Genomic DNA, 63,089 nt, shown 5'->3' with positions numbered 1-63,089 from the left:
AGGGCAGGAAAGAAAAGTCAGTGCCCTCCTATCCCTACCAAAGCACTCCGAATTTGTTGCTGATGTCTATTTTGCTGTATGCGTTCTTGGTGACCTAACCATAACCCTAAGTGGAATTTTTCTCCAAAGGGATTTTCCCATGTATTTTACCAGGAAACATAGATAGAGCAGGCTATAAAAATCAGGGCCCTCCTAACCCTAACCAAGCACTCTGAATTTGTTTGTGGTGTCCATTTTGCTGCTTCAGATCATGCTGACCTCAATCTAATCCTAAGTGGAATTTTCCTCCAATGGGATTTTCCCATGTATTTTACCAGGAAACATAGATAGAGCAGGCTACAATAGTAAGTGCCCTCCTAACCCTCCCAAGTACTCTGAATTTGTTGGTGGTGTCCTATTTTGATGTTTGAGTTCATGCTGACCTAACCCTAACCCTAAGTGGAATTTTCCTCCAAAGGGATTTTCCCATATATTTTACCAGGAAACATAGATAGGGCAGGCTATAAAAATCAGGGCCCTCCTAACACTACCCAAGCACTCTGAATTTGTTCGTACTGTCCATTTTGCTGTATGGGTTCGTGGTGACCTAAACCTAACCCTAAGTGGAAGTTTCCTCCAATGGGATTTTCCCATGTATTTTACCAGGAAACATAGATAAGGCAGGCAAGAAAAGTCAGTGCCCTCCTAACCCTACCCAAGCACTCTGAATTTGTTTGCTGTATGTATATTTGCTGTATGCGTTCTTGGTGACCAAACCCTAACCCTAAGTGGAATTTTCCTCCAAAGGGATTTTCCCATGTATTTTACCAGGAAAGGTAGAGAGAGCAGGACAGAAAATTCAGAGCCCTCCTAACCCTACCCAAGCACTCTGAATTTGTTCGTACTGTCCATTTTGCTGTATGGGTTCGTGGTGACCTAACCCTAACCCTAAGTGGAATTTTCCTCCAAAGGGATTTTCCCATGTATTTTACCAGGAAACATAGATAGGGCAGGAAAGAAAAGTCAATGCCCTCCTAACCCTACCCAAGCACTCTGAATTTGTTCGTACTGTCCATTTTGCTGTATGGGTTCGTGGTGACCTAACCCTAACCCTAAGTGGAATTTTCCTCCAAAGGGATTTTCCCATGTATTTTACCAGGAAACATAGATAGGGCAGGCTATAAAAGTCATAGCCCTCCTAACCCTACCCAAGCACTCTGAATTTGTTAGTGGTGTCCATTTTGCTGTTTCAGTTCATGCTGACCTCAACCTAATCCTAAGTGGAATTTTCCTCCAATGGGATTTTCCCATGTATTTTACCAGGAAACATAGATAGGGCAGGCTATAAAAGTCATAGCCCTCCTAACCCTCCCCAAGCACTCTGAATTTGTTGGTACTGTCCATTTTGCTGTATGCGTTCTTGGTGACCTAACCCTAACCCTAAGTGGAATTTTCCTCCAATCGGATTTTCCCATGTATTTTACCAGGAATCATAGATAGAGCAGGCTACAATAGTAAGTGCCCTCCTAACCCTACCCAAGCACTCTGAATTTGTTGGTGGTGTCCTATTTTGATGTTTGAGTTCATGGTGACCTAACCATAACCCTAAGTGGAATTTTTTCTCCAAAGGGATTTTCTCATATATTTTACCAGGAAACATAGATAGGGTAGGCTATAAAAATCAGGGCCCTCCTAACACTACCCAAGCACTCTGAATTTGTTAGTGGTGTCCATTTTGCTGTTTCAGTTCATGCTGACCTCAACTTAATCCTAAGTTGAATTTTCCTCCAATGGCATTTTCCCATGTATTTTACCAGGAATCATAGATAAGGCAGGCAAGAAAAGTCAGTGCCCTCCTAACCCTACCCAAGCACTCTGAATTTGTTGGTGCTGTCCATTTTGCTGGATACTTTCTTGGTGACCTAACCCTAACTCTAAGTGGAATTTTCCTCCAATGGGATTTTCCCATGTATTTAACCAGGAAACATATATAAGGCAGGCAAGAAAACTCAGTGCCCTCCTAACCCTATCCAAGCACTCTGAATTTGTTGCTGATGTCTATTTTGCTGTATGCGTTCTTGGTGACCAAACCCTAACCCTAAGTGGAATTTTCCTCCAAAGGGATTTTCCCATGTATTTTACCAGGAAACATAGATAGAGCAGGCTATAAAAATCAGGGCCCTCCTAACCCTACCCAAGCACTCTGAATTTGATAGTGGTGTCCATTTTGCTGTTTTAGTTCATGCTGACCTCAACCTAATCCTAAGTGGAATTTTCCTCCAATGGGATTTTCCCATGTATTTTACCAGGTAACATAGATAGGGCAGGCTATAAAAGTCATTGCCCTCCTAACCCTACCCAAGCACTCTGAATTTGTTGGTACTGTCAATTTTGCTGTATGAGTTCGTGGTGACCTAACCCTAACCCTAAGTGGAATTTTCCTTCAAAGGGATTTTCCCATGTATTTTACCAGGAAAGGTAGATAGAGCAGGACAGAAAATTCAGAGCCCTCCTAACCCTACCCAAGCACTCTGAATTTGTTCGTACTGTCCATTTTGTTGTATGGGTTCGTGGTGACCTAACCCTAACCCTAAGTGGAATTTTCCTCCAATGGGATTTTCCCATGTATTTTACCAGGAAACATAGATAAGGCAGGCAAGAAAAGTCAGTGCCCTCCTAACCCTACCCAAGAACTCTGAATTTGTTGGTGCTGTCCATTTTGCTGTTTGAGTTCATGGTGACCTCACCCTAACCCTAAGTGGCATTTTCCTCCAATGGGATTTTCCCATGTATTTTACCAGGAAACATAGATAGGGCAGGAAAGAAAAGTCAGTGCCCTCCTATCCCTACCAAAGCACTCCGAATTTGTTGCTGATGTCTATTTTGCTGTATGCGTTCTTGGTGACCTAACCATAACCCTAAGTGGAATTTTTCTCCAAAGGGATTTTCCCATATATTTTACCCAGGCGAGGAAAGGTTTAGATAGGCATGAGACAGAAAAATCCAGAGCCCTCCTAACCCTACCCTAAGCACTCTTGAATTTGTTCGTACTGTCCATTTTTGCTTCTATGCTGTTCTTGGTGACCTAACCATAACCCTAAGTGGAATTTTTCTCCAAAGGGATTTTCCCATATATTTTACCAGGAAACATAGATAGGGCAGGCTATAAAAATCAGGGCCCTCCTAACCCTAACCAAGCACTCTGAATTTGTTTGTGGTGTCCATTTTGCTGCTTCAGATCATGCTGACCTCAATCTAATCCTAAGTGGAATTTTCCTCCAATGGGATTTTCCCATGTATTTTACCAGGAAACATAGTTAGGGCAGGCTATAAAAGTCATATCCCTCCTAACCCTACCCAAGCACTCTGAATTTGTTGGTACTGTCCATTTTGCTGTATGCATTCTTGGTGACCTAACCCTAACCCTAAGTGGAATTTTCCTCCAAAGGGATTTTCCCATGTATTTTACCAGGAATCATAGATAGAGCAGGCTACAATAGTAAGTGCCCTCCTAACCCTACCCAAGTACTCTGAATTTGTTGGCGTTGTCCATTTTGATGTTTGAGTTCATGCTGACCTAACCCTAACCCTAAGTGGAATTTTCCTCCAAAGGGATTTTCCCATATATTTTACCAGGAAACATAGATAGGGCAGGCTATAAAAATCAGGGCCCTCCTAACACTACCCAAGCACTCTGAATTTGTTCGTACTGTCCATTTTGCTGTATGGGTTCGTGGTGACCTAAACCTAACCCTAAGTGGAAGTTTCCTCCAATGGGATTTTCCCATGTATTTTACCAGGAAACATAGATAAGGCAGGCAAGAAAAGTCAGTGCCCTCCTAACCCTACCCAAGCACTCTGAATTTGTTGGTACTGTCAATTTTGCTGTATGAGTTCGTGGTGACCTAACCCTAACCCTAAGTGGAATTTTCCTCCAATAGGATTTTCCCATGTATTTCACCAGGAAACATATATAGGGTAGTCAAGAAAAGTCAGTGCCCTCCTAACCCTACCCAAGCACTCTGAATTTGTTGCTGATGTCTATTTTGCTGTATGCGTTCTTGGTGACCAAAACCTAACCCTAAGTGGAATTTTCCTCCAAAGGGATTTTCCCATGTATTTTACCAGGAAACATAGATAGAGCAGGCTATAAAAATCAGGGCCCTCCTAACCCTACCCAAGCACTCTGAATTTGATAGTGGTGTCCATTTTGCTGTTTTAGTTCATGCTGACCTCAACCTAATCCTAAGTGGAATTTTCCTCCAATGGGATTTTCCCATGTATTTTACCAGGTAACATAGATAGGGCAGGCTATAAAAGTCATTGCCCTCCTAACCCTACCCAAGCACTCTGAATTTGTTGGTACTGTCAATTTTGCTGTATGAGTTCGTGGTGACCTAACCCTAACCCTAAGTGGAATTTTCCTTCAAAGGGATTTTCCCATGTATTTTACCAGGAAAGGTAGATAGAGCAGGACAGAAAATTCAGAGCCCTCCTAACCCTACCCAAGCACTCTGAATTTGTTCGTACTGTCCATTTTGCTGTATGGGTTCATGGTGACCTAACCCTAACCCTAAGTGGAATTTTCCTCCAATGGGATTTTCCCATGTATTTTACCAGGAAACATGGATAAGGCAGGGAAGAAAAGTCAGTGCCCTCCTAACCGTACCCAAGCACTCTGAATTTGTTGGTGCTGTCCATTTTGCTGGATACTTTCTTGGTGACCTAACCCTAACTCTAAGTGGAATTTTCCTCCAATGGGATTTTCCCATGTATTTAACCAGGAAACATATATAAGGCAGGGAAGAAAAGTCAGTGCCCTCCTAACCCTATCCAAGCACTCTGAATTTGTTGCTGATGTCTATTTTGCTGTATGCGTTCTTGGTGACCAAACCCTAACCCTAAGTGGAATTTTCCTCCAAAGGGATTTTCCCATGTATTTTACCAGGAAAGGTAGATAGAGCAGGACAGAAAATTCAGAGCCCTCCTAACCCTACCCAAGCACTCTGAATTTGTTCGTACTGTCCATTTTGCTCTATGCGTTCTTGGTGACCTAACCATAACCCTAAGTAAAATTTTTCTCCAAAGGGATTTTCCCATATATTTTACCAGGAAACATAGATAGGGCAGGCTATAAAAATCAGGGCCCTCCTAACCCTAACCAAGCACTCTGAATTTGTGTGTGGTGTCCATTTTGCTGCTTCAGATCATGCTGACCTCAATCTAATCCTAAGTGGAATTTTCCTCCAATGGGATTTTCCCATGTATTTTACCAGGAAACATAGTTAGGTCAGGCTATAAAAGTCATATCCCTCCTAACCCTACCCAAGCACTCTGAATTTGTTGGTACTGTCCATTTTGCTGTATGCATTCTTGGTGACCTAACCCTAACCCTAAGTGGAATTTTCCTCCAAAGGGATTTTCCCATGTATTTTACCAGGAATCATAGATAGAGCAGGCTACAATAGTAAGTGCCCTCCTAACCCTACCCAAGTACTCTGAATTTGTTGGTGGTGTCCTATTTTGATGTTTGAGTTCATGGTGACCTAACCATAACCCTAATTGGAATTTTCCTCCAAAGGGATTTTCCCATATATTTTACCAGGAAACATAGATAGGGCAGGCTATAAAAATCAGGGCCCTCCTAACACTACCCAAGCACTCTGAATTTGTTAGTGGTGTCCATTTTGCTGTTTGAGTTCATGGTGACCTCACCCTAACCCTAAGTGGAAGTTTCCTCCAATGGGATTTTCCCATGTATTTTACCAGGAAACATAGATAAGGCAGGCAAGAAAAGTCAGTGCCCTCCTAACCCTACCCAAGCACTCTGAATTTGTTGGTACTGTCAATTTTGCTGTATGAGTTCGTGGTGACCTAACCCTAACCCTAAGTGGAATTTTCCTCCGATAGGATTTTCCCATGTATTTCACCAGGAAACATATATAGGGTAGTCAAGAAAAGTCAGTGCCCTCCTAACCCTACCCAAGCACTCTGAATTTGTTGCTGATGTCTATTTTGCTGTATGCGTTCTTGGTGACCAAAACCTAACCCTAAGTGGAATTTTCCTCCAAAGGGATTTTCCCATGTATTTTACCAGGAAACATAGATAGAGCAGGCTATAAAAATCAGGGCCCTCCTAACCCTACCCAAGCACTCTGAATTTGATAGTGGTGTCCATTTTGCTGTTTTAGTTCATGCTGACCTCAACCTAAACCTAAGTGGAATTTTCCTCCAATGGGATTTTCCCATGTATTTTACCAGGTAACATAGATAGGGCAGGCTATAAAAGTCATTGCCCTCCTAACCCTACCCAAGCACTCTGAATTTGTTGGTACTGTCAATTTTGCTGTATGAGTTCGTGGTGACCTAACCCTAACCCTAAGTGGAATTTTCCTTCAAAGGGATTTTCCCATGTATTTTACCAGGAAAGGTAGATAGAGCAGGACAGAAAATTCAGAGCCCTCCTAACCCTACCCAAGCACTCTGAATTTGTTCGTACTGTCCATTTTGCTGTATGGGTTCGTGGTGACCTAACCCTAACCCTAAGTGGAATTTTCCTCCAATGGGATTTTCCCATGTATTTTACCAGGAAACATGGATAAGGCAGGGAAGAAAAGTCAGTGCCCTCCTAACCGTACCCAAGCACTCTGAATTTGTTGGTGCTGTCCATTTTGCTGTTTGAGTTCATGGTGACCTCACCCTAACCCTAAGTGGCATTTTCCTCCAATGGGATTTTCCCATGTATTTTACCAGGAAACATAGATAGGGCAGGAAAGAAAAGTCAGTGCCCTCCTATCCCTACCAAAGCACTCCGAATTTGTTGCTGATGTCTATTTTGCTGTATGCGTTCTTGGTGACCTAACCATAACCCTAAGTGGAATTTTTCTCCAAAGGGATTTTCCCATATATTTTACCAGGAAACATAGATAGGGCAGGCTATAAAAATCAGGGCCCTCCTAACCCTAACCAAGCACTCTGAATTTGTTTGTGGTGTCCATTTTGCTGCTTCAGATCATGCTGACCTCAATCTAATCCTAAGTGGAATTTTCCTCCAATGGGATTTTCCCATGTATTTTACCAGGAAACATAGTTAGGTCAGGCTATAAAAGTCATATCCCTCCTAACCCTACCCAAGCACTCTGAATTTGTTGGTACTGTCCATTTTGCTGTATGCATTCTTGGTGACCTAACCCTAACCCTAAGTGGAATTTTCCTCCAAAGGGATTTTCCCATGTATTTTACCAGGAATCATAGATAGAGCAGGCTACAATAGTAAGTGCCCTCCTAACCCTACCCAAGTACTCTGAATTTGTTGGTGGTGTCCTATTTTGATGTTTGAGTTCATGCTGACCTAACCCTAACCCTAAGTGGAATTTTCCTCCAAAGGGATTTTCCCATATATTTTACCAGGAAACATAGATAGGGCAGGCTATAAAAATCAGGGCCCTCCTAACACTACCCAAGCACTCTGAATTTGTTCGTACTGTCCATTTTGCTGTATGGGTTCGTGGTGACCTAAACCTAACCCTAAGTGGAAGTTTCCTCCAATGGGATTTTCCCATGTATTTTACCAGGAAACATCGATAAGGCAGGCAAGAAAAGTCAGTGCCCTCCTAACCCTACCCAAGCACTCTGAATTTGTTGGTACTGTCAATTTTGCTGTATGAGTTCGTGGTGACCTAACCCTAACCCTAAGTGGAATTTTCCTCCGATAGGATTTTCCCATGTATTTCACCAGGAAACATATATAGGGTAGTCAAGAAAAGTCAGTGCCCTCCTAACCCTACCCAAGCACTCTGAATTTGTTGCTGATGTCTATTTTGCTGTATGCGTTCTTGGTGACCAAAACCTAACCCTAAGTGGAATTTTCCTCCAAAGGGATTTTCCCATGTATTTTACCAGGAAACATAGATAGAGCAGGCTATAAAAATCAGGGCCCTCCTAACCCTACCCAAGCACTCTGAATTTGATAGTGGTGTCCATTTTGCTGTTTTAGTTCATGCTGACCTCAACCTAATCCTAAGTGGAATTTTCCTCCAATGGGATTTTCCCATGTATTTTACCAGGTAACATAGATAGGGCAGGCTATAAAAGTCATTGCCCTCCTAACCCTACCCAAAACACTCTGAATTTGTTGGTACTGTCAATTTTGCTGTATGAGTTCGTGGTGACCTAACCCTAACCCTAAGTGGAATTTTCCTTCAAAGGGATTTTCCCATGTATTTTACCAGGAAAGGTAGATAGAGCAGGACAGAAAATTCAGAGCCCTCCTAACCCTACCCAAGCACTCTGAATTTCTTCGTACTGTCCATTTTGCTGTATGGGTTCGTGGTGACCTAACCCTAACCCTAAGTGGAATTTTCCTCCAAAGGGATTTTCCCATGTATTTTACCAGGAAACTTAGATAGGGCAGGAAAGAAAAGTCAGTGCCCTCCTAACCCTACCCAAGCACTCTGAATTTGTTGCTGATGTCTATTTTGCTGTATGCGTTCTTGGTGACCAAACCCTAACCCTAAGTGGAATTTTCCTCCAAAGGGATTTTCCCATATATTTTACCAGGAAACATAGATAGGGCAGGCTATAAAAGTCATAGCCCTCCTAATCCTACCCAAGCACTCTGAATTTGTTAGTGGTGTCCATTTTGCTGTTTCAGTTCATGCTGACCTCAACCTAATCCTAAGTGGAATTTTCCTCCAATGGGATTTTCCCATGTATTTTACCAGGAAACATAGATAGGGCAGGCTATAAAAGTCATAGCCCTCCTAACCCTACCCAAGCACTCTGAATTTGTTGGTACTGTCCATTTTGCTGTATGCGTTCTTGGTGACCTAACCCTAACCCTAAGTGGAATTTTCCTCCAATGGGATTTTCCCATGTTTTTTACCAGGAATCATAGATAGAGCAGGCTACAATAGTAAGTGCCCTCCTAACCCTACCCAAGCACTCTGAATTTGTTGGTGGTGTCCTATTTTGATGTTTGAGTTCATGGTGACCTAACCATAACCCTAAGTGGAATTTTCCTCCAAAGGAATTTTCCCATATATTTTACCAGGAAACATAGATAGGGTAGGCTATAAAAATCAGGGCCCTCCTAACACTACCCAAGCACTCTGAATTTGTTAATGGTGTCCATTTTGCTGTTTCAGTTCATGCTGACGTCAACCTAATCCTAAGTTGAATTTTCCTCCAATGGCATTTTCCCATGTATTTTACCAGGAATCATAGATAAGGCAGGCAAGAAAAGTCAGTGCCCTCCTAACCCTACCCAAGCACTCTGAATTTGTTGGTGCTGTCCATTTTGCTGGATACGTTCTTGGTAACCTAACCCTAACTCTAAGTGGAATTTTCCTCCAATGGGATTTTCCCATGTATTTAACCAGGAAACATATATAAGGCAGGCAAGAAAAGTCAGTGCCCTCCTAACCCTACCCAAGCACTCTGAATTTGTTGGTGCTGTCCATTTTGCTGGATACGTTCTTGGTAACCTAACCCTAACCCTAAGTGGAATTTTCCTCCAATGGGATTTTCCCATGTTTTTTACCAGGAATCATAGATAGAGCAGGCTACAATAGTAAGTGCCCTACTAACCCTACCCAAGCACTCTGAATTTGTTGCTGATGTCTATTTTGCTGTATGCGTTCTTGGTGACCAAACCCTAACCCTAAGTGGAATTTTCCTCCAAAGGGATTTTCCCATGTATTTTACCAGGAAACATAGATAGAGCAGGCTATAAAAATCAGGGCCCTCCCAACCCTACCCAAGCACTCTGAATTTGATAGTGGTGTCCATTTTGCTGTTTTAGTTCATGCTGACCTCAACCTAATCCTAAGTGGAATTTTGCTCCAATGGGATTTTCCCATGTATTTTACCAGGAAACATAGATAGGGCAGGCTATAAAAGTCATAGCCCTCCTAACCCTACCCAAGCATTCTGAATTTGTTGGTACTGTCCATTTTACTGTATGAGTTCGTGGTGACCTAACCCTAACCCTAAGTGGAATTTTCCTTCAAAGGGATTTTCCCATGTGTTTTACCAGGAAAGGTAGATAGAGCAGGACAGAAAATTCAGAGTCTTCCTAACCCTACCCAAGCACTCTGAATTTGTTTGTACTGTCCATTTTGCTGTATGGGTTCGTGCTGACCTAACACTAACCCTAAGTCGAATTTTCCTCCAAAGGGTTTTTCCCATGTATTTTACCAGGAAACATAGAAAAGGCAGGCAAGAAAAGTCAGTGCCCTCCTAACCCTACCCAAGCACTCTGAATTTGTTGGTGCTGTCCATTTTGCTGGATGCGTTCTTGGTGACCTAACCCTAACCCTAAGTGGAATTTTCCTCCAATGGGATTTTCCCATGTATTTTACCAGGAAACATAGATAAGGCAGGGAAGAAAAGTCAGTGCCCTCCTAACCGTACCCAAGCACTCTGAATTTGTGGGTGCTGTCCATTTTGCTGTTTGAGTTCATGGTGACCTCACCCTAATCCTAAGTGGCATTTTCCTCCAATGGGATTTTCCCATGTATTTTACCAGGAAACATAGATAGGGCAGGAAAGAAAAGTCAGTGCCCTCCTATCCCTACCAAAGCACTCCGAATTTGTTGCTGATGTCTATTTTGCTGTATGCGTTCTTGGTGACCTAACCATAACCCTAAGTGGAATTTTTCTCCAAAGGGATTTTCCCATGTATTTTACCAGGAATCATAGATAGAGCAGGCTACAATAGTAAGTGCCCTCCTAACCCTACCCAAGTACTCTGAATTTGTTGGTGGTGTCCTATTTTGATGTTTGAGTTCATGGTGACCTAACCATAACCCTAATTGGAATTTTCCTCCAAAGGGATTTTCCCATATATTTTACCAGGAAACATAGATAGGGCAGGCTATAAAAATCAGGGCCCTCCTAACACTACCCAAGCACTCTGAATTTGTTAGTGGTGTCCATTTTGCTGTTTGAGTTCATGGTGACCTCACCCTAACCCTACGTGGAAGTTTCCTCCAATGGGATTTTCCCATGTATTTTACCAGGAAACATCGATAAGGCAGGCAAGAAAAGTCAGTGCCCTCCTAACCCTACCCAAGCACTCTGAATTTGTTGCTGATGTCTATTTTGCTGTATGCGTTCTTGGTGACCAAACCCTAACCCTAAGTGGAATTTTCCTCCAAAGGGATTTTCCCATGTATTTTACCAGGAAAGGTAGAGAGAGCAGGACAGAAAATTCAGAGCCCTCCTAACTATACACAAGCACTCTGAATTGTTTCGTACTGTTCCATTTTGTTTTGTTTTTTTTTTTTTTTATCTGTATGGGTCGTGGTGACCAAACCCTAACCCAAGTGGAATTTTCTCAAAAGGATTTTCCCAGTATTTTACAGGAAACATAGATAGGGAGGAAAGAAAGTCAGTGCCCTCCTAACCCTACCCAAGCACTCTGAATTGTTGGGCTGCTGTGTCTATTTTGCTTGTATTGCGTTCTGGTGACCAAACCCTAACCCTAAGTGGAATTTCCTCCAAAAGGGGGGGGGGGGAAAAAAATGTTTTTTCCCATATATTTTACCAAGGAAAATAGATAGGGCAGGATATAAAGCCATAGCCCTCCTAACCCTACCCAAGCACTCTGAATTTGTTAGTGGTGTCCATTTTGCTGTTTCAGTTCATGCTGACCTCAACCTAATCCTAAGTGGAATTTTCCTCCAATGGGATTTTCCCATGTATTTTACCAGGAAACATAGATAGGGCAGGCTATAAAAGTCATAGCCCTCCTAACCCTCCCCAAGCACTCTGAATTTGTTGGTACTGTCCATTTTGCTGTATGCGTTCTTGGTGACCTAACCCTAACTCTAAGTGGAATTTTCCTCCAATGGGATTTTCCCATGTATTTTACCAGGAATCATAGATAGAGCAGGCTACAATAGTAAGTGCCCTCCTAACCCTACCCAAGCACTCTGAATTTGTTGGTGGTGTCCTATTTTGATGTTTGAGTTCATGGTGACCTAACCATAACCCTAAGTGGAATTTTCCTCCAAAGGGATTTTCCCATGTATTTTACCAGGAAACATATATAAGGCAGGCAAGAAAAGTCAGTGCCCTCCTAACCCTATCCAAGCACTCTGAATTTGTTGCTGATGTCTATTTTGCTGTATGCGTTCTTGGTGACCAAACCCTAACCCTAAGTGGAATTTTCCTCCAAAGGGATTTTCCCATGTATTTTACCAGGAAACATAGATAGAGCAGGCTATAAAAATCAGGGCCCTCCTAACCCTACCCAAGCACTCTGAAATTGATAGTGGTGTCCATTTTGCTGTTTTAGTTCATGCTGACCTCAACCTAATCCTAAGTGGAATTTTGCTCCAATGGGATTTTCCCATGTATTTTACCAGGAAACATAGATAGGGCAGGCTATAAAAGTCATAGCCCTCCTAACCCTACCCAAGCATTCTGAATTTGTTGGTACTGTCCATTTTGCTGTATGAGTTCGTGGTGACCTAACCCTAACCCTAAGTGGAATTTTCCTTCAAAGGGATTTTCCCATGTGTTTTACCAGGAAAGGTAGATAGAGCAGGACAGAAAATTCAGAGTCCTCCTAACCCTACCCAAGCACTCTGAATTTGTTCGTACTGTCTATTTTGCTGTATGCGTTCTTGGTGACCAAACCCTAACCCTAAGTGGAATTTTTCTCCAAAGGGATTTTCCCATATATTTTACCAGGAAACATAGATAGGGCAGGCTATAAAAGTCATAGCCCTCCTAACCCTACCCAGCACTCTGAATTTGTTAGTGGTGTCCATTTTGCTGTTTCAGTTCATGCTGACCTCAACCTAATCCTAAGTGGAATTTTCCTCCAATGGGATTTTCCCATGTATTTTACCAGGAAACATAGATAGGGCAGGCTATAAAAGTCATAGCCCTCCTAACCCTAACCAAGCACTCTGAATTTGTTGGTACTGTCCATTTTGCTGTATGCGTTCTTGGTGACCTAACCCTAACCCTAAGTGGAATTTTCCTCCAATGGGATTTTCCCATGTATTTTACCAGGAAACATAGATAAGGCAGGGAAGAAAAGTCAGTGCCCTCCTAACCGTACCCAAGCACTCTGAATTTGTTGGTGCTGTCCATTTTGCTGTTTGAGTTCATGGTGACCTCACCCTAACCCTAAGTGGCATTTTCCTCCAATGGGATTTTCCCATGTATTTTACCAGGAAACATAGATAGGGCAGGAAAGAAAAGTCAGTGCCCTCCTATCCCTACCAAAGCACTCCGAATTTGTTGCTGATGTCTATTTTGCTGTATGCGTTCTTGGTGACCTAACCATAACCCTAAGTGGAATTTTTCTCCAAAGGGATTTTCCCAAGTATTTTACCAGGAATCATAGATAGAGCAGGCTACAATAGTAAGCGCCCTCCTAACCCTACCCAAATACTCTGAATTTGTTGGTGGTGTCCTATTTTGATGTTTGGGTTCATGGTGACCTAACCATAACCTTAAGTGGAATTTTCCTCCAAAGGGATTTTCCCATATATTTTACCAGGAAACATAGATAGGGCAGGCTATAAAAATCAGGGCCCTCCTAACACTACCCAAGCACTCTGAATTTGTTAGTGGTGTCCATTTTGCTGTATGCGTTCTTGGTGACCAAACCCTAACCCTAAGTGGAATTTTCCTCCAAAGGGATTTTCCCATGTATTTTACCAGGAAAGGTAGATAGAGCAGGACAGAAAATTCAGAGCCCTCCTAACCCTACCCAAGCACTCTGAATTTGTTCGTACTGTCCATTTTGCTGTATGGGTTCGTGGCGACCTAACCCTAACCCTAAGTGGAATTTTCCTCCAATGGGATTTTCCCATGTATTTTACCAGGAAACATAGAAAGGGCAGGAAGAAAAGTCAGTGCCCTCCTAACCCTACCCAAGCACTCTGAATTTGTTGCTGATGTCTATTTTGCTGTATGCGTTCTTGGTGACCAAACCCTAACCCTAAGTGGAATTTTCCTCCAAAGGGATTTTCCCATATATTTTACCAGGAAACATAGATAGGGCAGGCTATAAATTCATAGCCCTCCTAACCCCTACCCAAAGCATCTGAATTTGTTAGGTACTGTCCATTTACGGTATGAGTCGTGGTGATAACCCTAACCTAAGTGGGGAATTTTCCTTCAAAGGGATTTCCCATGTATTTTACCAGGAAACATTGATAGGGCAGGTAAGAAAAGTCAGTGCCCTCCTAACCCTACCCAAGCACTCTGAAGTTGTTGGTGATGTCCATTTTGCTGTATGGGTTCATGGTGACGTAACCCTAATCCTAAGTGGAATTTTCCTCCAATGGGATTTTCCCATGTATTTTACCAGGAAACATAGATAAGGCAGGCAAGAAAAGTCAGTGCCCTCCTAACCCTACCCAAGAACTCTGAATTTGTTGGTGCTGTCCATTTTGCTGTTTGAGTTCATGGTGACCTCACCCTAACCCTAAGTGGCATTTTCCTCCAATGGGATTTTCCCATGTATTTTACCAGGAAACATAGATAGGGCAGGAAAGAAAAGTCAGTGCCCTCCTATCCCTACCCAAGCACTCTGAATTTGTTCGTACTGTCCATTTTGCTGTATGGGTTCGTGGCGACCTAACCCTAACCCTAAGTGGAATTTTCTCCAATGGGATTTTCAATGTATTTTACCAGGAAACATAGATAGGGGAGGAAAAGAAAAGGTCAGTGCCCTCCTAACCCTACCCAAGCACTCTGAATTTGTTGCTGATGTCTATTTTGCTGTATGCGTTCTTGGTGACCAAACCCTAACCCTAAGTGGAATTTTCCTCCAAAGGGATTTTCCCATATATTTTACCAGGAAACATAGATAGGGCAGGCTATAAATTCCTAGCCCTCCTAACCCTACCCAAGCATTCTGAATTTGTTGGTACTGTCCATTTTACTGTATGAGTTCGTGGTGACCTAACCCTAACCCTAAGTGGAATTTTCCTTCAAAGGGATTTTCCCATGTGTTTTACCAGGAAACATAGAAAAGGCAGTCAAGAAAAGTCAGTGCCCTCCTCACCCTACCCAAGCACTCTGAATTTGTTGGTGCTGTCCATTTTGCTGGATGCGTTCTTGGTGACCTAACCCTAACCCTAAGTGGAATTTTACTCCAATGGGATTTTCCCATGTATTTTACCAGGAAACATAGATAAGGCAGGCAAGAAAAGTCAGTGCCCTCCTAACCCTACCCAAGAACTCTGAATTTGTTGGTGCTGTCCATTTTGCTGTTTGAGTTCATGGTGACCTCACCCTAACCCTAAGTGGCATTTTCCTCCAATGGGATTTTCCCATGTATTTTACCAGGAAACATAGATAGGGTAGGCTATAAAAATCAGGGCCCTCCTAACACTACCCAAGGACTCTGAATTTGTAGTGGTGTCCATTTTGCTGTTTTCAGTTTGAGACCAAAATTAATCCTACGTTGAATTTTCTCCCAATGGCATTTCCAGTATTTACCAGGAAACATATATAAGGCAGGCAAGAAAAGTCAGTGCCCTCCTAACCCTATCCAAGCACTCTGAATTTGTTGCTGATGTCTATTTTGCTGTATGCGTTCTTGGGGACCTAACCCTAACCCTAAGTGGAATTTTCCTCCAATGGGATTTTCCCATGTATTTTACCAGGAAACATAGATAGGGCAGGCTATAAAAATCAGAGCCCTCCTAACCCTACCCAAGCACTCTGAATTTGTTGGTTCTGTCCATTTTGCTGTATGCCTTCTTGGGGACCTCACCCTAACCCTAAGTGGAAGTTTCCTTCAATGGGATTTTCCCATGTATTTTACCAGGAAACATAGATAAGGCAGGCAAGAAAAGTCAGTGCCCTCCTAACCCTACCCAAGCACTCTGAATTTGTTGCTGATGTCTATTTTGCTGTATGCGTTCTTGGTGACCAAACCCTAACCCTAAGTGGAATTTTCCTCCAAAGGGATTTTCCCATGTATTTTACCAGGAAAGGTAGAGAGAGCAGGACAGAAAATTCAGAGCCCTCCTAACCCTACCCAAGCACTCTGAATTTGTTCGTAATGTCCATTTTGCTGTATGGGTTCGTGGTGACCTAACCCTAACCCTAAGTGGAATTTTCCTCCAAAGGGATTTTCCCATGTATTTTACCAGGAAACATAGATAGGGCAGGAAAGAAAAGTCAGTGCCCTCCTAACCCTACCCAAGCACTCTGAATTTGTTGCTGATGTCTATTTTGAAGTATGCGTTCTTGGTGACCAAACCCTAACCCTAAGTGCAATTTTCCTCCAAAGGGATTTTCCCATATATTTTACCAGGAAACATAGATAGGGCAGGCTATAAAAGTCATAGCCCTCCTAACCCTACCCAGCACTCTGAATTTGTTAGTGGTGTCCATTTTGCTGTTTCAGTTCATGCTGACCTCAACCTAATCCTAAGTGGAATTTTCCTCCAATGGGATTTTCCCATGTATTTTACCAGGAAACATAGATAGGGCAGGCTATAAAAGTCATAGCCCTCCTAACCCTACCCAAGCACTCTGAATTTGTTGGTACTGTCCATTTTGCTGTATGCGTTCTTGGTGACCTAACCCTAACCCTAAGTGGAATTTTCCTCCAATCGGATTTTCCCATGTATTTTACCAGGAATCATAGATAGAGCAGGCTACAATAGTAAGTGCCCTCCTAACCCTACCCAAGCACTCTGAATTTGTTGGTGGTGTCCTATTTTGATGTTTGAGTTCATGGTGACCTAACCATAACCCTAAGTGGAATTTTCCTCCAAAGGGATTTTCCCATATATTTTACCAGGAAACATAGATAGGGCAGGCTATAAAAATCAGGGCCCTCCTAACACTACCCAAGCACTCTGAATTTGTTAGTGGTGTCCATTTTGCTGTTTCAGTTCATGCTGACCTCAACCTAATCCTAAGTGGAATTTTCCTCCAATGGCATTTTCCCATGTATTTTACCAGGAAACATAGATAGGGCAGGCTATAAAAGTCAGTGGCCCTCCTAACCCTACCCAAGCACTCTGAATTTGTTGGTGACGTCCATTTTGCTGATACGTTCTTGGTGACCTAACCCTAACCCTAAGTGGAATTTTCCTCCAATGGGATTTTCCCATGTATTTTACCAGGAAACATATATAAGGCAGGCAAGAAAAGTCAGTGCCCTCCTAACCCTATCCAAGCACTCTGAATTTGTTGCTGATGTCTATTTTGCTGTATGCGTTCTTGGGACCAAAACCCTAACCCTAAGTGGAATTTTCCTCCGAAGGGATTTTCCCATGTATTTTACCAGGAAACATAGATAGAGCAGGCTATAAAAATCAGGGCCCTCCTAACCCTACCCAAGCACTCTGAATTTGATAGTAGTGCCCATTTTGCTGTTTTTAGTTCATGCTGACCTCAACCTAATCCTAAGTGGGAATTTTCCTCCAATGATTTTCCCATGTATTTTACCAGGAAACATAGATAGGGCAGGCTATAAAAGTCATTGCCCTCCTAACCCTACCCAAGCATTCTGAATTTGTTGGTACTGTCCATTTTCTGTATTAGTTCGTGGTGACCTAACCCTAACCCTAAGTGGAATTTTCCTTCAAAGGGATTTTCCCTTGTATTTTACTAGGAAAGGTAGATAGAGCAGGACAGAAAAGTCAGTGCCCTCCTAACCCTACCCAAGCACTCTGAATTTGTTGGTGGTGTCCTATTTTGATGTTTGAGTTCATGGTGACCTAACCATAACCCTAAGTGGAATTTTCCTCCAAAGGGATTTTCCCATATATTTTACCAGGAAACATAGATAGGGTAGGCTATAAAAATCAGGGCCCTCCTAACACTACCCAAGCACTCTGAATTTGTTAGTGGTGTCCATTTTGCTGTTTCAGTTCATGCTGACCTCAACTTAATCCTAAGTTGAATTTTCCTCCAATGGCATTTTCCCATGTATTTTACCAGGAATCATAGATAAGGCAGGCAAGAAAAGTCAGTGCCCTCCTAACCCTACCCAAGCACTCTGAATTTGTTGGTGCTGTCCATTTTGCTGGATACTTTCTTGGTGACCTAACCCTAACTCTAAGTGGAATTTTCCTCCAATGGGATTTTCCCATGTATTTAACCAGGAAACATATATAAGGCAGGGAAGAAAAGTCAGTGCCCTCCTAACCCTATCCAAGCACTCTGAATTTGTTGCTGATGTCTATTTTGCTGTATGCGTTCTTGGTGACCAAACCCTAACCCTAAGTGGAATTTTCCTCCGAAGGGATTTTCCCATGTATTTTACCAGGAAACATAGATAGAGCAGGCTATAAAAATCAGGGCCCTCCTAACCCTACCCAAGCACTCTGAATTTGATAGTAGTGCCCATTTTGCTGTTTTAGTTCATGCTGACCTCAACCTAATCCTAAGTGGAATTTTCCTCCAATGGGATTTTCCCATGTATTTTACCAGGAAACATAGATAGGGCAGGCTATAAAAGTCATTGCCCTCCTAACCCTACCCAAGCATTCTGAATTTGTTGGTACTGTCCATTTTCTGTATTAGTTCGTGGTGACCTAACCCTAACCCTAAGTGGAATTTTCCTTCAAAGGGATTTTCCCTTGTATTTTACTAGGAAAGGTAGATAGAGCAGGACAGAAAAGTCAGTGCCCTCCTAACCCTACCCAAGCACTCTGAATTTGTTAGTGCTGTCCATTTTGCTGGATGCGTTCTGGTGACCTAACCCTAACCCTAAGTGGAATTTTCCTCCAATGGTATTTTCCCATGTATTTTACCAGGAAACATAGATAAGGCAGGGAAGAAAAGTCAGTGCCCTCCTAACCGTACCCAGGCACTCTGAATTTGTTGGTGCTGTCCATTTTGCTGTTTGAGTTCATGGTGACCTCACCCTAACCCTAAGTGGCATTTTCCTCCAATGGGATTTTCCCATGTATTTTACCAGGAAACATAGATAGGGCAGGAAAGAAAAGTCAGTGCCCTCCTATCCCTACCAAAGCACTCCGAATTTGTTGCTGATGTCTATTTTGCTGTATGCGTTCTTGGTGACCTAACCATATCCCTAAGTGGAATTTTTCTCCAAAGGGATTTTCCCATGTATTTTACCAGGAATCATAGATAGAGCAGGCTACAATAGTAAGCGCCCTCCTAACCCTACCCAAGTACTCTGAATTTGTTGGTGGTGTCCTATTTTGATGTTTGGGTTCATGGTGACCTAACCATAACTCTAAGTGGAATTTTCCTCCAAAGGGATTTTCCCATATATTTTACCAGGAAACATAGATAGGGCAGGCTATAAAAATCAGGCCCTCCTAACACTACCCAAGCACTCTGAATTTGTTAGTGGTGTCCATTTTGCTGTTTGAGTTCATGGTGACCTCACTCTAACCCTAAGTGGAAGTTTCCTCCAATGGGATTTTCCCATGTATTTTACCAGGAAACATAGATAAGGCAGGCAAGAAAAGTCAGTGCCCTCCTAACCCTACCCAAGCACTCTGAATTTGTTGCTGATGTCTATTTTGCTGTATGCGTTCTTGGTGACCAAACCCTAACCCTAAGTGGAATTTTCCTCCAATGGGATTTTCCCATGTATTTTACCAGGAAAGGTAGATAGAGCAGGACAGAAAATTCAGAGCCCTCCTAACTCTACCCAAGCACTCTGAATTTGTTCGTACTGTCCATTTTGCTGTATGGGTTCGTGGTGACCTAACCCTAACCCTAAGTGGAATTTTCCTCCAAAGGGATTTTCCCATGTATTTTACCAGGAAACATAGATAGGGCAGGAAAGAAAAGTCAGTGCCCTCCTAACCCTACCCAAGCACTCTGAATTTGTTGCTGATGTCTATTTTGCTGTATGCGTTCTTGGTGACCTAACCCTAACCCTAAGTGGAATTTTCCTCCAATCGGATTTTCCAATGTATTTTACCAGGAATCATAGATAGAGCAGGCTACAATAGTAAGTGCCCTCCTAACCCTACCCAAGCACTCTGAATTTGTTGGTGGTGTCCTATTTTGATGTTTGAGTTCATGGTGACCTAACCATAACTCTAAGTGGAATTTTCCTCCAAAGGGATTTTCCCATATATTTTACCAGGAAACATAGATAGGGTAGGCTATAAAATTCAGGGCCCTCCTAACACTACCCAAGCACTCTGAATTTGTTAGTGGTGTCCATTTTGCTGTTTCAGTTCATGCTGACCTCAACTTAATCCTAAGTTGAATTTTCCTCCAATGGCATTTTCCCATGTATTTTACCAGGAATCATAGATAAGGCAGGCAAGAAAAGTCAGTGCCCTCCTAACCCTACCCAAGCACTCTGAATTTGTTGCTGATGTCTATTTTGCTGTATGCGTTCTTGGTGACCAAACCCTAACCCTAAGTGGAATTTTCCTCCAAAGGGATTTTCCCATGTATTTTACCAGGAATCATAGATAGAGCAGGCTACAATAGTAAGTGCCCTCCTAACCCTACACAAGCACTCTGAATTTGTTGGTGGTGTCCTATTTTGATGTTTGAGTTCATGCTGACCTCAACCTAATCCTAAGTGGAATTTTCCTCCAAAGGGATTTTCCCATGTATTTTACCAGGAAACATAGATAGGGCAGGAAAGAAAAGTCAGTGCCCTCCTAACCCTACCCAAGCACTCTGAATTTGTTGCTGATGTCTATTTTGCTGTATGCGTTCTTGGTGACCAAACCCTAACCCTAAGTGGAATTTTCCTCCAAAGGGATTTTCCCATATATTTTACCAGGAAACATAGATAGGGCAGGCTATAAAAGTCATAGCCCTCCTAACCCTACCCAAGCACTCTGAATTTGTTAGTGGTGTCCATTTTGCTGTTTCAGTTCATGCTGACCTCAACCTAATCCTAAGTGGAATTTTCCTCCAAAGGGATTTTCCCATGTATTTTACCATGAAACATAGATAGGGCAGGCTATAAAAGTCATAGCCCTCCTATCCCTACCCAAGCACTCTGAATTTGTTGGTACTGTCCATTTTGCTGTATGTGTTCTTGGTGACCTAACCCTAACCCTAAGTGGAATTTTCCTCCAATCGGATTTTCCCATGTATTTTACCAGGAATCATAGATAGAGCAGGCTACAATAGTAAGTGCCCTCCTAACCCTACCCAAGCACTCTGAATTTGTTGGTGGTGTCCTATTTTGATGTTTGAGTTCATGGTGACCTAACCATAACCCTAAGTGGAATTTTCCTCCAAAGGGATTTTCCCATATATTTTACCAGGAAACATAGATAGGGTAGGCTATAAAAATCAGGGCCCTCCTAACACGACCCAAGCACTCTGAATTTGTTAGTGGTGTCCATTTTGCTGTTTCAGTTCATGCTGACCTCAACTTAATCCTAAGTTGAATTTTCCTCCAATGGCATTTTCCCATGTATTTTACCAGGAATCATAGATAAGGCAGGCAAGAAAAGTCAGTGCCCTCCTAACCCTACCCAAGCACTCTGAATTTGTTGGTTCTGTCCATTTTGCTGGATACTTTCTTGGTGACCTAACCCTAACTCTAAGTGGAATTTTCCTCCAATGGGATTTTCCCATGTATTTTACCAGGAAACATATATAAGGCAGGCAAGAAAAGTCACTGCCCTCCTAACCCTATCCAAGCACTCTGAATTTGTTGCTGATGTCTATTTTGCTGTATGCATTCTTGGTGACCAAACCCTAACCCTAAGTGGAATTTTCCTCCGAAGGGATTTTCCCATGTATTTTACCAGGAAACATAGATAGAGCAGGCTATAAAAATCAGGGCCCTCCTAACCCTACCCAAGCACTCTCAATTTGATAGTAGTGCCCATTTTGCTGTTTTAGTTCATGCTGACCTCAACCTAATCCTAAGTGGAATTTTCCTCCAATGGGATTTTCCCATGTATTTTACCAGGAAACATAGATAGGGCAGGCTATAAAAGTCATTGCCCTCCTAACCCTACCCAAGCATTCTGAATTTGTTGGTACTGTCCATTTTCTGTATTAGTTCGTGGTGACCTAACCCTAACCCTAAGTGGAATTTTCCTTCAAAGGGATTTTCCCTTGTATTTTACTAGGAAAGGTAGATAGAGCAGGACAGAAAAGTCAGTGCCCTCCTAACCCTACCCAAGCACTCTGAATTTGTTAGTGCTGTCCATTTTGCTGGATGCGTTCTTGGTGACCTAACCCTAACCCTAAGTGGAATTTTCCTCCAATGGGATTTTCCCATGTATTTTACCAGGAAACATAGATAAGGCAGGCAAGAAAAGTAAATGCCCTCCTAACCGTACCCAAGCACTCTGAATTTGTTGGTGCTGTCCATTTTGCTGTTTGAGTTCATGGTGACCTCACCCTAACCCTAAGTGGAATTTTCCTCCAATGGGATTTTCCCATGTATTTTACCAGGAAACATAGATAGGGCAGGAAAGAAAAGTCAGTGCCCTCCTATCCCTACCCAAGCACTCCGAATTTGTTGCTGATGTCTATTTTGCTGTATGCGTTCTTGGTGACCTAACCATAACCCTAAGTGGAATTTTCCTCCAAAGGGATTTTCCCATATATTATACGAGGAAACATAGATAGGGCAGGCTATAAAAATCAGGGCCCTCCTAACACTACCCAAGCACTCTGAATTTGTTAGTGGTGTCCATTATGCTGTTTCAGTTCATGCTGACCTCAACCTAATCCTAAGTGGAATTTTCCTCCAATGGGATTTTCCCATGTATTTTACCAGGAAACATAGATAGGGCAGGCTATAAAAGTCAGGGCCCTCCTAACCCTACCCAAGCATTCTGAATTGGTGGGCGATGTCCATTTCGCTGTATGGGTTCATGGTGACCTAAACCTAACCGTAAGTGGAATTTTCCTCCAAAGGGATTTTCCCATGTATTTTACCAGGAAACATAGATAGACCAGGCTATAAAAATCAGGGCCCTCCTAACCCTACCCAAGCACTCTGGATTTGATAGTGGTGTCCATATTGCTGTTTCAGTTCATGCTGACCTCAACCTAATCCTAAGTGGAATTCTCCTCCAATGGGATTTTCCCATGTATTTTACCAGGAAACATAGATAGGGCAGGCTATAAAAGTCATTGCCCTCCTAACCCTACCATCATTATTACCGTGTGACATACTATTTCAGCCAGAAAAAATAGTGAGCCACAAGAGAACCGATGCCAGGTTATTCTTCCATTCACATCAACTACCAGAACAAAGGCAAGTGCTGGGACAAGATTTCTGCTTCAAAAATGTCAAATACCAAACTTGATGCATTTCAAAGCACCTGAAGGCCAAAGACTTGGGTGATGGCGAATGTGCCCACAGAAAGCGCTTTGCGTGCTACCTGTGGCACACGTGCCATAGATTCACCACTAATGAACAAAAACTGCAAAATAGAAATTCCAAACCAATTAGGAGTGCTTGCGTATGGTTAGAAAGGCATTCACTTTTCTAGCCTACCCTATCTATCTTTCGTGATAAAATAGATGGAAAACCACATTGGAGGAAAATTCAGGGTTAGGATTACGTCACCATGAACTCATACAGCAAAATGGACACCAGCAACAAACTCGGAATTCTTGGCTATGTTGAGGAGAGCACTAACCTTTCTAGCCTATCCTATCTATGTTTCCTGGTAAAATACATGTCATTGGAAAATTCCACTTAGGGTTAGGGTTAGGTCGCCATGAATCCATACAGCAAAATGGACATCACCAACAAATTTCAGAGTGCTTGGGTAGGGTTAGGGGGGCAGTGACTTTTCTGGCTGCCCTATCTATCTTTCCTAGATAAATACATGGGAAAATCCCATTGGAGGAAAATTCCACTTAGGGTTAGGGTGAGGTCACCATGAACTCAAACAGCAAAATGGACACCACCAACAAATTCAGAATGCTTGGTAGGGTTAGGAGGGCCCTGATTTTTTTAGCCTGCCCTATCTATGTTTCCTGGTAAAATACATGGGAAAATCCCATTGGAGGAAAATTCCACTTAGGGTTAGGTCACCATGAACCCATACAGCAAAATGGACATCACCAACAAATTCAGAGTACTTGGGTAGAGTTAGGAGGGCATTGACTTTTCTTACCTGCCTTATCTATGTTTCCTCGTAAAATACATGGGTAAATCCCAGTAGAGGAAAATTCCACTTAGGGTTTGGGTTAGGTCACCATGAACCCATACAGCTAAAAAGACATCACCAACAAATTCAGTGTGCTTGTATTGGGTTAGGAGGGCACTGACTTTTCCTGCCTGCCCTATCTATGGTTCCTGGTAAAATACATGGGAAAATCCCATTGGAGGAAAATTCAACTTAGGGTTAGGGTTAGGTCACCATGAACTCAAACAGCAAAATAGACATCACCAACAGATTCAGAGTGCTGTATGGATAGATAGGGCAGGCAACAAAAGTCAGTGCCCTCCTAACTCTTCCCAAGCACTCTGAATTTGTTGGTGATGTCCATTTCGCTGTATGGGTTCATGGTAACCTAACCCTAACCCTAAGTGGAATTTTCCTCTAATGGGATTTTCCCATTTATTTTACCAGGAAACGTAGATAAGGCAGGCAAGAAATGTCAGTGCCCTCATAAACCTACCCAAGCACTCTGAATTTGTTGGCGATGTCCATTTTGCTGTATGGGTTCATGGTGACCTAACCCTAACCCTAAGTGGAATTTTCCTCCAATGGGATTTTCCCATGTATTTTACCAGGAATCATAGATAGGGCAGGCTACAAAAGTCAGTGCCCTCCTAACCCTACACAAGCACTCTGAATTTGTTGGTGGTGTCCTATTTTGCTGTTTTATTTCATGGTGACCTCACCCTAACCCTAAGTGGAATTTTCCTCCAATGGGATTTTCCCATGTATTTTGCCAGGAAACGTAGATAGGGCAGGAAAGAAAAGTCAGTGCCCTCCTAACCCTACCCAAGCACTCTGAATTTGTTGGTGCTGTCCATTTTGCTGTATGCGTTCTTGGTGACCTAACCCTAACCCTAAGTGGAATTTTACTCCAATGGGATTTTCCCATGTATTTTACCAGGAAACATAGATAAGGCAGGCAAGAAAAGTCAGTGCCCTCCTAACCCTACCCAAGCACTCTGAATTTGTTGGTGCTGTCTATTTTGCTGTATGCGTTCTTGGTGACCTAACCCTAACTCTAAGTGGAATTTTCCTCCAAAGGGATTTTCCCATGTATTTTACCAGGAAACATAGATAGAGCAGGCTATAAAGATCAGGCCCTCCTAACCCTACCCAAGCACTCTGAATTTGATAGTGGTGTCCATATTGCTGTTTCAGTTCATGCTGACCTCAACCTAATCCTAAGTGGAATTCTCCTCCAATGGGATTTTCCCATGTATTTTACCAGGAAACATAGATAGGGCAGGCTATAAAAGTCATTGCCCTCCTAACCCTACCATCATTATTACCGTGTGACATACTATTTCAGCCAGAAAAAATAGTGAGCCACAAGAGAACCGATGCCAGGTTATTCTTCCATTCACATCAACTACCAGAACAAAGGCAAGTGCTGGGACAAGATTTCTGCTTCAAAAAATGTCAAATACCAAACTTGATGCATTTCAAAGCACCTGAAGGCCAAGGACTTGGGTGATGGCGAATGTGCCCACAAAGAGCGCTTTGCGTGCTACCTGTGGCACACGTGCCATAGATTCACCACTAATGAACAAAAACTGCAAAATAGAAATTCCAAACCAATTAGGAGTGCTTGCGTATGGTTAGAAAGGCATTCACTTTTCTAGCCTACCCTATCTATCTTTCGTGATAAAATAGATGGAAACCCACATTGGAGGAAAATTCAGGGTTAGGATTACGTCACCATGAACTCATACAGCAAAATGGACACCAGCAACAAACTCGGAATTCTTGGCTATGTTGAGGAGAGCACTAACCTTTCTAGCCTATCCTATCTATGTTTCCTGGTAAAATACATGTCATTGGAAAATTCCACTTAGGGTTAGGGTTAGGTCGCCATGAATCCATACAGCAAAATGGACATCACCAACAAATTTCAGAGTGCTTGGGTAGGGTTAGGGGGGCAGTGACTTTTCTGGCTGCCCTATCTATCTTTCCTAGATAAATACATGGGAAAATCCCATTGGAGGAAAATTCCACTTAGGGTTAGGGTGAGGTCACCATGAACTCAAACAGCAAAATGGACACCACCAACAAATTCAGAATGCTTGGTAGGGTTAGGAGGGCCCTGATTTTTTTAGCCTGCCCTATCTATGTTTCCTGGTAAAATACATGGGAAAATCCCATTGGAGGAAAATTCCACTTAGGGTTAGGTCACCATGAACCCATACAGCAAAATGGACATCACCAACAAATTCAGAGTACTTGGGTAGAGTTAGGAGGGCATTGACTTTTCTTGCCTGCCCTATCTAGGTTTCCTGGTAAAATACATGGGAAAATCCCATTGGAGGAAAATTCCACTTAGGTTTAGGGTTAGGTCACCATGAACCATAAAAAGCAAAATGGAAATCACCAACAAATTCAGATATCTTGGGTAGGGTTAGGAGGGCACTGACTTTTCTAGCCTGCCCTATCTATGTTTCCTGGAAAAATACATGGGAATATCCCATTGGAGGAAAATTCCACTTAGGGTTAGGGTTGGGTCACAATAAACCCATACAGCAAAATGGAGTTCAACAACAAATTCAGAGTTCTTGGGTAGGGTTAGGGGGGCACTGACTTTTCTTGGCTGCCCTATCTATCTTTCCTAGATAAATACATGGGAAAATCCCATTGGAGGAAAATTCCACTTAGGTTTAGGGTGAGGTCACCATGAACTCATAGAGCAAAATGGACACCACCAACAAATTCAGAATGCTTGGTAGGGTTAGGAGGGCCCTGATTTTTTTAGCCTGCCCTATCTATGTTTCCTGGTAAAATACATGGGAAAATCCCATTGGAGGAAAATTCCACTTAGGGTTAGGTCACCATGAACCCATACAGCAAAATGGACATCACCAACAAATTCAGAGTACTTGGGTAGAGTTAGGAGGGCATTGACTTTTCTTGCCTGCCCTATCTAGGTTTCCTGGTAAAATGCATGGGAAAATCCCATTGGAGGAAAATTCCACTTAGGTTTAGGGTTAGGTCACCATGAACCATAAAAAGCAAAATGGAAATCACCAACAAATTCAGATATCTTGGGTAGGGTTAGGAGGGCACTGACTTTTCTAGCCTGCCCTATCTATGTTTCCTGGAAAAATACATGGGAAAATCCCATTGGAGGAAAATTCCACTTAGGTTTAGGGTTAGGTCACCATGAACCATAAAAAGCAAAATGGAAATCACCAACAAATTCAGATATCTTGGGTAGGGTTAGGAGGGCACTGACTTTTCTTGCCTTCCCTATCTATGTTTCCTGGTAAAATACATGGGAAAATCCCATTAGAGGAAAATTCCACTTAGGGTTAGGTTTAGGTCACCATGAACTGATACAGCAAAATGGACAGCACCAACAAATTCAGAGTGCATCGGTAGGGTTAGGAGGGCACTGACTTTTCTTACCTGCCTTATCTATGTTTCCTCGTAAAATACATGGGTAAATCCCAGTAGAGGAAAATTCCACTTAGGGTTTGGGTTAGGTCACCATGAACCCATACAGCTAAAAAGACATCACCAACAAATTCAGTGTGCTTGGATTGGGTTAGGAGGGCACTGACTTTTCCTGCCTGCCCTATCTATGGTTCCTGGTAAAATACATGGGAAAATCCCATTGGAGGAAAATTCAACTTAGGGTTAGGGTTAGGTCACCATGAACTCAAACAGCAAAATAGACATCACCAACAGATTCAGAGTGCTGTATGGATAGATAGGGCAGGCAACAAAAGTCAGTGCCCTCCTAACTCTTCCCAAGCACTCTGAATTTGTTGGCGATGTCCATTTTGCTGTATGGGTTCATGGTGACCTAACCCTAACCCTAAGTGGAATTTTCCTCCAATGGGATTTTCCCATGTATTTTACCAGGAATCATAGATAGGGCAGGCTACAAAAGTCAGTGCCCTCCTAACCCTACACAAGCACTCTGAATTTGTTGGTGGTGTCCTATTTTGCTGTTTTATTTCATGTGACCTCACCCTAACCCTAAGTGGAATTTTCCTCCAATGGGATTTTCCATGTATTTTGCCAGGAAACGTAGATAGGGCAGGAAAGAAAAGTCAGTGCCCTCCTAACCCTACCCAAGCACTCTGAATTTGTTGGTGCTGTCCATTTGCTGGATACGTTCTTGGTGACCTAAACCTAACTCTAAGTGGAATTTTCCTCCAATGGGATTTTCCCATGTATTTTACCAGGAAACATAGATAAGGCAGGCAAGAAAAGTCAGTGCCCTCCTAACCCTACCCAAGCACTCTGAATTTGTTGGTGCTGTCCATTTTGCTGTATGCGTTCTTGGTGACCTAACCCTAACCCTAAGTGGAATTTTACCTCCAATGGGATTTTCCCATGTATTTTACCAGGAAACATAGATAAGGCAGGCAAGAAAAGTCAGTGCCCTCCTAACCTACCCAAGCACTCTGAATTTGTTGCTGATGTCTATTTTGCTGTATGCGTTCTTGGTGACCTAACCTAACCCTAAGTGGAATTTTCCTCCAAAGGGATTTTCCATGTATTTTACCAGGAAACATAGATAGAGCAGGCTATAAAAATCAGGGCCCTCCTTAACCCTACCAAGCACTCTGAATTTGATAGTGGGTCCATATTGCTGTTTCAGTTCATGCTGACCTCAACCTAATCCTAAGTGGAATTCTCCTCCAATGGGATTTTCCCATGTATTTTACCAGGAAACCATAGATAGGGCAGGCTATAAAAGTCATTGCCCTCCTAACCCTACCATCATTATTACCGTGTGACATACTATTTCAGCCAGAAAAAATAGTGAGCCACAAGAGAACCGATGCCAGGTTATTCTTCCATTCACATCAACTACCAGAACAAAGGAAGTGCTGGGACAAGATTTCTGCTTCAAAAAATGTCAAATACCAAACTTGATGCATTTCAAAGCACCTGAAGGCCAAGGACTTGGGTGATGGCGAATGTGCCCACAGAGAGCGCTTTGCGTGCTACCTGTGGCACACGTGCCATAGATTCACCACTAATGAACAAAAACTGCAAAATAGAAATTCCAAACCAATTAGGAGTGCTTGCGTATGGTTAGAAAGGCATTCACTTTTCTAGCCTACCCTATCTATCTTTCGTGATAAAATAGATGGAAAACCACATTGGAGGAAAATTCAGGGTTAGGATTACGTCACCATGAACTCATACAGCAAAATGGACACCAGCAACAAACTCGGAATTCTTGGCTATGTTGAGGAGAGCACTAACCTTTCTAGCCTATCCTATCTATGTTTCCTGGTAAAATACATGTCATTGGAAAATTCCACTTAGGGTTAGGGTTAGGTCGCCATGAATCCATACAGCAAAATGGACATCACCAACAAATTTCAGAGTGCTTGGGTAGGGTTAGGGGGGCACTGACTTTTCTTGGCTGCCCTATCTATCTTTCCTAGATAAATACATGGGAAAATCCCATTGGAGGAAAATTCCACTTAGGGTTAGGTCACCATGAACCCATACAGCAAAATGGACATCACCAACAAATTCAGAGTACTTGGGTAGAGTTAGGAGGGCATTGACTTTTCTTGCCTGCCCTATCTAGGTTTCCTGGTAAAATACATGGGAAAATCCCATTGGAGGAAAATTCCACTTAGGTTTAGGGTTAGGTCACCATGAACCATAAAAAGCAAAATGGAAATCACCAACAAATTCAGATATCTTGGGTAGGGTTAGGAGGGCACTGACTTTTCTAGCCTGCCCTATCTATGTTTCCTGGAAAAATACATGGGAAAATCCCATTGGAGGAAAATTCCACTTAGGGTTAGGGTTGGGTCACAATAAACCCATACAGCAAAATGGAGTTCAACAACAAATTCAGAGTGCTTGGGTAGGGTTAGGAGGGCACTGACTTTTCTTGGCTGCCCTACCTATGTTTCCTGGTAAAATTCATTGGAAAATCCCATTAGAGGAAAATTCCACATAGGGTTAGGGCTGGGTTACCATGAACCCATATAGCAAAATGGACTTCACAAACAAATTCAGAGTGCTTGGGTAGGGTTAGGAGGGCACTGACTTTTCTTGCTTGCCCTATCTATGTTTCCTGGTAAAATACATAGGAAAATCACATTGGAGGAAAATTCCACTTACAGTTAGGGTTAGGTCACCATGAACTCATACTGCAAATTGGACAGTTCCAAAAACTTCAGAATGCTTGGGTAGGGTTAGGAAGGGACTTGCTTTTATTGCCTGGCCTATCTATCTTTCCTCATAAAATACATGGAAAAATCCCATTGGAGCAAAATTCCACATAGGGTAAGGATTAGGTCACCATGAACCCATACAGCAAAATGGACAGCACCAACAAATTCAGACTGCTTGGGTAGGGTTAGGAGGGCACTGACTTTTCTTGCCTGCCCTATCTATGTTTCCTGGTAAAATACATGGGAAAATCCCATTGGAGGAAAATTCCACTTAGGGTAAGGGTTAGCTCAACATGAACCCATCCAGCAAAATGGACATCACCAACAAATTCAGAGTGCTTGGGTAGGGTTAGGAGGGCACTGACTTTTCTTGCCTTCCCTATCTATGTTTCCTGGTAAAATACATGGGAAAATCCCATTAGAGGAAAATTCCACTTAGGGTTAGGTTTAGGTCACCATGAACTGATACAGCAAAATGGACAGCACCAACAAATTCAGAGTGCATCGGTAGGGTTAGGAGGGCACTGACTTTTCTTACCTGCCTTATCTATGTTTCCTCGTAAAATACATGGGTAAATCCCAGTAGAGGAAAATTCCACTTAGGGTTTGGGTTAGGTCACCATGAACTCATACAGCTAAAAAGACATCACCAACAAATTCAGTGTGCTTGGATTGGGTTAGGAGGGCACTGACTTTTCCTGCCTGCCCTATCTATGGTTCCTGGTAAAATACATGGGAAAATCCCATTGGAGGAAAATTCAACTTAGGGTTAGGGTTAGGTCACCATGAACTCAAACAGCAAAATAGACATCACCAACAGATTCAGAGTGCTGTATGGATAGATAGGGCAGGCAAGATAGATAGGGCAGGCACTCTGAATTTGTTGGTGATGTCCATTTCGCTGTATGGGTTCATGGTAACCTAACCCTAACCCTAAGTGGAATTTTCCTCTAATGGGATTTTCCCATTTATTTTACCAGGAAACGTAGATAAGGCAGGCAAGAAATGTCAGTGCCCTCATAAACCTACCCAAGCACTCTGAATTTGTTGGCGATGTCCATTTTGCTGTATGGGTTCATGGTGACCTAACCCTAACCCTAAGATGAATTTTCCTCCAATGGGATTTTCCCATGTATTTTACCAGGAATCATAGATAGGGCAGGCTACAAAAGTCAGTGCCCTCCTAACCCTACACAAGCACTCTGAATTTGTTGGTGGTGTCCTATTTTGCTGTTTTATTTCATGGTGACCTCACCCTAACCCTAAGTGGAATTTTCCTCCAATGGGATTTTCCCATGTATTTTGCCAGGAAACGTAGATAGGGCAGGAAAGAAAAGTCAGTGCCCTCCTAACCCTACCATCATTATTACCATGTGACATACTATTTCAGCCAGAAAAAAATAGTGAGCCACAAGAGAACCGATGCCAGGATATTCTTCCATGCACATCAACTACCAGAACAAAGGGAAGTGCTGGGACAAGATTTCTGCTTCAAAAAATGTCAAATACCAAACTTGATGCATTTCAAAGCACCTGAAGGCCAAGGACTTGGGTGATGGCGAATGTGCCCACAGAGAGCGCTTTGCGTGCTACCTGTGGCACACGTGCCATAGATTCACCACTAATGAACAAAGACAGCAAAATAGAAATTCCAAACCAATTAGGAGTGCTTGGGTATGGTTAGAAAGGCATTCACTTTTCTAGCCTACCCTATCTATCTTTTGTGATAAAATACATGGAAAACCACATTGAAGGAAAATTCAGAGTTAGGATTACGTCACCATGAACACATACAGCAAAATGGACACCAGCAACAAACTCGAAATGCTTGGCTCTGTTGAGAAGAGCACTAACCTTTCTAGCCTATCCTATCTATGTTTCCTGGTAAAATACATGTCATTGGAAATTTCCACTTAGGGTTAGGGTTAGGTCACCATGAACTCATACAGCAAAATGGACAGCACCAACAAATTCAGAGTGCTTGGTTAGGGTTAGGAGGGCACTGACTTTTCCTGCCTGCCTTATCTATATTTCCTGGTAAAATACATGGGAAAATCCCATTAGAGGAAAATTCCACTTAGAGTTAGGATTGGGTCACCATGAATCCATACAGCAAGATGGACATCACCAACAAATTTCAGAGTGCTTGGGTAGGGTTAGGAGGGCACTGACTTTTCTTGCATGCCCTATCTATGTTTCCTAGATAAATACATGGGAAAATCCCATTGGAGCAAAATTCCACTTAGGGATAGGCCACCATGAACCCATACAGCAAAATGGACATCACCAACAAATTCATAGTGCTTGGGTAGGGTTAGGAGGGCACTGATTTTTATAGCCTACCCTATCTATGTCTCCCCATAAAATACATGGGAAAATTCCATTGGAGGAAAATTCCACTTACGGTTAGGGTTAGGTCACCATGAACCCATATAGGAAAATGGATATCACCAACAAATTCAGAATACTTGGGTAGGGTTAGGAGGGCACTGACTTTTCTTGCCTGCCCTATCTAAGGTTCCTGGTAAAATACATGGGAAAATCCCATTGGAGGAAAATTCCTCTTAGGGTTAGGGTTAGGTCACCATGAACCCATACAGCAAAATGGACATTGCCAACAAATTCAGAGTGCTTGGGTAGGGTTAGGAGGGCACTGACTTTTCTTGCCTGCCCTATCTAAGGTTCCTGGTAAAATACATGGGAAAATCCCATTGGAGGAAAATTCCTCTTAGGGTTAGGGTTAGGTCACCATGAACCCATACAGCAAAATGGATATCACCAACAAATTCAGAATACTTGGGTAGGGTTAGGAGGGCACTGACTTTTCTTGCCTGCCCTATCTAAGGTTCCTGGTAAAATACATGGGAAAATCCCATTGGAGGAAAATTCCTCTTAGGGTTAGGGTTAGGTCACCATGAACCCATACAGCAAAATGGACATTGCCAACAAATTCAGAATGATTGGGTAGGGTTAGGAGGGCACTGATTTTTATAGCCTACCCTATCGATGTTTCCTGGTAAAATACATGGGAAAATCCCATTGGAGGAAAATTCCACTTAGGGTTAGGGTGAGGTCACCATGAACTCAAAAAGTAAAATAGGACACCACCAACAAATTCAGAGTGCTTGGGTAGGGTTAGGAGGACACTGACTTTTCTTGCCTTCCCTATCTATAATTCCTGGTAAAATCAATGGGAAAATCCCATTGGAGGAAAATTCCACTTAGGGTTAGGTTCAGGTCTCCATAAACCCATACAGCAAAATGGAGATCGCCAACAAATTCAGAATACTTGGGTAGGGTTAGGAGGGCACTGATTTTTCTTGCCTGCACTATCTAGGGTTCCTGGTAAAATACATGGGAAAATCCCATTGTAGGAAAATTCCTCTTAGGGTTATGGTTAGGTCACCATGAACCCATACAGCAAAATGGACATTGCCAACAGATTCAGAATGCTTGGGTAGGGTTAGGAGGGCACTGACTTTTCTTGCCTGCCCTATCTATCTTTCCTGGTAAAATGCATGGGAAAATCCCATTGGCGGAAAACTCCACTTAGGCTTAGGGTGAGGTCATCATGAACTCAAACAGTAAAAAGGACAGAGACAACAAACTCAGAGTGCTTGGGTAGGGTTAGGAGGGCACTGACTTTTACTGCCTGCCCTATCATTGTTTCCTGGTAAAATACATGGGAAAAACCCATTAGAGGAAAATTCCACTTAGGGTTAGGGTTAGGTTACCATGAACCCATACAGCAAAAAAGACATCACCAAGAAATTCAGAGTGCTTGGGTAGGGTTAGGAGGGCCCTGACTTTTCCTGCCTGCCCTATCTATGTTTCCTGGTAAAATACATGGGAAAATCCAATTGGAGGAAAATTCCACTTAGTGTTAGGTTTAGGTCACCATGAACACATACAGCAAAATGGACAGCACCAACAAATTCAGAATGCTTGTGTAGGGTTAGGATGGCACTGACTTTTCTTGGGTGTCTTATCTATGGTTCCTGGTAAAATACATGGGAAAATCCCATTGGAGGAAAATTCCACTTAGGGTTCCGGTTAGGTCACCATGAACTCATACAGCAAAATGGACAGCACCAAAAAATTCAGAGTGCTTGGGTAGGGTTAGGAGGGCCCTTATTTTTATAGCCTGCCCTATCTATTTTTCCTGGTAAAATATATGGGAAAATCCCTTTGGAGGAAAATTCCACTTAGGGTTAGGGTGAGGTCACCATGAACTCAAACAGCAAAATGGACAGCACCAACAAATTCAGAGTTCTTGGGTAGGGTTAGGAGGGCACTGACTTTTCTTGCCTGCCTTATCTATGTTTCCTGGTAAAATACATGGGAAAATCCCATTGGAGTAAAATTCCACTTAGGGTTAGGGTTAGGTCACCAAGAACGCATACAGCAAAATGGACAGCACCAACAAATTCAGAGTGGTTGAGTAGGGTTAGGAGGGCACTGACTTTTCTTGCCTGCCTTATCTATGTTTCCTGGTAAAATACATGGGAAAATCCCATTGGAAGAAAATTCCACTTAGGGTTAGGGTTAGGTCACCCTCACTCATATAGCAAAATAGACATCAGCAACATATTCAGAGTGCTGTATGGATAGATAAGGCAGGCAACAAAAGTCAGTGCCCTCCTAACCTTCCCAAGCACTCTGCATTTGTTGGTACTGTCCATTTTGCTGTTTGAGTTCATGGTGACGTAACCCTAACCCTAAGTGGAATTTTCCTCTAATGGTATTTTCCCATGTATTTTACCAGGAAACATAGCCAGGACAGGCAAGAAAAGCAAGTGCCTTCGTAACCCTACCCAAGCCTTCTGAATTCGTTGTTACGGTCAATTTTGCTGTATGAGTTCATCATGACCTAACCGTAACCCTAAGTGGAATTTTCCTCCAATGGGATTTTCCCATGTATTTTACCAGGAAACATAGATACAGAAGGGAAGAAAAGTCAGTGCCCTCCTAACCCTACCCAAGGACTCTGAATTTGTTCGTGATGTCCATTTTGCTGTATGGGTTCATGGTGACCTAACCGGAACCCTAAGTGGAATTTTCCTCCAATGGGATTTTCCCATGTATTTTACCAGAAAACATAGATAGGACAGGAAAGATAAGTCAGTGCCTTCTTAACCCTACCCACGCACTCTGAATTTGTGGGTGATGTCCATTTTGCTATATGGGTTCATGGTGCCCTAACCCTAACGCTAAGTGGAATTTTCCTCCAATGGGATTTTCCCATGTATTTTAACAGGAAACATAAATAGGGCAGGCAGGCAACAAAAGTCAGTACCCTCCTAACCCTACCAAAGCACTCTGAATTTGTTGGTGATGTCCATTTTTCTGTATGGGTTCATGGTGACCTAACCGGAACCCTAAGTGGAATTTTCCTCCAAAGGAATTTTCACGTGTATTTTACCAGGAAACATAGATAAGGCAGGACAATAAAAGACAGTGCCCTCCTAGCCCTACCCAAGCACTCTGAATTTGTTAGTGATGTCCATTTTGCTTTATGGGTTCATGGTGACCTAACCCTAACGCTAAGTATAATTTTCCTCCAATGGGATTTTCCCATGTATTTTACCAGGAGACATAGATAGGGCAGGACAACAAAAGTCAGGGCCCTCCTAACCCTACCCAAGCACTCTGAATTTGTTGGTGATGTCCATTTTGCTGTATGCGTTCTTGGTGACCTAACCCTAAACCTAAGTGGAATTTTCCTCCAATGCGATTTTCCCATGTATTTTACGAGGAAACATAGATAAGGCAGGCAAGAAAAGTCAGTGCCCTCCTAACCCTACCCAAGCACTCTGAATTTGTTGGTGATGTCTATTTTTCTGTATGCGTTCTTGGTGACCTAACCCTAACCCTAAGTGGAATTTTCCTCCAAAGGGATTTTCCCATATATTTTACCAGGAAACATAGATAGGGCAGGCTATAAAAATAAGGGCTCTCCTAACCCTACCCAAGCACTCTGAATTTGTTAGTGGTGTCCATTTTGCTGTTTCAGTTCATGCTGACCTCAACCTAATCCTAAGTGGAATTTTCCTCCAATGGGATTTTCCCATGTATTTTACCAGGAAACATAGATAGGGCAGGCTATAAAAGTCAGGGCCCTCCTAACCCTACCCAAGCATTCTGAATTGGTTGGCGATGTCCATTTCGCTGTATGGGTTCATGGTGACCTAACCCTAACCGTAAGTGGAATTTTCCTCCAATGGGATTTTCCCATGTATTTTACCAGGAGACATAGATAGGGCAGGAAAGAAAAGTCAGTGCCCCCCTATCCCTACCCAAGCACTCTGAATATGTTGGTGATGTCCATTTTGCTGTTTGAGTTCATGGTGACCACAGTGGAATTTTCCTCCAATGGGATTTTCCCATGTATTTTACCAGGAAACATAGATAGGGCAGTCAAGAAAAGACAGTGCCCTCCTAACCCTACCCAATCACTCTGAATTTGTTGGTGCTGCCCTATGTATGTTTCCTGGTAAAATTCAAGGAAAATCCCATTGGAGGAAAATTCCACTTAGGTTTAGGGTTAGGTCACCATGAACCAGAAAAAGCAAAATTGAAATCACCTTCAAATTCAGATATCTTGGGTAGGGTTAGGAAGGCACTCACTTTTCTTGCCTGCCCTATCTATGTTTCCTGGTAAAATACATGGGAAAATCCCATTGGAGGAAAATTCCACTTAGGGTTAGGGTTGGGTCATAATGAACCCATACAGCAAAATGGACTTCACCAACTAATTCAGAGTGCTTGGGTAGTGTTAGGAAGGCCCTGACTTTTGTAGCCTGCCCTATCTATGTGTCCTAGTGTGTGGGGAAGCCAGCAGGAGGTTGCAACTTCTAGGCCAACAGATAGGTAAGTGGCTACTTCCAGATGGGGGAGGAAGTGTGGGAGTATGCGAGAGCGTGGCATATGTCAAGGAGAGTTCACAAGGGTGTAACACAGCCAGACAGTGTGCAGGTGGTGTGGTGCAGATTGGAGAGGGTGTGCAGCGGTGGCCAGTGCAACATAAACACAGATTATTTGGGTGGAGTGTCCAGAGGGGAAAAGCTTACCCAGCAACTTGTATCTTTCCTTGCTAGATCCCCATTGACTTTCTTCCTGCAAGCTTCAGAAAAATAAGGTCACTAGGGAAGTAGCAGGAAGTAGGAAATTGCTTCTGCTTCCAATGGTTTTTTTTTCCCTGCCTACCCATGGTTATTCTGTTGATCTGTTTAGATAAGTAAATATCTATGAAACAATGTTTCCTGAATAAACTGAACTGAATCAATGACTGACTGGATCACAGGTTGTCTAGTATGGAATGAAAGTAGAATTGACAATATTGGCCTAGAAGTATATTCAGTGTAAGGCATTCTTACACTGTATGTATCTGTGCTTCTGAATTTATACACTATGTAAGTTATCTTGGTTGGTCTGGTTTCATAATTGTGATGGCCATCAAATACTCCTAATATGAACAATTTGTGATATCTGCATGCATTGAATTATTTCACAGTATTATCTATCATTATATGTTCCTCCAATCCAACAGGACTCTGAATTGCTTTTATAAGTCTTGCATTCTCTTCTTTGCTTAGCTGGCTCCCTGTGTTTTTGTTTATATTGAAAGGCATCATAACTCACTCTTAAACACATATTTGTTCTAAAGGTCCCAAATTTAGTTTGCAGCTAAGCAATCTGGTATCAGGTGTTAGGAAAATGTCTTTGTGAAAACTGTAGGGAGCTACCAGTAGTTAGAAAGTGAGATAACTCTAGATCAGGGGTCTTCAAACTTGGCCCTTTTATGACTTGTGGTCTTTAACTCCCTGGCTGAGGAATTCTGGGAGTTGAAGTCCACAAGTCATAAAAGGGCCAAGTTTGAAGACCCCTGCTCTAAGATAGAATCTCCTTGAGAACATTTGTCAGAATTTAAGTCTTCATTGAATTCTATAGACATTGTCCAACCTAATATGGGGCATGAGAAAACCAAGTTCCAATCCAAAGGCTAAGTTAATACAGCAATACATTAAAATACGGTATCTTATCTGCAGCTGAATGCATCATGTAAATACTTTCAGTAAAGTTAATGCTGTATGAATCCAAACAGTTGTAATAAGTCAACCAACTATGAATCCGTTAACCATGAATTAGCACATTATATGAACATAGTCAGTATAATGTAGCATCATTTGTTCATATGTTTAGATCAGCGTTTTCCAAACAGGGCAAATCACAAATATATGAAATTCACCTTTTGGAATTCCCCATCTAGCATTATTATTGCTAGAAATGCTTGAAGTATATCTACCTGGAAGTTGTCTAAGTTGAGAAACACTGTTTTATATCTATAAAAGCATTGTCAACCTAAAAACTGGAGGGATTTTTATAAGGTAAGAAAGGTTAAAGGAAGATGGATACCATATTCTGCTGAACCAGATTAAACTCCCCCAGATGACTGGGAATCCTGGTTGTCACCAATACTTAGCTGTGGAAAGAACTAAAATTATATTCAGCCACCATACTGTGGAGATCAGGTCCATGTAATAAGATGGTTCCTCTACCATTTGACTTCTGAATAGCATGAACAGGGTTTTTAGGTACTGTGAGACAAAAGAATCAAAGAGCCACATATTTTAAATGAAAAAAATAGCTTTATAAAACAAGGTTAAAAATCCAACTTGAAAACCCATCTCTTAAATAGGGTACATTCATGTTCTAAAACAAAATGTACAGCTTCTTAATGAGCTACTTGCAACATGGTTCCCCCCCCCCCTGGAAATTATTTCCAAAAGGTATTACATTCTATACAGAGACACCTATGAAACAATCTTTAAAAATCCACAGAGGAAGAATAACAGACAGATCTACTGCAAAACAGAACATATAAATATCTCCCCATCCCATTTAGCTTGAAAATAAACAGTACATATTCCATTCATTCCCCTCTGTAAATCTGAGGGTGAAAACAGGCAAAAAGCTTTTGACTTGGAAATTTTATCAACCTTGGAAGCCAGCCAACAGACAATGCAAAAGATTAGACAGCCTGCTTGTTCTGATGACATCACTGGAGTCCTGCAACTTATTTATAATTTAAATTAAAGATTCCTTCATACACTCAGGATTAAATTGAAAAATGAAACAAAACAACAATACTTTTTTTCTTCAAGAAACAGTTATTGCAACTGCTTGTTTAGAGAAAGCTTCAAGCCTGCTGTGTATGGATCCACACGAGTGCCACTTGGAACAAGGAAAAAGTGATTTTAGATAGTAGAATTTGTGTTTTTAGTAAAATAAAAAATATTAATGAATCAGGGGCTTGGAGGGAGAAAGGAAAGGATATGTTAATTTTTTTTACAAATATATATATATATATATATATTTCCCTTGGGTGGCAGAAAGTAGCAAAAATGTTTGTTTCCTTATATTAACTCAAGTTCATTCAATAGATGTGAACGTGGGACTGAACTGGTAGGAATACTAAAAAATAATCCAATTTAGCTTGGGTGAACTTGACACCTACAGGCTACAAATATTGGGACCTGCAGTTTCTGCCCATCTAAAAACCACAATAGCAAAAATGGACAAACACAGAACTAGCCACTATAACAGAATTTAAAGATTTTGGATCTATTGAATTGAAACTATAGCAATCATTTCTACAGAGTTATGGGAAGCAAAATGTGGGATACTTTTTGAAACTTTTGCGCGTGAGATGAATACCACTGACTCTGTTCTGGAATCAAGTATGTGCTTCATGACAGAGATGTAAGTAAGGAGTAGCTTGAGACATGGCAGAAAAGTGAGTTGAACAATGTTTCTCAAACTTGTGAACTTTAAAATGTATGAATGGGCTGGGGAATTCTGGGAGTTGAAGTCCATGCATCTTAAGATTGACATGTTTGAGAAACACAACTTTAAGATGCATTGAGTTCAGTTCCCAGAATTCCCCAGCCCTTCCGTGCATGATACGGCTGATAGGTTTGAGAAACAATATTGTGGTAGTAGAAGATGAATGGCCACTGGCCTCTTTATGCAAATGGAACTATGCTTTTCCTCGATTGTGGATTTGCCTTTGTAGTTTCTAGCCATGACATACCTTTTTTTATTATCAGTAACCAATGATAGGAAAGGGCACTAAGATAATATCATGAAGTCATGTAAGCAGAGAAAGAGAAAGGTTGCATTTAAGATGCATAAAGCACACCCGAATGCACGACAGCCTTTTTTTTTCTTTGCCTGAAATTGATCTGATATTGAATTTCAGTGATACCACGCTAGAGACTTCTTAAGGGCTAGAATATAAAATTTTATGGTCATTAATACATACTGGGCCAGAAGTGATTAAACAATGACATTGTTTGTCCGGGATGGTATAAGGCAGTGATGGCAAACCTTTTAGAGACCAAATGCCCAAACTGCAATCCAAACTGCAACTGCACTTATGCATCGTCGGGTGCTGGGTGGGTGTGGCCCATTGGGGGGGAGTGGCTACGGTGGTAACGGCAGACTGGGTGGGACTAAAAAGTTTGATCAATCAATTCCAACTTTGCAAGATCTTTTTTTCCCCACGAGAAGTTGAAATTGACTGATTGATTGAACCTTTTTTTTTTTTGTACACGGCGGCAAAGACCTAAAGCGAAAAGGTTTTATGAAACCCAGCTGAAGACCTAGGACTGGGGCGACGGCACGGGTGCCCACAGAGAGGGCTCTGAGTGCCACCTCTGGCACCCATGCCATAGGTTTGCCACCACTGGTATAAGGACTTGGGAAGAAGGTTGGATTAGAAAACCTCTAAGGTCCCTTATAGCTATATGATTCTATAACAAGTGGTCATCTGCTTCAGCACTTAATCTCAAACAGTTGCCAATGAAGTTAATAAATACATGCAACAATTTAGATTTGAAATTAATATAAATAGCAAATCGAGGTGGGTTTTTTTCCCCTATTATTTCTCTCTATTGTCCACGGAATTCACTGGAATTCTTGGATGGAGTCAGAGTCCAGATAAGCATTTTAATATTACAAAATAACAACAAAAGTTCTAAGATAGTCTAAGCTATCCCAGTCAGTCATATAAATATAAATAAGCATTGTCATATAGGAAAACTTTCCCCTCCCCCATTTAATTATTGCTAGCAGCAAGTGGCAAATGAAAGATCAGAGAACTTAAAACTACCCGCGTCTCATTTTTACCAAATGGACCTGGTTTCCTAGCATTTCTAAGAAAAGCTTCTGGTATAATTTATACATTGTGAGGCTGTGAAGGAATTTTACCACCTTCCGAAAACCTTGAATTGTTGTCTTGGGGAAATGGTATGATTTCAGGTGCTTCAGTCCTAATGTCAGGCTCTTGATGGTGTCTCGGTCTTTATTGTTTATCCTCCACAAATTCAAGAGCTTCAGTACTGGCTCTGTGGATTTGCACATCCTAAAAATCTGTTCAGTTTCTTCTCTACCCACAGGTTTCCCTGGCAAGTTGTCCATCAGGATACTGAGCTGTTCAAGAGAGATGTTGAGATGTCCAATGTGCTTTAAAACACTATTTTCACAAAGATCAATGCCTAAACAAACAAAAAAAAGAATTAGACTTGTTTAGTTTTCTTCATTAAGGTCACAAAAATATGATTGATCCTATCTCCTTTGCTACAATGCTAATAGACGTAAGCCCTGCTTTCTGTCAATACTTTCTTGAAACCAACTCTACAAATTAAAACCAATGGAAGGGAATCAGAGTTTATGGACATAATGTCATCTGGGCTGATTAGAGGCCATACAGATATAATAACCCCAGATTTCTCTAAAAGAATTTTCATTTTGTACTCTGTCATTTTGTGAATGGTTAAAGGCATGGGCTAGAAGCCAGAAGGCTGGGAGTTTGAGTCCTATCTTAGGCACAAAACCAGCTGACAGTACCAGTTCCTTTCTCTCAGCTCAAGGAAGAAGAAAATGACAAACCACTTCCCAAAAATGTTACCAAAAAACCCTGCATAGACTTGCCTATGTAGTCATCAAAAGTCAAGATTAACTTAAAAGTACTGAAAAGACACAATGTTTTTTCCTCACTGCTAAAGTGAAATTAAGTTGTCAGAAAATATTTTGTGTGTGTGCTTTCAAGTCAGTGTTGACTGGTAACTGCCTAGACAAGTCCCGGCAGTTTTCTTGGCAAGATTTCAGAAGTGGCTTGCCATTTCCTGCTTCCTAGGGCTGAGAGAGAGTGAACGGCCCATCTAGTTTCATGCCCAGTGGTGGAATGCAGCCAGTTCGCACCACTTTGGCAGAACCGGTAACTAATTTTTTTGTTGCCCAGGCCCAGAATGGACTTCCGGAAGCAGCATCCACATAGAGAACCGGTTGTTCACATATTTGAATCCCACCACTGTTTGTGTCTAACATGAGACTAGAACTCACAGGCTCCTGATTTCTATCCCAGTGCCTTCACCACAACACCAAACTGGCTCTAGAAATCTATACTTCTAGAAAATTTTCTCTCCCCTTTCCTCCTGATCACAATCTAATCTAAAACTCCTTTTACCCTTCTTGAGATTGCTTTGGATGATATCCCAGTAAGGGATTTTATTTTAATACCAACACACCAAGTGATAACTTTAGCCTGTCCCATTCCTGAACTAAAGATGAGATGAAGGCAACATCATGGAGAAAATAGCAAGGAGGAAGATGTGGCCATGGCATCTTTATGTAATGCTTAGGAGTAAGTGGAAAGCCATAGAAAGCTGATTTCAAATAAAAAAGGACTTTTATTTGAAAAACCCAACCTTCAAAAGCAGTTTTAAGGTGATTGTAGTCAAGTCCACTGACTTCAAATGCTAAAGATAAGGAATGGCAGTTCTTATCTTGCTCCAGGCTGCTATCGATACTGCAGCCGGAGAAAATTCCCTCAACCTACTCAACACTAAAAGGAAAGAAGAAACGGGAAAGGGGGAAATTATCTGTTGCTTTGCACTTGGTCTCCTACTTTCATACACTCAGTTCTCCAGAGCCTAACTGAAAGATGCAATACATGGCCACGTGGCTTCTGCACTCTGATTACTGAAGTGACAACCACAATGGCCACCTTCAACTTATTGCTTTGACTGTTGTGGTGATTCGATCTATACTCAGGAACAAACATCTTACCTAAACTGACCCAGTGGGTAAACATAATCCCTTGCTTTACTTTAATACGTACCTTGGACAATATTCTTGACTGTATTGTGGTCCTTATTTTGCTCTTTCCATAACTTTAGTAGCAGAAAGGTCTGATCTTGCACACTACTCTTTTGTTTAATTCTTTCTCTGTTTTCAAGACTGATCTTCATGCCAGGCAGACTGTCCATGAGGGTGTTCAGCCAGGGGGATGATAGCGATAGCTTTTTGGGCACAATGAACCTGAAGAACGCTTCTTCACACAGGGTGACATCTAATACAATACAGATACTGACTTTAAAATCAAGACCTTAACTTTTGGAACAAATGTCAAAAACTGCTGTCAAAAAGTGCAGTCTGATTTTTCTATAAAACTACAATCCTATGAAAACCAACAGGGGTTGGACCCTACTGAAAAATAATGTTTATTAAGTTTACTTTAAACTTAACACTTTGCAAGTGTTAACAAAATGCTTCCTTTGGAGGACAAAGTTATTCAATAGAGTAGCTGCACTGTGTGGCTTCTGGTTTTGCTTCTGTCCTCTCAGGCAATAATGAATAAATACAGGCTCTTTTTTTACATGAGAATCCTTCCACCGGATGACAATTTTCCAGTCTGCGTATTAGTCTACTAGGTATAATCTACAAAATCAAGCCTAAATAAAATTTCACTGTGTGCCAGCTGCAAACTCATGAGGAATTTCATTATTTGCTTTATTATTATTATTATATACACACCGATTCCACATTGCTGGTCCAATTTATCATTCTCTTCTCCCTGGCAAACGTTGTCATGTGTGGAGTCTCCCTTCTGCACCAATTTAAGACTTAGGGCACTGCAGTTAGTGTGCATTTGACAGGCAGCTTTGGATGATGTATTATTAGAGAAATATCCTTCTGGACATCTCTCACAAATGGTGTCACTTTCAGGGGTACCTGCAGAAAAGGAAAGAGATTATTTTTTAAAAAAAACATTTATCAATCATTTTGTTTATAGCACTTCAAGAATTTCCCATTCAACAATGGCAACAGCACTAAGGATAGAAATGAAAAACAATATGATTTTCTTTGAAAGAGGAAGAGATTATCATCTCACATAATTTGGTTGATTAATGTTTTAAGTCTCATCCAGATCTTTCGATTTTCAAAAAACTCCCAGAGAAAGGAGTTTTTTCACCTCAGAGGGTGACAGAAGACATTAGTTGTATTTCGTTCATGTTAAATGAAAAACAATAACGCTGCACAAAGAAATCCTATTATAAGAGGAATAGTATTTTTCACCTACATTGCTTTTAAATGAAACATTCAACCAGATGGAAGATTCATACAGAACTAATCTGACTCAACCAGAATATCTCTCTCTCTCTCTCTCTCTCTCTCTCTCTCTCTCTCTCTCTCTCTCTCTGTCCAGCTAATCTATATCATCTGTCATAAACATTAGGCATTTCAACAATAATTAGGAAAAGGTATTTTGGAATATACAAGCTTATATATAATCAGAAGTGCAAGAGGAGGAGGAGTTGTTGTTGTTGTTCAGATGATGTTGTATGGTTACTGGATAGTCTACCTAATTCCTAAATTCCAAAACTGTAGTTGATCAGCAGACTTTTTTTCCCCCCTAAAGATAAAATTAGCATCAGCCTCTTGTCTCTGGCTGGTATCAGCACCTTGAGACAATGAACTAATACAGATCCCTGGTTTGGCATTTCCTAATTATATACATTCCAGCATTTTTCCTAATGAGTCAGAATACCTGCTGAGCCATAATGTGTCTCCAGAATACTGGTAGGAAGTAACATGCCAAAAAAGAGGCTGTTATTTCAATATTCTACCACCTTATGTCAGAAAGCTAATGGAAATTCAAAATGGCAGATTGTTATTACTCACTCCTGTTGTTAAATACAAAGAGAATAGCAGCTGTTAGAAAGGCTGATGAAGAAACTGGTGCTTTGTCCCACAGATAACACCACTGATAAAATAATTCCTAACCACTTTTAATGAATTCTTCCCTTTTCATTCTGGCCACTGAAATCAATTATATTGTATCATTCAGCAGACAAATATTATTTTCCTTGAAGCGGGCTTTTAAAACTACTCTTGCGTGAGTTTCACGGAGCAAGTCAACCCTACATTATAGCCTATTGGTGCTTAATAACCCTATATTGCACAATCTGGAATCAGAAAAGGGAGAGTTTATCAAGCAGCTGGTGTCTTATAATTCATGGTTACTCTTTCATAGATGGCTTCGGGGCTTCCAACTTGATAGGATAGATTTAAGCCTCTGCTGAGCAAATTTCCATTTGTGTAATAAACTAAAGAAAATGGTTATTTTTCCAAACCAACTTGTATACATATCTATGTGCTTCTTTCTTTTCAGTCTTCCTCTATGTATATTACTAGAAACTGGGAGACCATGAATCCTATTACCACTTTAGATGTAAGGCCAGTTGGGTGACTTTGGGCCAGTCAGTCTCTGTCACTCCTAGAGGATTTCCAAAAAGCCATTTCCAAAAATGTTGCCCTGAAAATAGCATGGATTTGTCCAAGCAGCCAAGAGTCAAGATTCACCTGAAGATACAAGTTTACTTAGTATGTCCCAAACTTAGTTGCTCTCCAAACTTGCAAGTTATACTTGAATGAGGCTGTTTAAAAATATCATACCATGTTCCTAAACATAAGTTGCTAAAAATATTTTTTGAGGCAAATATAGCAATAATTAATACATGGGAGCTATTGCTGATAAGCAGTTTTCAAATATACTAAATAAAATAGAAGAAAACAAATAACCAGTCCATGATTTGGAAGATCAACAATATGCAATATGAACCGATGTGTTATGTTTCGTGTAAGTATCTTTAGATTTTTCTATTTTCTATATCCTAAACAAAATACTTTATTTGAAACACAACTTGGGTTTGTTTTCTGCATGTCAGATTTGAATTCTAAGAATGCTTATATTTTTGTCAGTATAGGAAATCCTCTTTATGTATTAGCTATTTGTTTCGTTCAGTATTAGCAGATGCATTAAAACAAAAGTCTGTTCAATAAACAGAGAAGAACAGCTACATTAAATGATGGAAGTAGTACAGGCTGAGCCATTGTGAAATGTTTATTAGCTCTGGACAACAATTTGTACACGTTGTTTTAAATGCAGATCGTATTTACGTTTAACTTCAGTCTGAAATCTGAAATTTGCCCATTCAATGACAGATTACATTTTTCTTTCCCTATCACTATCCTTTTCAAAATACATTTAATATGGTTTTAATCCTGACTTTGAAATACAGGATACTGCCATTTTTTTTCAAGACAACTCTTTATATCTTTGAGGATTTTGTATCCTCCTACAAGGATCATTAATTATGCAGGTAATTAATTATGTCCATCCAGGTATGATGACATTCACTGATACCCTAATACTGTTATAATTATTCTCCTAGTGCTATGTCAATTAACACTTTTACTGTTTGCCAAGGCACACAAGGCCCTGGAACAGCCTTCTTCCCAATGAAAAATGTTACTAGTTATCACCCATAAATATTGCATTTCAAATAATGTTCCCATGAAAGAGGGCACTCCATCATGTTACTCAGTAGAATGCAATTTGAAACTGCTGTTAGATTAGTCATTATCATATAAGAAGAATATTTTGTTCGGCTGCCAGCAACATTCCTTTTGATAACTGTCCGAGGAGATGGTTCTTTCAAGTTCTCACAAGAAATATACTATCCATCATGTTCATCTGAGCACACTTATTTAGGAAGTGTTCAAAGCCAGGTGGATGTTTGTTTTCACAGTTCCAAGCAGATGGCAAAAACAGTAAGCTTAGTAAGAGCTTTTTCTTACTTATAACTGCATAAGTATACCCTGGTAAGTTCTTTTTGATGTTGTGTCCTCATGACATTACTTTCATCAGATCATATCTCATGGTTCAGATGGCTTTAAATTATTCATTCCTACCTGTACCAATGTTAAAGTAGGGTGGGTCCTTGGTATTTGGTTGTTTTCTTGCAGACATTTCTTTACCTAACTAAATAACATCCTCATGTTGCTGGACATGTTAAATCTTGTGGCATTACTTGGATAATTTTTAGGTTCCTAGTTGGAACTTGAATTTCCAAAAGACATCTGTCATGGCTGCCATCCTATGAATAGAATAGAATAGAATAGAATAGAATAGAATAGAATAGAATAGAATAGAATAGAATAGAATAGAATATGGAAGGAACCATGGAGGTCTTCTAGTCCAGCCCCCTGCTCCAGCAGGAGAACCTATACCATTTCAGACAAGTGACTGTCTAGCCTCGTTTTAAAAATCTCCAGTGATGGAGCATCCACGATTTCTGAAGGCAAGCTGTTCCTCTGGTTAATTGTCCTCACTGTTAGGAGGTTTCTCCTTAATTCCAGGTTGCTTCTCTCTTTGATCATTCTTTATTCTTTGTACAATGCTATTCTTTGATTAATAGAAACAGGATAATTATAATGTAATTTAAAATACAATAAAATCAAATGCAGTTAATATATTTGTCCATCCTATGTGGTTATTCACTTAGTATGATGTTCCCTCCAACTGCTAGTCATTCTAGCATACTGTCTTTCCAATAAATTCTGCCTCAGTTAGATCAGTCTCTGCTTTTGTTTTGTTTTTAATCTTTGGGATCGGATAAACCAGAGTTTACTCTTTTATCGTAACACCTGACAGGTGGGAGCAGTAACTTTTCCATCTAATTGTCTGGAAAATATTTTTACTCATTGACCTTGAAACAGCTTTTGATAGTTGAACAATCTTGAAATCATCCCTTGAAAATAAAGACATACCTACCTTTTTGAACAACACCAAATCCAGGAGGACATGTTGCGTGCTTCAAACAGAATTCAAGTTTCAGGTACCGTCCTTCTACACATTCACAGACACGGTTTCCGGTGCTGGTGCATTTGATTTTTTCATACTGCAGTTCCTTGCATATCACGTTGCAGTAGTGACATTTCTCATTATTGTTCCATTCATCTGCATACGACTGATCTGGACAAGGAGCACATTCCGTCTTTGCTGAGGCTGTACAATGCCGTTTGACGTAGGTTCCTGGAGGACATTGGTCACACATCAGCCGATGGGAGGTGATAGGATCATAATGGATATACTTTGGATGAGGAGTTTCTTGGACTGTCCACCTGACTGAGATGTCCAATAACTAATAAAATAAAATTAAAGCATTTTTAAGGTTTGTATTTTATTTATTTATTTATTTTTGCAATACAATGATGGTGCCCTCAAGTACTAAGTTGTCCTTTATCACTATGATTTGGCTGGATTAACACATTGAATTAAACCATATTTTTAAACTATGTTAAAAATAAAAAAAATCACAAGATCTATCACACAAAAACTGGTGTCCCACAAATGGTAAGTTACTGGAAAATATTTACTGCTATGTAAGATCTCAGATATTTGTCACAGACCATTATGACAAATTTTATCATCTCTGCCTGTCAACTGCAACCAATTGTCATATACAATAACCTTCCATTGTATTAGTTAGCCTGAAATTTTGTCATAATATAGCTAATTAAAAACTAAGTAAATTTAAAACACTCCAGTATTGTAAAAAGAGTTATTATTTCTTTTTTAGACAACCTTCTCTGGATGAAGAAGCTAAGCAGAGCTGGTCCTAGTTAGTACTTGGGTCAGAGAGAACAACCAGGGAATTATGGTATAACTAATTAACTGAAAAAAATACATTTCAGAATAGAATACAGAATAACAGTGTTGAAAGGAACCTTGAAGGTCTTCTAGTCCAATCCCCTGCTCAAGCAGGAGACTCTATGCCATTTTAGACAAATGTCCAGTCCCTTCTTAAAAGCCTCCAGCGTTGGAGCACCCACAACTTTTGAAGACAAGTTGTTCCACTGGTTGATTGTTCTTGCTGTAATTTCTCCTTAGTTCCAGTTTGCTTCTCTCTTTATTCAGTTTCTATCCATTGCTTCTTGTCCTGCCTTCAGTTGCTTTGGAGAATAAGTTGACCCACTTCTTCTTTGTGGCAGTCCCTCAAATATTAGAACACTGCTATCATGTCACCGCTAGTTTTCTTTTCACTAGACTATACATACCCAATTCCTGCAACTGTTCTTCAGCCCCCCAATCATCTTATCCCTCTTCTCTGCACTCTTTCCAGAGTTTTTTATATTGTGATGATGACCCAAACTGGATGCAGTATTACATTAATAATACATTATATAGCAGTAATATCATTGTTTTGTGATCTTGTTAATGTAGCCTAGGATTGCATTGGTGTTTTTGGCAGCTGAAGCACTTTGCTGGCTTATATTTAAGTGACTGTCCACTAGGATTCCGAGATTTATATAATTATAATAGTAAAGTTGGAAGGGACCTTGGAGGTCATCTAGTCCAACCCCCTGCTCGGGCAGGAAACCCTACACCATTTCGGACAAATGGCTGTCCAGCCTCTTCTTAAAACTTCCAGTGTTGGAGCATTTACTGCTTCTGGAGGCAAGCTGTTCCACTGATTAATTGTTCTAACTGTCAGGAAGTTTCTCCTTAGTTCTAGGTTGCTTCTCTCCTTGATTAGTTTCCACCCGTTGCTTCTTGTCCTGCCTTCAGGTGCTTTGGAAAATAGCTTAATTCCCTCTTCTTTATGGCAGCCCCTGAGATATTGGAATACTGCTATCATGTCCCCCCCTTGTCCTTCTCTTCGTTAAACTAGACATACCCAATTCTAGCAACCGTTCCTTATATGTTTTAGCCTCCAGTCCCCTAATCATCTTTGTTGCTCTTCTCTGTACTTTTTCTAGAGTCTCAACATCTTTTTTACATCGTGATGACCAAAACTGGATGCAGTATTCCAAGTGTGGCCTTACCAAGGCATTAAAGAGTGGTATTAATACTTCACGTGATCTTGATTCCTGTGTTAAGCTAAGTTTTACTTAGTCCGTACCTATATATTTGTTTTTTCTTGCCTAAGTGTAAAGCCCTATCTTTTTCTACATTGAATTTCATTTTGTTAGATAGGGCCGAGTGTTCAAATAATAAAGCTAAGGGCAATCACATCTGTACTGTTATCATCACAATAACACTAATGACAATCCTGTTTAAAGGAGACTTCTTTCCTTTGGTGGCCTCGTTTTTAAAAATTACATTCTATTAATTGAATTCTGAACTTTCACAAGTTTTTTCCTGCTCTTCAAATGAAAGCCAATGTCACTGCTCCACCCTTGTGAAATAAATACAGATTGGATGCCAATGACCAACACAGTCCATATTCCTTCAAGTATCTTTTTCCCCCCTTTCAATCACAGCCTTGTGATTTTTTAAAAAAAAATTAAAAAGTACTTTTTTCAACATTGATTATATGCTTCGGTTTTGGGTTTTTCACACAGACCGCAGAAGAATGCTTGAATTTACTAAAACAGATAAAGCATCCTCTGTTTAGAATTGCAAACACATCCTGAAACCTAGTTTTCCTTTGATGACAGCTGCCAGGGGCTGGGCAAGTGCCAAGGCAAATCTGTAAATTCTGGCATTCACTTTTCTACATTATGTAAGAACATTGTAATTGCCTCCAGGCAAAAATCCAGTTTGGCACTCATTCTACTTCCGGCTGTACCCAACAAATGGGAGCTTACCAGCAAGACATACACTTGATTATCCCCAAACCACTGTTTTTTGCCGGATACTCAGGGAGATATAACTGTTCTGGTGACAGAGATTCAGTTCAGCTATCACAACCAATAGCTAATAAACAATTAATCTGCTCTGATTTCTTTTCTTTTCAATGCTGTTAAAAGCAAACAAGAACCACCAAATTATAATGTTGAGGCATTACATACAGTGGGAAGAAAAAAGTTTGTTATTCATTTAAAAGCCCTGATACACTTTTGAAAAGGTTTCGAGTGGATAAAGCAATTTTAAAAAATAGGCTTTGTGTCTTAAGTTTCCAATCTTAAAAAACACACACACACACACACAAAGGAAAAACAGGAAGAGGACTGTGGATGAAAACAAACCTGAATCCCCATTACTGGCATTTTTTTATGTCATATGTATAAATACCAGACTGTTCAGTTTCTCTATTTACTTCTCTAGCCTGAAGGAACAAATGCTGGACCACAGTTCCTTGGGTCATTTGTTAACTAATCAATCTCACTGAGTGAATATTTATATTATAGAACTATAATTCTATTTTGATAAGTTTATTCATTACAATAGCTTGAAAAGAACCTTGTACATAACAGCTGTACTTATGATCATCCTCCAGAAAAACTCAGAAATCAGGAATTAGGTGAGCAGTCCTTTATCTCATAACCGCATCACTCTGTTTGAAAGACAGTCCAGTTCAAGTCCAGTTTGCAAAGGAAGTTTCATGGGACGAGGGGGCTTCCAGCCATTTCCATTCTATAAGGTAGCAGGGAGGTGGGAAAGATGACAGAGAATGAAGAAAAGATCCAGCTGTTTACCTGAGATAATGCAGAGAGTAGTTGGCAATCAATGATCATTAGCTATCATCGATAGCTATCCATCAATAGCCTTCTGCCTGATTTAATGTCATCTTTATTCTATCATGGCAATAGACAGGTGTCTATTTGTGGGTGCATTTATGCAGAATAGTGAACATTCATTTGTTTAGAAAAGAACTTGCTATGGTGATATATCTTCTTCCCACAACCTGGAAAAATGAAGCCTAATGTCTTGCTGTGTTGGACAAGTCCTGTCCCAAAGAAAAGAGAATCATCAACCTGAAGATTAATCCATGAGAGAATCACCATTTCCCAGCTGAGTGCAGGAAGTAGAGAGAAGAGAGAGGTTACTAGGGAGAATACCTTGGGAGTAGTGCTCTGTTTGGAAATATGCTTTGGAAAATTGGCCAAGGAGTTGGACTAATGATATTCAATCCAAGGAGCACCAGTCCCATGGACTGGGCACAGGACAGATGTTTGTGGGATTAAAGGCTTTGTCTAGTTTAAACTATATTTATCACAGCCTGGCCTATATTACTTTTGAAATGACCTCTGTTTTTACTACTGGATATACCAAAGTATTTTATGACTGTGTAAAATCCACAGCATCCAAGAATTGGCTTCCAAGTCAATTTAGTACCAACCAGTAGTTGTGGCTTCATATTTAGCCCAATGAAAATGCAAAGAACTAAGAGAGTACTTCCTCCCTCTGAACTTTGCTGCAAATACTAAACTCTTTGCCTTGAGCCATGGATTTAAATGTGTCCTACTCTATCAACTCCTCATCTGGGTGGGTTGGCCCAGATTTGTCAGCCTAAGGTAGAGCAATTGTTAACATTTTGTACTTGCTAGTTCTGTAGAAATGTACAGAAATTAGTTTTAGTGGCCGAACATTTGGTTATCTTATGTCTGTAGAAGGATATCTGCTGAATTTTTGTTGTCTACACTTTGGTCACCAGTCTGAGAGACCTCTGGCTGAACAGAATCCTTACTTAAAACAGACTTCATTTCAACTCTATTTCTTTTTTACTGCATTCTACCAATGTTATTCTGCATTAGCTTTTTAACCACCGAAGTCAAAGGTTCACAAAGCAAGACTGTAGAGAGAACCCTCCAATATTAATATCTCTCTCTCTCTCTAATGGTTTCATTTATTTGACCTGTACTTAACTTTCCTCCAGGAAATAAAAACAGCATACACAGCACTTCCATTTTTTCCTATGACAATAATCCTATCAAGTTGGATAGCCTGAGAGATGGTGATTGGTTCAAATCTAGTAAGTGTCCAGGGCTGAAGTGCTTAAACTTGGACCTCTTCAGACAAACTCCTCAATCACAACCCTGCAAACTTTTGGATTGCACTGCCTGGCATTGTTCATCCTAAAAAAAACTAAGCAGGATCAAATCTTATTAATATTTGGATAAGGAACCATTCAGAAGTACAAATGCTGTAGGCTAGCCTTGAAATATAAGAAACATTGTGATCATAAATGCATCCACACTGATGCCCAAAAATTGAGAGAGAGAGATATGATTCTTTTTTGACCGATCCAAACCAATATGACTGTGAAGGCAGAAACTTTGGCTCAATTCAAAGGAGAGTTTACCTGAAGACAGCGAAATAAAACATTAAACCATCCTCTTTTAAACTGGTGTGGAATCTCATTAGACGTAAGAAGCAACATACAGTACCTTCAATCATCACTTTGTATGGCTCAGTATCTGCAGCAGGTGGCAGCACCTGGCTGACTTAATTAAAACCTGATGAGAAACCAAAAGGAACGGAGTTCTCCTGTGAAACTTACTACTTCTGCTTACATTTCATAAAAGCAATGAAACAAAACTAGAGAAAGCAATTGCAACTGTGTTTAAGATTGCCAGGCTGCTATGCAACCCCCCCCACAGTAAAGGTAGTCCTCGACATACAACAGTTCATTTAGTGACCCTTCAAAGTTACAACAGCACTGAAAAAGTGATTTTGACCATTGTTCCCACTTACGACCATTTCAGCATCCCCATGGTCAGGTGATCAAAATTCAGATGCTCGGCAAGTGGTTCACATTTGTGACGGTTGCAGTCATGTCATATGATCACTTTTGGGACCTTCTGACAAGCAAAGTCAATGGGGAAGCCAGATTCACTTAAAACCGTGTTACAAAGTTAACAACTGCAATGATTCACTTAGCAACTGTGGTGAGAAATGTCATTAAATGAGGAAAAATTCACTTAAATATTTCACTTAGCAACATAAATGTTGGGCTCAGTTGTGGTCGTAACTCAAGGACTACCTGTAGTAGAGAGTCAATAAGAGGTACCTATATTTCCTTGATTCAGCCACGCTTACTTCTTTAAAAATTAAGCCCATGTAAGGCTTTTTTAGGCTCTCCTTGAACCTCATGGCACATAAACATGTTTTAACCTAGGCTGGAATATTCCCATCGCATTTAATGCTTTCTGTATATTTGGTGTACAGCAATTTTATATTTTTGTATTTTTTTAATCAGTTAGTATGAATGGACAATCTGAGAAATGTTTTTCAAACCTGTATGGTATTAGTGTAGATTTTAATGCATCTGGTTCAGTTGGGCCTCTGGGTTTTTTTTTATATATATATATATATATCATACTTTTGTTTTTGTGGGGCAGGGAGTAGGGCAAAACAACAGCAAACTTTTTCTTTATAACTACTGGGGAAATGAGGCTTGAGTAAGACATTTCTTATCGGACAGAATTCCATTTAAAAACAAAATCTAATCATTATAAAAATCAGAGCTCAAGGACTTTTATTGTCTGAAAAGCTCCTTTTCAGTGAAAGATAGCATTAATTCACCACTTATACACATGAAACAAACTTGGCAGGAAATAAAAGAAGCATTCACAGTTATTTTATCAACAGCCTTTGACTTCTTTTCCCAAAATGAAATATATTGAATATATAGCTTCAAAATAACACCAGGCATTGCTGTTTCTTGCTATGAGCAGATTCTGAGATAAATTACATTTATAGATATTGATTCTCCCAGGATGGGATATAAATTCAGTATATGATCCCCCATTGTAATTCCATAATAGAACAGCTCAAGGAATTGAAGAATAGGTGGCACTTAATAGTGCATATAATCGTTTACTGATTCTAAATTATCTATGGAAGTTTTCTATTTTCTTCAATGTCACTGGGAGCTCTGTGTACACAACTTAGTATATGAAAATGCCCCAAGATTTGTATTATTTACTAGGAGGAAGCAGTAGAAGGAGAAACATCCAGATTCTGAGCTTGTCATCTCTCAGTATAATGATGGATCTCAGTCTGAGACCCTGGAGAATACTTGCCCAACCCAATAGACATTGCTGGGAAAGATAGCTCAATGGTCTGACTCGGCATCCAGCAGCTTCTTACAGACCCATTTAAAATTAAACACCCCTATGCTCTATCCAGTTCCATCCCATAGATTATTGCTTACTGTCCCATAGACAATCACGATCTATCAGCCCGCTAATGACATTTGCAATGGTTTTAGTCCTATCAGGTGAAGATACAGTAGGATTCAGAAGATACTCCTTCCAAAAAAAAAAAAAGCATGCCAGGGAAGCATTTCCTTTACCTCCACAAGCAAAAGCGACCTTGCCCCAAATTTGTTCCAACAGCCCAAAGAGCTACTGAAGACTTAAGAGGCAAATGCAGCTTTAAAGAAACAGAGAGAAAACAGCCTCATTGTTTTGGAAAGTACAACCGTTAGCCTTGAGGCAAAGACTTACCAGCAGCGTGCAGCAGAGAAATTTGGTCATCGCACCCGGCATTACAACTCTTAAGAAGCTGGAAAGGCAATCAGAGATAGCCCGGGAGTAACAGCTAGCAAGCAGGACCTCAGCTTATTTAAGTCTCGTTTATATATATTTCTGTGGCCCCATGCAGCAGGAAAACGTGGCTCAGCTTAAAAGCCTCCCTCTCTCCCCATGATCAATTTTTTTTCTTTTTCTTTTTTTTAAGGAACCTGTTGATGATTTCATGCAACTTCTTAACCACAGGTTCTGGGAGGGGAGAAAGGAAGGAGGAGTAGGATTCAGGCAGAAAGATGGGTTAACTAATTACTGTCTGCCAGCCTCCACCTCCATTGTGAAACTGTCCCCCCCCCTTTTCTGAGCAAAAAGGGGGAGTCCAAAGAAGGCTCACCTTCAGGACAACAAAGACTGAGTTATTCACACAGTCCCGGCTGTTAATAGGAACAGCGTTTTAAAAATAACTCCCTGAAACTCTTTTTAAGTTCCTGCTTTGGACTTGGTGGTTTGTGAAGGGAGAGAGCAAGAGTGGGAAGTCTTTGTATTGTTTTATTTCCCCATCAGGTGAAAAGACTGCAGATGTTTATCATTTAATTCAAGGTGTTTTTATGCAAGTTTGCAAAATTACCTGTGTTTTGACTGGCACCTTTAAATTTTTTGGCTTAAAAAAACTTAAGCCCAAGTTTTTTTTTAAGCCAACTTAGTGTATTCTATGAAAGAGGCTAGTCTCCTTTCCCTCTCTTAAGGAAATGTGTATGAGAAGATTTATTTTGCTTGTGATGATGTATTTCTTCGGAAAGAATCCTCCCTAAAAATCAAAACAAAAAGCAGGATGGAAACAATTTAAGGGCATGTTGAAGACCTCCAAGCAAAGATATAATTGCCTGATTATGATGTGTGTCAGAAAAGATAAGTTCAATAGTTTCTCCTGAAGGTTTCATTTGAACTGAAGAAGAGCTATTGAGGTGAGAACCTATTGGCCAGTGATTATGGCAAATCCACTATAAGTCCCAGCAAACTCTTTTCCACAACTCCATTCATTTTTTGTGGATAAGCACATATGCATCTATTTTTAAAGGAGATGGAGTTTTGCCTTTTCAGGAGTTGAGTGTTAACCCACATGGAGAAAACTCTGCTTTGGTGTCTTCAAGACATTTTTGACAGTGAGTTCCTTGATGCTCTCTGAGTTTGATTATTTTCTTGCAGACGTTTCATTATCAAACTGGGTAACATCATCAGTGCATTGATTGTTGACAATCACACACTCCTGCAAGCTATCCCACAAAGTTGTATTGGAAGGAGGCTATAACAAAAACAAGCTTAACAGCAAGTCACCTAATTTCCTTCCACACTTTTCTGCATCTCCAGTGGTTTCTTTTGCAGTGAAGAATTTGATCCTCTGCCATAAAAACTACTTTTTATTTCTTTAAAATGTCTGATTCTTTTATCCCTCCTCCTGTTGTTACATTCAGTGAATCAATGAGATGTTTGCCTGAGACTCTTCTAAATATTGTTCTGGACTTTTTAAAAAATGCTTCAGCTCCCTTTGCCTAGGCCAGGGGTAGGCAACCTTGGCTCTTTTACTGCTCAGGAATTCTGGGAGTTGAAGTCCATGAGTCATAAAAGATCCAAGGTTGCCTACCCCTGGCCTAGGCCAGTGATTCTCAATCTTGGTAACTTTAAGATATGTGGACTTCAGCTCCCAGAATTCCCCAGCCAACATGCATCTTAAAGTTGCTGAGTTTGAAAAAAAAAACCCTGCTCAAAATCAACTGATGTCCAATGAACTTCCTTTGAGAACTTTAGGAAGGTGAACTTTATGAAAGAATGGAAACACACTTCCTAAATTCAGCTCACTGTCACCTCCTGCACCCTTTCAATCAGAATTTTGCTTTACAATAAACCATTGTAATATATGTGTTCCTTCTTGCAACTTTTTCGTTTGCATAGGGAACAATGATGGTATTCTTATAGTTCTCATACTGCAAAGGTGCAATTTTACAGACATGCCATACAAGTCTCAGAGCCACTCCATAAATCGATCATATCCATAAGCCATCTACATCTGGAGATTTACCATTTTTTCCAGTACACTCATCATATTTATGGTTTCCTCTTCGTCAATTTTTTTGAACACTGCCATTTATAGCATTTTTTTCAAATCTACTTTTTGACATAGTATCCTTAGTCCCGTATAAATCATCAAAACATTTAACTTAGCATTCTTCTATTTTCGTTCCTTCCAGATTATTTTTCTTTTTAATTCCATTCCTCCTTTTAGTTCTTTTTATTCACTTCCATAGCATTTTTTTTCATCAAAATCATTCAGCATTTTCTCTGCCACTTTCCTTACCATTGTTATTTTCCTTCAGAGCATATACACATTATTTGATATATTTCCCTTATTCTCGTTTTTGCAGCATTCTCCTCTGTGAATTTGTTCCTCAGCCACAGCTTCTTTCCTTCATCAATCTACCCAGCATCCTTCTCCATGCTTCCCACAAGCCATGGTCACTTGCAGGGAGACTAATGATAAAGCATGTGATGAAATCATCATATAATACTGCAGCCTATATACTTGTAGGTTGCTTGTATGAGATGCCAGGACATAGTTCTCAACGTAAAACCCCAATGGGACCAAAATTTCCATTACTAAGCAAGGTAGTTGTTAAATGAGTTGAGCCCAATTTTATGACCTTTTTTCCTGTGGTTGTTTAGTGAATCAGTTTAATTGTTAAGTTAAATCACATAGATGTTAAGAGAATCCAGCTTCCACATTGGCTTTGCTTGTCAGAAGCTGACTGTGAGAATTGCAAATAGTGATCACATAACCCTAGATGCTGCAACCATTGTAAATAAATACTGGTGAATGTTGATCACATGAGCACAGGGATGCTACAATAATCTAAGTACAAGGACTGATCAAAACTTCTTTTCATTACCATTCATTGTCGGTCCAACAAACCACAGTTACAGCAGGAAACGGAAGACAGAGAACAGATCAGCAGAGACTTCCCTTTATACAAAGGCTCTTAAAGAGACACAGACCCTGCTGAGTCATTCCCATCATTACATCTTATATTATACATTACATATAAGTAGGGCTTTTTTTCTCATAGAACGCCCAGAACGGAGTTCCAGCACCTTTTTGGATGGAACCTTGTAGGGGAGGCAAAGCAGGTTGTATGACATGTGTGAGTACTGGCACTTTTTTTTTTTTTAAGAAAAAAAGCACTGCATATAAGGAATGGCTGCTGGAATTAGGTATGTCTAGTTTAATGAAGAGAAGTACGAGGGGGGACATGTAGCAGTGTTCCAATATCTCAGGGGTTGCCACAAAGAAGAGGGAGTCAAGCTATTTTCCAAAGCGCCTGAGGGCAGGACAAGAAGCAACGGGTGGAAACTAATCAAGGAGAGAAGCAACCTAGAACTAAGGAGAAACTTCCTGACAGAACAATTAACCAGTGGAACAGCCTGCCTCTAGAAACAGTGAATGCTTCAACACTGGAAGCATTTTAAGAAGAGACTGGACAGCCATTTGTCCGAAATGGTATAGGGTTTCCTGCCTGAGCAGGGGGTTGGACTAGATGACCTCCAAGGTCCCTTCCAACTTTACTACTACTACTATTATTATTACTACTAGTAGTATAAATTGGTTAGCTGTTAAATCAATACCTTGTAACTTCGAATAGTCATTAAATAAATGGCTGTAAGTCAAGGACGACCTGCACATAGGGGTAGTATTTGCCTGATGACATCACCACTCAAGTGTCATTTTGACTTTGTTGAAAGTGGTGTGGCCCTTGTGGTTCTCCACTGAATTCTGTGGCACTCTGTCACATCCTTCTTTCCATTCTGTTCCATTCTGTAATATATCCTCTTTCCTTGTATCCAACTCTCCATTCATTCTGTTGGAGGTTGATCTATCTTGTAATATTTTTTTTTCTTACATGATTTGAGTTTTTTCTTCCTGCAGTTGTTCTACCTTCAGTCTTTCCTTTCCCTTCTTTCCTCTTCTTCTACCACCATTTTCCCCAAGTTCTATTATTGGCATTAACAAGAAACAGTCTGGACCATACTGAGAACTTTTCATTAGTGTTGCGTGGTATAGCATGAGCATGCATAGAGTAAAACTGGAAACTAGTTGTATTTGTGGCATATTGACCAAAATAGGTCAAAACCGGCTATTCCTATCCCTGTTACTCTATGCTAACCAAGATTTTTTATCCTGTGGCTACATTTTTCTTCTTTTTTCTTTACTTCCTCTTTTACCGCTTCAAGTGTCAAGACAGATACAAAGTTCTGGTTCTTAACTCTTCTGGCAGCCTCAACCATTGATATTTCATGCTGTTGTAATGTGCCTTTGATGTTGTCTCCATCTTCTTCTGGGTCTGCCTCATATTCTTTGGCCTTCTTTTCTTTTTTCTATATGCTTTATATGGTATGGAATCCCAAGACATTCTTTCCCGGTGAGCAAATCACTTTATTTGCTGTTTTTGTTTAAGATTGACTCTATGCCAATTCTTTGTCTTAACAATTTCATTTCTGATTTCATCTCTTCTGGCCACTGTCAGCTACCATAGAAAATACATGCAGTGTACTGACCTATATTCAGGATAGTCAGATTCAAATTTAGAAATCTGAATTAGCTAGTTGTGCTTTTTCCACCATACCAACCTATAAATTTTCTTGGGAAGCAACTCGCAGAATACCCAGCTATAATAGAGAGATGAGATCATACAGAAAATACAGCCCACTCTGTCAATTTGCGGTTATTGTGTACCAGACTAGTATTAGCAGACGAATAGCAGGAAAGTAGGCTCCCTCCTAATTTTGGGCGTGTGCAGTAAAGCCAGAAGAGACTTTTCCATCCTGCAGAGTTTTGTAGTAAACTCATTGGAAATAAAGCCTGTTTCCTCCATTTTAGCTACAGTGATGGCCAGGTGCAAGAACTCAGGATGCAAGGTGGTTCAAATGAATGCAGGTTTAAGACTCTCTACAAAAATCTGAACTAACAGTCAAAACAAATTGGTGATAGATAAGAGACGGTGGGATTCAAGGTGGGTTAGACTTAGATCTCTTGTGAGCATGAAAGGATTAGAGACTGATGGCATGCTTGACTCCTCCCTTAGGCTCAGCCTGGTCATCTCCTACAATAGGTCTATCTGAGTTGCAGTGGGTTGTGTATCTTGTCAAATACTTTTATTATCTGACAGTTATGGAGAGAAAGAGTTTCCAAAGAAATGCTACGAAGTTTGCTCTTGTGGCTTTAACTGCTAACAACAAAAACCAATGTCACAAATGCAGAACTATATAGATAAATACATTATTTTTTCTTTACAATATATCCAACAGCACTTATTTCAGGAAGGTGGAATGTTTAGCTTTGTGTCGTTAGATAGGAGAGCACTTTCTATAGAGCAGTTGTCATTTTATGGAACCAGCACTGGAAAAGCAGGTGACAATCTGCTTCATCCTTGCTTCAGAATTGCCAGATTTGAGCTCCATTGAAATGTTCAGCACATCCACTAAAATTTATCAGGAAATATTTATGATAAGATTTATTAACTTTTTTTCTACTTGAAGCTGTAAAAATGGTTGGGGAACTTTAGTTTTTCAATCTTTGCCTATCAAATTTTCCTTTAAAAAAAAAAATTTTTTTTAAAAAAAAATAACAGAATGACAAAGAGAGGGAGGGAGGGAGGGAAGGAGGGAAGGAAGAAAGGAAAGAAAGAAGGAAAGAAAGAAGGAAGGAAGGAAGGAAGGAAGGAAGGAAGGAAGGAAGGATAATAAGAAAAGAGAATAAAAGACAGAAAAAATAAGAATAAGATATAAAGAATTAGCTTCTGATATTCTTCACAGCAGTCAAAAGGACATTTATATTTTAACCTCTCTACTAAAGTTACATTGTGACTATCTTCTTTCTATACTCTATCCTCTCTAATCATTAAAATCATAAATCACAAGTTCATTTTTTATGCAAAAAAATACATAAGGGATTTCCAGGCACCAATAAATGTGTAGATACTGTCTTTTCTCTAATCAAATAAATCAATTTATCCATCTCAGCAAATTCTGCCAATTTCCCCAACCATTCTTCCATGATAAGTCGTACTGAATCTTTCCATCTCTGTACATATAGTGGTCTCGCCACAATAATCATATACTGAAATAGTCTTCCATGACTTTTTTCTAATTATTTATCCATCAAACCTAAAAGTGAAAGTTCTGGCCTCAGTTCAATATTAACCTTTAAGTTTATCCAATTTTCCAGTTCACAAATAGAGCAGAAAATTCTTCCAATCCATCTCTTTTAATTCACTGTATCTTTCATCCACTGCAGCAAATTAACAATAAACTTTTACTCAACCTGAAAGAAGCTCAAGTATTTCAAGGCCGATTAAAAAATTTCACTCCCATTTTTGTACTATAATCTCAATGATTTTCTTCAAATACTCAGGGAATTTCAAGAAATCCTGAAGAACAATAGTTTTCATAAGAGAACAATATATTTTCTTTCTTTCTTTCTTTCTTTCTTTCTTTCTTTCTTTCTTTCTTTCCTTCCTCTTCTTTCCTTCCCTTTCCTTTCTTTTCTTCCTTCCTTCCTTCCTTCCTTCCTTCCTCCCTTTCTCTTTTTCTTTCTTTCTTTCTTTCCTTTTTTCTTTTATCTTCAGTAAAGTTCTCCTGTATTGCCAATGAACCCTGCACAACATAATTAAAAAGGACAACAAATCCCATAAATCTTGCATAGTTTTATTTTATTTTAGTAGACAATGTAGAATGTTCCTCCTCCACCTCTTCCTTCCTCTTCCTCGTTCTTTTCTTCTTCTTTTCTTCTTCCTCCTCCTTCTCCTCAACATCTGAAGTTTTTAAGTTATACTTAAAGATTGTTTTCTCTTGGACTCTTCTAGTCTATATCTGTCTCCTGATGAGACTTCGGATTTTGATGTTCATCCATGTTTAAAAAACTGAACAGGACTTCCTAATTTAACCTGCTGCTTCAAGAATAGTAAAACATTACCTCACTTCCAGAACAGAAGGCAAGTTTAATCATTTTTATGCAAGCATTGAAAAGAGGTGCCATTTTGTCTTTTTTCCCCAAGCAGTAGAATATTTGTTGCTGGTCCTGATTATGAGAGAATGGAATTAATCTCTGAAGAGTGATATTTGAGGAGCCAAAATATCATAGTTAATGAGAATAGTGGATCATTGGCAAAGGCATATTCCTCACTGTCCTTTCATGGACATTTTCCTACTTTTTCTCAGATAAGATAGATCCTGCACTATATTCTTGTCTGGTCTCCTGTCCTCTGGTTCCAATTTTGCCAGCTTCAGCTCTCACAACCTTTTGCAGAGTGAAGTTCCCTCCACCCAGTGGTGGGATTCAGCTGGTTCGCATCAGTTCGGTAGAACTGGTAGCTAAATTTTGTTGAGTTTGGAGAACCGGCTGAACCCATGCTGCTTCTGGAAATCCATT

At 40.5% G+C, this 63,089-nt stretch overlaps 1 protein-coding gene across 1 annotated transcript; it reads right to left on the bottom strand.

The window, feature by feature from the left end:
• Positions 1-40,899: 40,899 nt before the first annotated feature.
• LOC120319516 (tumor necrosis factor receptor superfamily member 11B-like) lies at positions 40,900-56,088 on the bottom strand. The gene is made up of 5 exons (XM_039368449.1): positions 55,592-56,088; positions 48,186-48,555; positions 44,102-44,299; positions 43,407-43,637; positions 40,900-41,781 (listed from the first exon to the last, which is right to left on the bottom strand). The coding sequence occupies exons 1-5, from the start codon at positions 55,631-55,633 to the stop codon at positions 41,393-41,395; spliced, it is 1,230 nt and encodes a 409-aa protein (XP_039224383.1). The 5' UTR covers positions 55,634-56,088; the 3' UTR covers positions 40,900-41,392.
• Between the last annotated feature and the right edge of the window lie 7,001 nt (positions 56,089-63,089).

Source organism: Crotalus tigris, unplaced genomic scaffold (genome assembly GCF_016545835.1).
Source record: "Crotalus tigris isolate CLP2741 ecotype Arizona unplaced genomic scaffold, ASM1654583v1 scf7180000020792.63089, whole genome shotgun sequence".
NCBI classification, from domain to species: Eukaryota; Metazoa; Chordata; class Lepidosauria; order Squamata; family Viperidae; genus Crotalus; species Crotalus tigris.
The sequence above is the reverse complement of the archived record's forward strand: the minus strand, read 5'-3'. Positions and strand labels throughout refer to the sequence as shown.

Coding starts and splice junctions, on each gene's coding strand:
- LOC120319516 (XM_039368449.1), bottom strand. CDS start 55,633: ATGCCGGGTGCGATGACCAAATTTCTCTGCTGCACGCTGCTG. Junction 48,556..55,591: donor TTCTCTGCTGCACGCTGCTG/GTAAGTCTTTGC, acceptor TTATTTTATTAG/TTATTGGACATCTCAGTCAG. Junction 41,782..43,406: donor AGTCAAGAATATTGTCCAAG/GTACGTATTAAA, acceptor TTGTTTGTTTAG/GCATTGATCTTTGTGAAAAT.